The sequence below is a fragment of the Pan troglodytes genome, chromosome 16, assembly GCF_028858775.2.
Source record: "Pan troglodytes isolate AG18354 chromosome 16, NHGRI_mPanTro3-v2.0_pri, whole genome shotgun sequence".
NCBI classification, from domain to species: Eukaryota; Metazoa; Chordata; class Mammalia; order Primates; family Hominidae; genus Pan; species Pan troglodytes.
Window position 1 is genome coordinate 66,048,421 of NC_072414.2, and position 60,066 is coordinate 66,108,486.

A 60,066-nucleotide genomic window follows, 5' to 3' on the forward strand; every position below is an offset into this window, starting at 1 on the left:
GGCCCAGCCTGCGATGTCCAGCAAAGCAGTGGGCTGGACAAGAATCTCTGAAGATTAGTCCAGGACAAGGACAGCTGTGTCTGGGCAGGGAGTGGGGGCAATGCCCAGGGGGCAGGAGACCTGAGGACCTTTAGGTAGGATGCCAGGTCAGGACGTGCAGAAGAGAAGGTGGCATGGCAGCATCCTGCCCGAGGCCAGGCTATAAACCTCGGGGCCGCCCTGTCTAGCCTAAACCATGCTGCCACCCAGATGCCATCCTTCAAATGTGAGGCAGGGCTGGGAGAGCCCCCAGACCCCTCATCCCTCCCATCCCAAGCTGGTTCCCATCCCTTACCAGAAGGAAAGTGAACTCTTCTATGGGACACAGCCTGCCAGGTTCTCTATCACCTGGGGGAAGGGGCTGGGGGAAGGGGGAGCTGCAGCTGGGTGAGAAAGAACCCAGGTCCCACTCTTTCCCTATCTGACAGGTGACCTCCGGCAAGCTGCTTTCTTCGCCTGGGGCTAAGGAGAGTCACAGGGGAGGGGCCAGGTTAAGAGGCCTCCACCTTGGAGCCCAGAGCTACCCACAGAGAAAACCCCCCATCCTCCCAGTTCTGCTCCCAGCTCATGCTGCTGGGATAACATCCCCCCCATCAGAGAGGCCGTGGGAGGCAGAGGCTGACCTTTGCTCCTTCAGGCCCCTCAGCGGGTTTGGGTCCACCTTCATCATGATCAGGGAGTGAGTCCCTGGGATTGCAAAGGTGAGGGACAGCTTCTTGGGCTCCAGGTGCTCCAAGGTAGACCCTGCAGGGCACCAGAGCTAGAAGGGTGTTAGGGAGGCTGGGTGCAGTGGCTCAGGCCTGTAATCTCAACACTTTGAAAGCCTGAGGTGGGCGGATCACGAGGTCAGGAGATCAAGACCATCCTGGCTAACACAGTGAAACCCCATCTCTACTAAAACTACAAAAAATTAGCCGGGTGTGGTGGCATGCACCTGTAGTTCCACCTACTTGGGAGGCTGAGGCAGGAGAATCACTTGAACCCGGGAGGCAGGGCTGAACAGTGCTAGGACCTGAGCTCTGCCTGGCCATGGTGACTCTGAGCCACGTAACCCTACGTTAGTCTCAGTGTGTCACTGTGTCTCACGGGGGATGTCAGCATTACTTTTGGAATCAAAGTAGGTAAGCCAGGGTAACCAGAGTTCCCTGCAGGGACCAAGACCAAAGGATGCAGGGGCTGGGCCTATCCCAGAAGGTCAGGCTGGACGAGGGGCTCCATGAAGTTGGGGCAGCTGAGGGCCTGCCCTTCAGGTTACAGGCATCTGGATCCTGGTCTAGACCCTCATATGCCATCCAGAGACCCAACCCTAGGGACAATTCCTCCCAGGCTGGTAGCAGAGAGTTGATCCTTGTACTCACCCCACCAAAAGCTCTGAAATGAGGGGGCCTATGGGTGGGGGAAAGACTCTTCAGAAAAAGGTTCTCAGGGGCAGGGAAGGTTTGAGCTGGGCCTTAGGGCAGCCAGAGAGGCAGGTGACAGGTCTCTTCACAAAGCCTGCCAGAGAATGCAGGAGGAACACAGGTGTAGTGATGAGAACGTTCTGGAAGACAGCAGGAAGCCTCCTACTCACTGATGGGGCTGAGTGAGGTCAGGTCCACACACCAGGAGAAGCTGGAATCCACACACTGGTGCACTTTGTTTCTTGTTTCAGAGACAGGGTCTTGCTCTGTTGCCCAGGCTGGATTGTGGTGGTACAATCACACCTCACTGCAGCCTGGACCTCCTGGGCTCATGTGATCTTCCCACCTCAGCCTCCTGAGTAGCTGGGACTACAGGTGCATGCCACCATGCCTAATTTTATTTTTTTCGAGACAGGGTCTGACTATGTTGCCCAGGCTGGTCTGAAGCGATCTTTCCACCTCAGCCTCCCAAAACACTGAGACTACAGGGACAAGCCAGTGCTCCTGGCCATGCTGGTGCATTTTGGCTGCCATGGTGCACAGGAGGTATGAGCTGGGGGGCAGAATCTGCTCCTGGACCTCTACCCAGGCCTGCACCCAGACTGACCCCTGGGCTGCAGGGAGCAGGTGTGGAGAGAATGCAGCGAGCAGTACGGGTTACCCAGTGATGGAGACCCAGGCTGGGACTAGGAGAGACAGGGCTCCAACCCTCAGCCTAATGGCCCTGCCCAACCCCTTGGCGCCAAGATGACTTTCTAGGAAGCCAGGCATGGAGGCCAGCATGCACCTGAACTGAGGACAGAAGATTCTGATGAGAGGGAGGGGGAGGCCTCTGACATAGTGTGGATACTTGTCCCATCCACATCTCGTGTTGAAATGTGATCCCCAATGCTGGAGATGGGGCCTATAGTGTGAGGTGTTTGGGTCATGGTGGGGGATCCCTCATGAATGGCTTAGTGCCCTCCCCATGGTAATGAGTGAGTTTTCTTATTTTTTATTTTTTTATTTTTTGAGGCAGAGTCTCGCTCATAGCCCAGGCTGGAGTGCAGTGGCATGATCTTGGCTCACTGCAACCTCCACTTCCCAGGTTCAAGTGATTCAATGAGTGAGTTTTCTATTAGTTCACAGGAGAGCTTGATGCCTTCTCTCTCTTGCTTATTCTCTCACCATGCGACACGTCTGCTCCCTCTTTGCCTCCCACTAGAAGTAAAAGCTTCCTGAGGCTTCACCAGAAGCCTAGCAGATGCTTGTACAGCCTACAGAACTGTGAGGCAAATAAACCTCTTTTATAAATTACCCAGTCTCAATGCCAGGAGTGGTGGCTCATGCCTATAATCCCAATATTGTGGGAGGCTGAGGCGGGTGAATCACTTGAGGTCAGGAGTTCAAGGCCAGCCTGGCCAACCTGGTGAAACCCTGTCTACTAAAAATACAAAATTAGGCGGGCATGGTGGTGCGTGCCTGTAATCCAAGCTACTTGGGAGGCTGAGGCATGAAAATTGCTTGAACTGGGAGGCAGAGGTTGCAATGAGTTGAGATCACAACATTGCACTCTAGCCTGGGCCACAACAGCGAAACTCCATTTCAAAACCCTGTCTCTACTAAAGATACAAAAAATTAGCCAGGCATGGTGGTGCATGGCTGTAATTCCAGCTACTCAGGAGGCTGAGGCAGGAGAGTAGCCTGAACCCAGGAGGCAGAGGTTGCAGTGCCCTGAGATTGTGCCACTGTACTCTAGCCTGGGCGACAGAGCTAGACTTCATCTCAAAAATAAATAAATAAGCCAGTCTCAAGTATTCCTCTAGAGCAATGCAAAGCGGACTAATATAGTGTCTACTGGACCTGACACTCAGGGAAGGGCTGGTCTTTACTCTGCCATTAACAGCCAGACTATGACAGAGTTGTTCCCCTGCTCTGCCTCAGTTTGTCCTCTCTCAGCTGAGCAGAGCAGGGATAATTGCTTCTCATGTGGGCCACAGGACAAAACAAAGCCCTGAGTCCCGCAGGAAGATAGGTGGGCCATGTCCAAGGGAAGACAGAAGTGGGGCAGTATTTTATGTCCCCAGGGTGGCAGAGGGACATGGAAAAGATGCCTCCTTTGTGGGCAAAGGAGAAAGGAAGATAAGCAGAGAGGTGCCAGACACCCGCCTCACCCCCACCTCCCCCACCCCACACCAGGCCCATTCCCACTCAGCCCCCAACTCAGGCTGCACCATTCCCCTTACGGTCAGCGTGACTTCCCAGCCAAGCTGACAGAAGCTGACAGCTTGGATTCATCAGGGACAGCACGTAGTGTAGGTGATGTGCAGGATGGAAGTGGAGAGGGGAGACGGGAGCCGTGGTGTCAGGTCTGGGGCTGCCAACATGGTACCTGCCCTGGCCGTGGGCAGACCATGCTGGTCCACCCTGCCAGATGTGGCCTCTAATTCTAAGGTCTCTGAGTTCCAGGCCAGGACTGGAGCCATACTCCCCTTGGGGACAGGGGACACAGTCCACATAGACATTACTTGTGCTTTGGGCAAAGCCAGCTGGACAAATGAATGAAAGGGGCCCTGCTGGAGGGTAAAACTGGGCCTGGACTACTCAGACCTGCCTCTATGACAGGACGGTCCCATCCTTCCAATCAGACTCCTGAGCTGGAAGCCCACCCAGCCAGGGAGTGGGGAAGGGGTGGCCTGCAGTCTCCCTTGAGTCTGTAGCCCCTCCCACCCAAGTCAGCTCCATAAAAAAAGATGCAGAAACCCCAAGTGCTCCTCCCAGCTGCTGGCTGCTTCCTGGTATGGCCTGAAGGACCCTGGATGAATCAAGACAGGCCTGCCAGCAGCTGGGGGAAGCGGGAAAGCTGGGTCCCCAGGGTGGATGCCTAGCAGGAACGTGCAGGCATGGCGAGTGATGGGCCCTCAGGGCTGAGCCCCTTCTGCCCAGGGGACCTTGGTGACACACCTGCTGCTGAGCTCAGCCCAAGGAGTAAGAGCCTGGTGCCAAGTGGCCTCTCTGCTTATGAAGACAGTCCTGGGATTGTTACTCCTCTGCCCAGGGCTCAAGTATCCAGGCTGGGGAAGGGCCAGCAGTCAGAAAGAAGGAGGCTGTCGGTGTGGGTCCCCTAGCAGTCAGGGGCCTTGGTGGACCAATCCCCTGTGAGGGGGATGAGAGGGAAGGGAGACTGAGCTGTACCCCCTACCCTGAGATCTGTGGTACCAGGCTCCAGAGGGGGCCCCGGGGGGAGACCAGCATGACAGGAACTGCTACGATGCCTTTGGGCACCTACTCTGCAGGGCTGGGCCAGCCTGAGGTTGGCAGCAGAGGGGTGGGCCAGGGGCCACAAGGAATGAAGCTTTGTTTGGTAGAGCTGTGACCCTCTTCATCCTCTTCTGACCCCCCAGCTGACCCTCGTCCTCAGACCTCTGCAGAACTTTGACCAAGCGGTGGTGGAGGAATTCCAGTGGGTCCGGGGTGGCCCTGGGTGACCCAGGGCTCAGACCGGGGTTCTGGGGTTGAGGACAGGAGGCCGGAAGAGATGACCTCCCCTAGTCCCCCAAGGCTGCACAGCCCCCTGAAGTCTGTGATAATCCTCTCAGCAGGCCGGACCCACTGACCGCCAGAGTGGGTGCCTCCTTCTTCAGGGTGGCGCCAGCCCAGGCCGTCATGTGGGACTGTGCACGCCAGGGCCTGCACACCCTGTGGGAGGCAGAGGGCGTCTTGGTAGACATGGTCATCCTAGACCTCGGTCAGTACCTCCTTCCCTCTGCAGGCTGCCTCCCTCTGTCCCTCTGCCTCCTCCCTTGGGCTCGCTGCCTCCACATGCCCTGATCTGAAGCCTGCCTCCCCTCCTCATGGAGCCCTCTAAGGTGCTCCTAGCCCCAGCTCTCTGGTCCCGCAGCAACTTCTGGGCCCAGATTCTGTCTTCTCAGAAGTCTGAGAGGCAGAGCCCCGCCTGGCCATAGCCTTCTTGCTCTGCTCTAGGCAGTTCTAGCCCCAAAGCCTCCAGCCTGCTGGATGCCTTTATCTCCAGCTATGCCATGGCTCTCCTCATCCTGGGCCTCCTGCTCATCACAGTTGCCCTTGTCCTGGTGAGTGTCTGGCTTGGCCAGGGCTCCTTCCTGAGTGGCAGGCTGAGCCTTTGATGCCTTGAGCCTTTGAGCCAAGCTGAGGGGTGAGCAGGCCCCTTTACACCCCTGATTTCCCCATCCAAGCCCAGCGTCTCCTCATCCTCCAGCTGGGGCCGCGGGATTTGGGGCCAAAGAGTTGGGCCTGATCCCAGTGTCCCCGCCCTTCTTGTCAAGGTGCTAAACTTGAGGGCGTGCCTTGGGTGCTGACTTTCCCAGGAACTCAGAGCCAGAGAGGGCCAGGCACCAGCCTGAGGCCAAACAGCCAGGGGCTTCTTCCTTCCTAGACCCCCAAGGACTGGACTTGCAGGGCTGGGACAGAGGTGGGGTGGGGGAAAGCAATGCCTTGTCAACCCATGCAGGGAGCCCCACTCCCATCCCCAAGGTGCACAAAGTCGAGAAACACCCCTGCTCCCATGTCCATGCTCACTCAGGGCCCTGCTCCAAGTGCTTGGCACTCACACCAGCCTCCTGCCCTCCATGCTACAGGTATCGGTCTCATTTACAGAGGGGGAAATGGTGGCCAAGAGCCTCCCCCAGGACACACAGCTAAACCACACAGAGGTCTTAGGTGCAGCTGAGGGGTCCACAGTCTCTGCTGTCCCTTCTGCCACTCATGCTGCCAGGGACCACGCTTTGGAGAGGGAGGAATGAGAGTGAGCTGGGTGCTCACACATGGGGCACGGGGGACTAAGGAAGGGTCAGCCAGGAGGAAAGGGCAAGGTCTGATCCTGTATGTACACATCACAGAGCGCGCGGAGTCAGGAGACCGAGGGCCACATCCCGGCTCTGCGGCTGCTAGGTATGTGACTGCGGTTAAATTGTCTCCCTGGACTCTCCACACACTTTGTGTGCTGCGTGCACCTTCTAGGATGAGCCTGGACCCTGGCTGGCCTCATACTTACTGCGTAGGCTGCAGACCTGCAAGTACTTCTGCAAGGGGCTTTGCTTCTCCTCATAACAGCGGCACGGGCTGGCCGCGTGCTCTGGGGGTAGAATGGAGTAGCTCTGGAGGTAGCAGGTGGGGGCTGGGCTTGGGTACCTGGCCCAGACAGGGCAGGGTACACCTTAGGGTCACAGGGCCTGTCCCCTTCTCTAGCAGCCCTTGGCCCACAGGCTGCCCAGCTGCCCACCCACAACCCGTACCTTTGGGGCAGCCCCAGCTGCTGCAGTTCACTGGCCAAGGATTTGCCATCGACACTGTGCTTGGCCGCATCGGAGAGGATGAAACTCAGCACTGCCACTGTGGCCTTCACATCGCCTGACTCTCAGGGACCCATGCATGGGACAGGGGGTGTCACTGTGGGCCCAGCCACCTCCCTGTTGCCCTATTAACTTCAGCTCAAAGCCCCCAGGCCTCCTGGAGCCACAGGCACTGCTACTGCTCCACCAGGAGCTGGCAGAGGACAGGAAGGTGGGACTGTCAATGTCTTTCTTTCCCTCATGCTCCTCCACTAGGGAAGGCAGGTTAAGGATACTGCTGGGATGTGTGTGTTGGCAGCGGGGTGGGGGGGGTGGGGGCGGGCTCTGTACCAGGCACCAGGCCGAGGTCCCAGGGTTGCCTGGGGCCTGTGAACTCAGCGGGGTGCTCACCAAACTTGGCATCAGCCGTGAGTTTCAGGATCTTCTTATACTATGGGGAAAGGAGACCTTCAGGGGGTGCTAGGTCCCTGCTCACCAGCCCCTCACCCCCAGCCTGGATCCTGCAATAAGGAACAGACAGGCTGGAAAGAAGGAAGGGAGGTGCCCAGAGAGGTTGAGAGGCTGGTTCACCCATCTCCCTGGGCCTAGTGCAGAGTTTCAGGGCACTGGGGGCCATAAGGTCATGGGACAATGGGGTGCTGGATCTTGTACTCACATCAATCCCCTGTCCCAGCAGCTCCTTTAGTACCTGGCTGCAGAGCAGCCGCAACTTCACAGAGGACTGGAAGGGAAGTCCTTACATCAGCCAGGCTGGCAAACCTCACCCCTCCTTCCTGGGGACAGGCTCAGAGCAGGCCAGCCACTGATCAAGGTCACAAAGCATGGTAGCACAGGCTGAGAGCACTGAGGCCCTAGCCCCAGAGAAACCTCACCATCCTCTACAGCCACAATCCCCAGCCCAAAACCCCTCCTCCACCCAGTGTAGACCCTGTGCACTTAACCATCTTGGCCAGCGTCCTGATCTCTGCCAGGACCCGGTCAGGACAGTCCAGATCACCACAGAACCGAAACCTCTGCAAGGGAGGGAGGCAGGTAATCAGGCTGGAAAGAAGACTGAGGTGTGGCCAGGATCCCTGTGTCTCCCACACTGCTGCCCAGCAGGGACCCCTGGTCCCCGACATAGATGGATACCCTCTGGCCACTTGTTCTCCCCTATCACCAGGCTGTTGAGTAAACTCTACCTGACCCATCCTGCCACCAAACCCTGCTCTGAGGTCTACTCCAGGCATTCATCTGCTCAGCAAACATCAATTGAGCACCTTCTCTGTGCTAGCTCCCACTCTAAGTGCTGGGGGTACAGCAGGGGATAAAACAAAGTCCTGGGCCTCACAGAGACGAGTGAACTCTCTCCCTTCTTCCCCATACCCACACAACTCCAGCCACTCCAGCTTCCCTGCTGCAGCTCAGGGACACCAGCCTTGCTTCCGCTGCACTCTCTATGTGGCTTGCTATCCTTTATTTCATTCCACTCTCTGCTCAAGTGACACCTCATCAGACCAGCCCTTCTTTTCTTTTTTTTTTTTTAAAGACGGAGTCTCGCTCTGTTGCCCAGGCTGGAGTACAATGGCACAATCTCGGCTCACTGCAACCTCCACCTCCCGGGTTCAAGCAATTCTCCTGCCTCAGCCTCCCAAGTAGCTGGGACTACAGGCATGCGTCACCACACCCAGCTTTTTTGTATTTATGGTAAAGACAGGGTTTCACCGTGTTGGCCATGCTAATCTCGAACTCCTGACCTCAGGTCATCTGCACACTTTGGCCTCTCAAAGTGCTGGGATTACAGGCATGAGCCACTGCACCCTGGCAGGCCGGCCCTTCTTGATCATACTTCCTAAAATAGCCCCTAACATAAGGAAATTTTGGGGGCCGGTGGATATATTCGTTATCTTGATGGGGTGATCCAAGAGCCAGGAAGATTTGGCCTTTACTTGTCCAGACTCATCTTTCCCTAACCTCCAGATGATACTCTCCCAGCTATGGGAAATGCATTCATTCCTGGGGAGCCATGCTCTCTCTCACCTGAAGTCTCTGCACATGCTGTTCCCTGTCTGAAGACACACGCCTCCCACCGTTGCCTCCCAACCCCTGGTACACAAACTGTACTTCAGCCAGCCAACTCCTGCCATCACCTTTAAGGTTGAAGGCATCCTCAGGAAGCCCCCTTAGCACTACACACAAGGCGCAGTTAGGTCTCTGCCCCTGGAGCCTTAACTATGACTCCAATTCAAGCCTCTGATTTCCCCTTCCCGCGGCAGCTCAAGTCCTCCCAGTGCCTAGTACACTTCATGGTATAGACTAGGCACTTTGAACCTATGGATGGATGGATTGGATGAATGGATGGATAAGTATCAGCCCCAAAACTACTACTTTCTGGATCTGAAAAGAGCGGAGTGGCTTCCTAACAGTGTGCAAGAGTGAGCCTGATTCTAGCACTTTCCTGTCCAAGTCCCACAGCAGGGCTGGGGAAGGGGGTGTCCTTGGGAGGTCCTTTTGGAGCTAGAGAAGACCTGAAAGGACTCCCAGCTCCAGAGAAGCCCTAGTTCCTGCCCCAGGAGTCAGGGGCCCTTCCTTCCGCCAGGGAAGCAGGGGACTCTAAGCCGGCCGGCCTGCTCTGTCTTACCCGCCCCACTCGGGAGAGGGATGGCGGTGGACTTTTCTCTACCAGACCTGCTGCCCTGACGCCCGCACACACTGTGTTTGCGGAGCGGCCAGTGCAGACAACCTCAACCCGTTTCCGGAGCCACTGGCGCCCCCTCATTCCCGCGCCAGCAGCCCATGCCCGCTTCACCCCTGGTGCCTCATCATCGCGCGAGGAAGCCAGGGCCCGGGGATTTCTTTTTCCGGTCCCGCCAGGTCAGCTGAGTCGACGATCACGTGACTTGGACTAACGGCCTCTGGCGGGGCGGGACCTGCTCGAGTGAGGCCGGGAGCGGACCGCAGCCCGCTGGAGGTGCCGGGGGCGAAATGCTGGCGTCTGCTCCTCCGTCTCCCAGAATCCTGCCCTGGAAAAAACCAGCGCCAACCGCCGGTTTAACTGAGGACGGATTTAAGGCATTACGAAAGACAGTGGAAGTTATTTCTTTTACTTTTATTTTCGTTAACTTAAGGGGGTAGGATCCCGGGAGCCAGGGAGATTCAGGTCATTGCCATGTTTTCCACTGTTAAGCGAATAGCATTATACACAGCTGCGGGCTGTGGCAAAAAACATTTTAAAAACTTTTCAAATATATTACACATACAGAAAATTGTACCTATTAGAAATATAAAGCTTAATAAGTTTTCATCAACTGTAGACCTCACATAACCAGCACCCAGATAAGGAAATAACCAGGTAACTTCTTCAAGTGCATGGGTATTTTATTTCATTTTGATGAATCGTCTAGGTGCCTAGTAAAAAGAGCTGTCATAATTAACATGCTCAGGAAAACTCCCTACAGCTTCAACATCAATAGATCTTATCTTAATTTTTGCCAGTCTGATGGGTAAAAAAATATCGGTTGCTTAGGTTGCAGTGGTAGTCTGATTACTGGTAGCTTTGAGCTAATGGGTAGTCTAGAACAACTAAGTTTCCGACGTTGACTTGAAGAGGCAAAAACAAAAAGACAAAACAACAACAAAAATACATTAAAGAATAAACTAATAACCAAAAAAGAAATTGAATACAGTCGTCCCTTAGTAACCTCAAGATACTGGTTCCAGGACCCCAGAGATACCAAAATTCACAGATGCTCAAGTTCCTGATATAATGTGGCATAGTATTTGCATATAACCTATGCACATCCTTCCGTATACTTTAAATCATCTCTAGATTGCTATAATACCTAATACAACATAAATGCTTTGTAAATAGCTGATATAAAGTATTTTTAAATTTTTGTGTTTTTTTATTGTTTTACTTTTTCCAAATATTTTTGATGCACAGTTGGTTAAATCCAAGGACCCAGAACCCGAGGATACAGAAGGCTGACCATAGTTTGAGCTCTCTCCTCAATTCCATGCCTATCCCATGCACCAGGTGCAGCTGGTTTTATTGTTGCAGGCTTTCAAGTTTTCAAAAGACAGACCTCATGACAAGTAAACTGCTCTATAGAATAGAAATAGAAAGTGTCCCAATTCATGGTAAAATTGAACTCATTTCTGAAGAGTTATTTTACAAATCATAAGCACTATCCTGTTGAAAGCAACAGTGTGTTAAGTTACTAGACTATCCTATACCATGTCAAAGAAAAATTTTAAGAACATAAGACCTGTAATCATAGCACTTTGGGAGGCCAAGGCCAGTGGATCGCTTGAGCCCAGGAGTTCTAGACCAGCTTGGGCAACATAGGGAGACCCCAGTCTCTACAAAAAATTAGCTGCTTGTGCTGGTGCACACGTGTCATCCCATCTACCTAAGAGGCTGAGATGGGAGGATCTCTTGAGCATGGGAGGTGGAGGCTGCAGTGAGCCATGATGGCGCCACTGTACTCCATCCAGCCTGAGCAACAGAATGAGACCATCTCAAAACAAAAAAAGCTGGGTGCGGTGGCTCATGCCTGTAATCCTAGCACTTTGGGAGGCCGAGGCAGGCAGATCACCTGAGGTCAGGAGTTGGAGACCAGTGTGGCCAACATGGCAAAACCCGTCTCCACTGTAAATAAATAAATAAATACAAATTAGCTGGGCATGGTGCTGGGTGCCTGTAATCCCAGCTACTCAGGAGACTGAGTCACAAGAATCGCTTGAACCCGGGAGGTGGGGGTTGCAGTGAGCCGAGATTGCACCACTGCATTTCAGTCAACTTGAGCAACAAGGTGAGAAAAAAAAAAAAAAAAGATGTAGGAATGGGTCAACTTTTATTTCATGCTGTCAGTAGGTTAAAGAAGAGAAAAATGGATAGTTTTGGGAAACCATTTTTTATTTAAAAAGAAAATTAGGAACAGATGAAAACTGTCTTGTCTTAAGAGTATTTGAAAAACAAAACAGCAAATTTAACATTAGACAGACAAAATATTTAAATTCAGAAATAAAGTTAAAAGGTGGGTGGTGCACCCTTTTAATGTCATACTGAGCATTGTTTCATAGATACTTGTTTTACTATTAAAGATTGACTATTTAGAGCAGTGTTTCTCAAACATTAGAGTGCATCCTAATCACTTGCAAGGCTTGTGAAATGGGCTGCTGGGCCCCACACCAGAGTTTCTAACTCAATAGGACTGAGGTGGGGCCTAAGCATTGCATGTCTGTGTTCTCAGGTGACGCTGGTGCTTCCAATTTGAGACCATGCTTTGAAAACCACTAATGTAGGGAAATATACTAGAGAATATGTTATGAATATATGTGAGAATATGTATATATGTTAACTTACAGATTTCAGTACAGTAGAAAAGATAACTCCCAAAGATGACAGTTTTATTTCCCAATAGGATTTTTTTTTTTGAGTCAGAATCTTGCTCTGTTGTCCAGGCTGGAGTGCAGTGGCATGATCTTGGCTCACTACAGCCTTCACCTCCCAGTTCAAGCAATTCTCCTGCCTCAGCCTTCTGAGTAGCTGGGACTACAAGCACCCACCATTGCGCCTGGCTGATTTTTGTATTTTTAGTAGAGACAGGGTTTCACCATGTTGGCCAGGCTGGTCTTGAACTCCTGACGTCAGGTGATCCACCCACCTCAGCCTCCCAAAGTGCTGGGATTACAGGCCTGAGCCACCACGCCCGGCCTCCCTTTAGGATATTAACAAGTTTTGTCTCTATCTCAGAATGCATTTCGGAATGCCCTTCCTGGAGCACTACAGACAATGTCCCTCAAAACGCTCCTTGAACTAGCTTCACCGTGTTGCTGACTCCCTTGTAAATTAAAGAAAATATCTTATATGTATTCCTTCATTATTTGTATGAAAGTCAAGCTTTTCATATTGTGAAAATTATACTTCAGGCTGGGTGCAGTGGCTGACGCCTATAATCCCAGGACTTCTGGAGGCCGAAGTGGCTGGATCACTCGAGGCCAGGAGTTTGACACCAGCCTAGCCAACATGTCGAACCCCATGTGTACTAAAAACAAAATCAAAATTAGCTGGGCATTGGTGGCACACACCTGTAGTTCCAGCTACTCGGGAGGCTGAGGCACAAGAATTGCTTGAACCCGGGAGGCTGAGGCTGCAGTGAGCCAAGGTTGCCATGAGCTGATATTGTGCCACTGCACTCCAGCCAGAGCCAGAGTGAGACTCTGTCCCAAAGAAAAAAAAGAAAGAAAATTATACTTTGATACAGTATGCTAATATAAAGGATATGATATGGCTTGGTTCTGTGTTCCCATCCAAATCTCTCCTTGAATTGCAATAATCCCCACATGTCAAGGGTGGGACCAGGTGGAGATAATTGAATCATGGGGGTGGTTTCTCCCATGCTGTTCTCATGATAGTAAGTGAGTTCTCACCAGATCTGATGATTTTATTACAGGCTTTCCCCTTTGCTCGGCTCTCCTTCTCTCTCCTGCTGCCCTGTGAAGAGGTGTCTTCTGCCATAATTGTAAGTTTCCTGAGGCCTCCCCAGCCATGCAGAACTGTGAGTCAACTTAAACCTCTTTTATTTATAAATTACCCAGTCTTGGGTATTTCTTCATAGAAGAGTGAGAATGGACTAATACAGTGTACTAATAACAGCCCAGACAGTAGTATACAGGTACTACTATACTTTTTGATGCTAGAGGTATTCCCATTAAGGTCAGGAGCAGTGTGTGCTATCATTACCATGATCTAACATTGTTCCAGAGGGTTTTAGGTCAGCAGTTCTCAACTGGAGGTGATTTTTACTCCCTGGGGATATTTGACAATATCTGAAATCATTTTGGCTGTCACACTGAGGAGTGCTACTGGCATGTAGCAGGCGGAGGCTGGGGGTGCTGCTAAACATCCTGCGAGGTGCAAACAGCTCCAGAACAGAGAATTATCCAGCCCTAAACATCAATAGTGTTGCTGTGGAGAAACCCTAGTCTAGACAAATAAAACATGGGAAATCCATTAACATAAATGTGGGAAAATAATAAACTAGTATTTTCCAATGACAGTCTAGCTAGGAGGTCCAAAAGAAGCACCTGAAGGACAGTTAGATTTTGCAGGGGCTGCATGGTGGCTCATGCCTGTAACCCCAGTGCATTGTGAGGTCACATTGGGAGGATCTCTTGAGGCCAGGAGTTCAAGACCAGCCTGGGCAACATAGTGAGACCGCATCTCTACTAAAAATTAAAACATCAGCCAGATGTGGTGCTGCGCTCTGATAGTCCCAGCTGCTGAGGTGGGAGTATCGCTTGAGCCCAGGAGTTGGAGGCTATGGTGAGCTGTGATCGTGCCACTGTACTCAAAAAAAAAATTTTTTTTCTCTGTTGCATATGGGGTCTTGCTATGTTGCCCAGGCTGTTCTCAAACTCCTGGCCTCAATCAGTCTTCCTGCCTCAGCCTCCGAAAGCGTTGAGATTACAGGCGTGAGCCACTGCCCCTGGCCTTACAAAATAAAAATTAAAAAAAGAAGTTACAGGATGTTATGTGGCCCGTTGAAAGATGTTGGAAAACAGTTGTGCATGTGACCCAGCTGTAACCAGTTATAAAAGTATCAGGATTAAGAAATGTACTGCATCTGGCTTTCCCAAGTTTAGGATCCTGCTGAAAGAATGAGATGGATCTTTTCTTCCTCCGCTCCTCACCTCCCTGCAAGAACCAGGACTGTGCATTTTGACGGGCAGGCTCTTACCTCTGGCAGGCCACAGGGGGCATGCAAAGCATTTCCGTGTGTGTTTTCTGGGTACTCGGATAAAGACCCATGTCCAGGCCTTTGTTTAGGATATTTGGCCCATGGAGGAATGAGGGTGGAATCACCTGGGAGGGGCAGAGGCTTCGACTGGAAGGAGGAGTGACTTGAGCTCCAGGTTCTGGGCCTACACTTTGTTCCCATGCAGCACCCCGTTAGTGGTGACTGGGGCCTGGAAGTCAGGGGCCTTGGTGGCCAAGTGTTGGGTGGACAGGAGGAGCTGAGGGAGGTGAGGGGCATCTCTCCAGGACCGCCCCCCGCCCCGTCCCCAAATCAATGCCCTCTGATGGCTCAGACATAGCCCCGGCCAGCAGCAGTGTGGGTCAGGAAGGGCGAATGCAGTCAGCACGGATCTGCTCCATAGTCTCCACCTCACTTCATCTCAGTTTGGAAGGTGTGAGTCCCCGCAGCACTGATAGGATATCCTGTCAGCTGAGAACATTCAGCTTGATTTAGAAAGATAAGGTGGGACATCTCTTGGGCATGGCATGTGGAGCAGTGCCATCCCTCTGTGGCAGCGAGCCAAGCAATAAACCAGAATGTGCAAAGCCTGCATCCCAGAATCACCATTCCTGGAGGAAAAGTCTATATTGTCAAGATGCCCACTCCTAAGTTAACCCAAACATTCCACCCAGCCTCGAAAACCAGTAGAACTTTTGACATTAATATACTAACCCTCAAGTCTATACAGAAATGTGTAAGAATAGCCACATACTGTAATGTGCGGTCATTGAGAGAGAGGAGGCCGTCAGAACAAATGGAACCAAGTCCAGAAACATGTCTGTCTAGGCGCAAGATTCCAGCATGTGTGTCAGCCAGGGAAGCAGACCAGGAGGAGATATTTATTAAGATTTAAAACCGGGCTCCATAGCTCAGGCCTATAATTACAATACTTTGTGAGGCTGAGGTGGGAGGATCACTTGAGCCCAGGAGTTTGAGGCTGCAGTGAGCTATGATCGTGCCACTGAATTGCAGCCTGGATGACAGAGCAAGACCCCGTCTCAAGAAAAGTGCTCAGATGCACCCTTACATGAAGCCACCTTGGGTACAGCTTCCAAGACTGGTGAGGCCTTACTCAGGACCAGGGGGCCCAGCCCTAGCTCAGCTTCTACCACCTGAGTGGCACCTGGAGGTGGTCACAGTGTCCTCAGTCCAGTCTCTGTTGGGTTTCAGATCCCCTGATCATCATGCCTTTTTTGCCCAAGCTCTGCCTCATTATGGCCTTCAATGACCGCAGCCTCTTCCACCTCCCCAAAGGGACCCCTGCTCATGCTCTCCAGCCCACAGGAGTGCCTGCTTCTCCAGGAAGCCCATCCTGTTGGCTCTGGGCTCTATGTAGGAGAGCTGGGCAGGCTGGATCCCACCACTGAGTTCAGTCTTGGGGGTCTCCACCCATGCTAGGCTTCCACTGATGGGATATAAGTGGCCAGGGGGGTTCTTTACATCCACACAAGAGCCCCATGGTGACCATGAATGGGGTTCTGAGAGGTTAAATGACTTGTCCAGGGCCCCAGAGCTGGCTAGAATTCCTGCACTGCCATATCCAAGGCCACGTTTGGGCCTCCCACCTGGGGGCCCGGACACCCCTCTGCATCTACTAGGCTGGGAAACACATGTCTGCTGCAGCTTCCTCCCAGTGACTTACAGCAGCTGCAGATTTCTGGGGGGACTTCTATGGGGCCCACCACAGCAGAGAGCCAAGAATTCTTACAGAGCCCTTCATTCTCTCTCCGCCCCCTTCAGCTCCGAACTCGTACTAGTTGCTCTGATATAAGAACAGACCTTGGTGAGGGTGTTGGGGCTCTGGTCAGTAGCCCAGGCCTTCAGGAATCAGGTGATGTCAATTTGGAGAGGAGGTGCCTGCTGGAGGGACTGGGGGGAGCAAGCATGGCCCAGGGCCCTGGCCTCCTGCAGGGGCAGCCCCTCTTCCTTCCCAGGGTCCCCTGAGAATCCAAAGGCATCCAGGGTAAAGTGCAGTGTTCAGCTGTGTCCTGGGGTCCAGGAAAGCCAAGGAGAAGTTGCTCCACCTGTTGTCCACCAGGCATCCCGGCAAAGAACAGTCTCAGCCCACCCCAGCCCAACACCAGATCCCAGGGACTGATCCACCTGTAAGAGGGCAGCATAAGACTGCCCCATTGTCCCCAGAGAGTCCCCTCAGTCATGGGCTGTGACCAGGGTGCAGGTGGGCCCAGCAGGCTGGCCCAGTGTGGGTATGGCTGTCCATTGATCCTCTGAAGAGCCTCAGGGGCTTGTGGCAGATGATATGTGTCTGGGCTTGGAAATAGAGGATGTCCCCCAGCCAGAGGGCAGGGGACACTTGTTTTGCATTCCAGTCCTCTGCAAGGACAGGGACCCCAGGCTCTGGGCACTCCAGCTCTGCCTGCCCTACCCACAGCTTACCACCATTTGGCCCAGGCAAATCGTCCCGGCTCCCACAGAGGGAGCCACCCTTCCCACCTCCTGATGTTTGCCCGCACCAGTCAAGTTCCATTCTGGAAAAACCCTCCACGTCCTTGGGAAGGCACCTCCTCCTTGACCTTTTCAGAGCTATCGTCCCCACTTTCATTTTCTACCTATCATTCGATGCAGAGACCAGCTTCTTCCCTGGGCCAGGGCTGCTCTGGAGGCAGGGAGGTCGTGGCCAGGCCATGGGGTGTAGCAGAGCACTGGGTATGGATCAGGCTCTCCAGGTACACCTGGGCAGAGAAGTCAGATACCCACAGGTGAATGCCCCTCCTTCCGGCCCCACCCACCTCACAGGCAGACAGAGGGAGGCTTCACAAGGAGGTTGAGGTAAACAGGAGAGCCCGGGTCACCTCTGTCTGATCTCCTGCCCTCTTAGGAGAAAGCCAGAGGTTGGAGCTGGGAGGTGTCGACAGCCCTGGCCCAGTCCAGGTTTCACTGATGAGGCTCAGGGAGGGGCAGGGTCAGCCCAAGTCACTGAGTCCATAAGGGAGGGTTCTGACCATAACCCAGGACCCTAGAGCTAGCCGAGGCCACATCCCTTTCCCACCTAGACGAAGGCAGAGGCATGAACTGGCTTCTGGCTTCTAAGGCTGAGGCCCAGCACACCTCTCCCTCCCCTTGCCTGCAGCTGTTGTCACACATCAAAAGTGAGCTTTTCCCCAAGGGGCTGGAGGCACAGCTCCTTGGACTGGACCAGGTGGCCAATCCAAACAAGTCCCTGTGTGTCCCCACCAGCCAGGAATTCTCACGCCGCACAGCAGCTGGGGGCACCAGGATACCCTGGGGGATTCCAGGGATGAGCCCTCCCTGAGGCTTCCACAGCAGCACTGCCGCCCCCAGACCCGCCAAAGCCCCATGTCCATGCAGCCCTCAAGAATCTGGCCCCTCACACACACCTGCCCCACTCCTCCCACCTGGCTTTCCTGTGAAAAGTGGAACTGGTTCCACCTGGGCCAGCTGGAGAAGGGCCTCTGGAAATCACCATTTTGGGGATTCATTCCAATCATCCATTCATTTATTCACCAAATACCCACTGTCCACCTTTCTGTACCAGGCCAGGGGTAATGGGTCAAGTGGAACACATGTCCCAAGGAGTTTTCCTCTCTTTAGAGACAGACAGGTGGACTCTCAGACTATGAGGTGCCCTCTGGGCTAGGGGGTGCCCAGGGCTGGATGCAATGGAGGGCCTCGCCCACAGGAGGTGCTGGTGGGTACGGACGTGGAGGCCACCATGGGGTGAGAGTGTCCAGACAGAGGACCTAGCATGTGCCCAGGCCCAGGGTGTGACCTGGGGCAGGTGCAGGGCTGCTCTATCTGGAAGGCTTCCTGACTCTGCCAACAATAGGCCAAGGCTGGATCAGGCTTCATGTCAATTTTTAACATTTAATACCTTTTGATTATGTAACTAAACATTATTGTGTTAAAAATTAAGAAATATAGAAAAGTTAAAAACACAAAAGACCAGCAAACACCTTCTCTCCCTAAGTAACTGCTTCAACAGTATTTTCTGACTTTTTTTCTCATGTATCTGCAGCTATAAACATAAGTTGCACAAGATAGTATCCTTCCCCATATTCTGTTTTGAAGCTGGATTTTTCACTCAGCAGTGAATAGAGGCAGGCTTTAAACAGGCCACGCATTGTGAGGGCCCTGAGAAAGGAGACTGACCATGTTGCTGGGTGACCTTGGGCAAGTCTCTCCCTCCTCAGAGCCTGGGTTTTCTCAGTCCAGTGAAGGGCAGGAAGGGCTGTAGTAGGACTACATCAGCGCTTCCCAAACTCAGAACCGCCACGTGGAGCTGTGTGAGCTGTCACTGCACAACCCCAGGGGCAGGAGCATTCTTGTCACGGCCTCTGTGAGTGGGGCTCCTGCCCAAAAGTGTGCTGTGCCAACCTGGGGCCCACAAGAGGATTTTAGGCAATATGCAGATGAATTGATTTTTACCATTATCTTCTATTGGTAGTAAATGAGACCGATTCTCACCGGGAGGGCTTGTTAAACCACAGATCACTGAACCCACGCCTCAGAGGTTCTGATTCAGGAGGTCTGGGGTGGCGCCTGAGAATCTGCATTTCTAACAAGTTCTCAGGTGATGGGGATGCTGATGCTGTTGGCCCAGGGACCACACTTTGAGAACCACTAATCACAAATTTCCTTTTATTCATTTATTTATTTAACGCAGGGTTTTGCTCTGTCTCCCAGGCTGGAGTATAATGGTGCAATCACAGCTCACGGCAGCCTCAACCTCCCAGGCTCAAGCAATCCTCCTGCCTCACTTCCCAAGTAGCTGAAACCATAGACGCACGCCACCACGCCCGGATGTTTTTTTATTTTTTGTGGCGACAGAGTTTCACCATGTTGCTCAGGCTGGTCTTGAACTCCTTGGCTCGAGCAATTCACCTGCCTTGGCCTCCTAAAGCAAAAGTTTCCTTTTTAAATACATGTATTTAGGTTTTAAAAATGAGTTGACTTAAAGCACATGAATAGATCTTCAACACTAACCACTGGGGAAATGCAAATTAAAACCACGTAAGATATCACTACAGATCTATTAGAACAGCTCAAATCAAACATAGTGGTAATATCAAATAATGGCGAGGATGCAGACAAAACTAACTCATACATCGCTGGTGGGAATATAAAATGGTACAGACACTCTAGAAAATAGTTTGGCAGCTTCTTTAATCAAACATACACCTCAATATATGACCTAGCAATTGCTTCTGGGCATTTGTACCAGAAAATAAAACTGATGTCTGCATAAAAACTCATACATGATTGTTTGTGGCAGATTTATTTGTAATAGCCTCAAACTGGAAAGAACCAAATATCCCCCAATAGGTGAATGGTAAAGCAAACTGACATATCCATTCTATGAAATACTATTCAACAATAAAAAGGGGACCAGGCACGGTGGCTCACGCCTGTAATCCCAGCACTTTGGGAGGCCAAGGTGAGCAGATCATTTGAGGTCAGGAGTTCGAGACCAGCCTGGCCAACATGGTGAAACCCTGTCTCTACTTAAAAAAAAAAAAAAAAAAAAAGGCTGGGCATGGTGTCTCTCACCTGTAATCCCAGCACTTTAGGAGCCTGAGGTAGGCAGATCACCTGAGGTCAGGAGTTCGAGACCAGCCTGGCCAACATGGTGATACCGCATCTCTACTAAAAATACAAAAAAATTAGCTGGGCGTGGTGGTGGGCACCTGTAATCCCAGCTGCTTGGGAGGCTGAGGCAGGAGAATCACTTGAATCCAGGAGGCAGAGGTTGCAGTAAGCCGAGATTGAGATCGTGCCATCGCACTCCAGCCTGGGCAACGAGAGGAAAACTTTGTTTCAAAAACAACACAAAAACAAAAAACAAAAGCCAGGTGTGTTGGTGGGTGCCTATAATCACAGCTACTCAGGAGGCTGAGGCAGGAGAATCACTTGGACCCAGGAGGTGGAGGTTGCAGTGAGCCAAGATCGCGCCACTGCACTCCAGCCTGGGCGACAGAGGGAGACTCCATCTAAAAAAAAAAAAAAAAAAAAAACAGAAAAGCAATAAAAAGGAGCATGCACAACTTGGATGTATCTCAAAGGGCATTTGCTGAGTAGGAAAAAAAAGCCAATCTCAAAAGGCCACATACTGGGTGATTCCATTTATATAATGTTCTTTTTTTGTTTGGTTTTTGTTTTGTTTTTGAGACAAAGTCTCACTCTGGCCCTACTGGAGTGCAGTGGCATGATCTCGGCTCACTGCAGCCTCCATCTCCTGGGTTCAAGTGATTCTTGTGCCTCAGCCTCCCGAGTAGCTGGGAGTACAGGCGTGCACCATCATGCCTGGCTAATTTTTGTATTTTTAGTGTAGACAGGGCTTGCCATGTTGGCCAGGCTGGTCTCGAACTCCTGGCCTCAACTGATCCACCCACCTCGGCCTCCCAAAGTGCTGGGATTATGGGTGTGAGCCACCATGCCAGGCCTCTATTCATTCATTCATTCATTCATTCATTCTTTGAGACAGAGTCTTGCCCTGTAGCCTCCACCTCCCAGGTTCATGCGATTCTCCTGCCTCGGCCTCCACGTAGCTGGAGCTACAAGCCCGTGCCACCATGCCTGGCTAATTTTTCCATTTTATAATGTTCTTGAAGTGAGAAGATTATAAAGACAGCAGATTAGTGGTTGTCAGGAGTAGGAATAGTGGAGGGGAAGAGCCTGGAATAAGTACAGAGGAATAGCAGGAGGGGGATTTTTGTGGTGGTAGAACAGTTCTGTATCTTGATTGTAGCGGTGGTTAAAGGAGTCTACATATGTGATAAAATGGCATAGACCTAGACATGTGACATTGTTAGATATTGTTCTACACTAATACAAAATAGAACCTTTGGAGGAAACTGAGTGAAGAGTACATGAAACCTCTCTGTACCATCTTTGAAATTTCCTCTGAATCTATATTTCCAAATAAAAGGTTAAAATTTTTAAAGTTGCTTTAGGCAAAAATATTAAATAAAAATAATATTGATTGTATGCAGGTCTGGAAAAACCTTTGACACATTGGATGACTGGCATCTATAACCCATTCAATGCACAATTGCCCCTGGCCAGGCCGTGTCCTAGGCTAGGTCACCTGCTGGAAGATAGAACTCTGGACTATGTCCTGCTTGGCTTTGGAGTAGAGATGCCAGATAAAATATAGGAAGCCCAGTTAAATTTAGATTTCTGATAACAAATAATTATTTAGTAAGTATGTACCATGCATATTTAGGACATACTTATACTAAAAATCATTTCTCTAAATTATCTTTTAACCATGTTCACCAAGCGTTGATATTTCTCTAAATTCTTTAACGTATGTATGTAGTTACTTTAAAGCTCTTGCCTGCTAATTCCAATGTGTGAGCCATTTATGGGTCTGCTTTTTTTTTTTTTTGAAATGGAGTTTTGCTCTTGTATCCCAGGCTGGCATGCAATGGTGCCATCTCAGCTCGCTGCAACCTCCACCTCCCAGGTTCAAGCAATTCTCCTACCTCAGCCTCCCGAGCAGATGGAACTATAGGCGCATGTTACCACGCCCAGCTAATTTTTGTATTTTTAGTAGAGATGGGGTTTCACCATGTTGGCCAGGCTGGTCTTGAATTCCTGACCTCAGGTGATCCACCCACCTCAGCCTCCTAAAGTGCTCAGATTACAGGTGTGAGTCACTGTGCCCGGCCCTTTTTTTTTTTTTTGAGACAAGATCTCACTCTGTTGTCCAGGCTGGAGTGCAGTGGTATGATCTCAGCTCACTGCAACCTGCACCTCCCAGGCCCAAGCCATCCTTCCACCTCAGCCTTCCAAGTAGCTGCGACCACAGGCACGTGCCACCAGCAGTCCTGACTGGTTTCACGGAAGACAATTTTTCTACAGATGGGGTCGGGGTTGGTGGTTATGGTATGAAACTGTTCCACTTCAGATCATCAGGCATTAGATTCTCATAAAGAGTGTGAAACCTAGATCCCTCACATGTGCAGTTCACATTAGGGTTCACGCTTCTATGAGAATCTAATGCCTGCTGATCTGATGGGGGGCGGAGCTCAGGCAGTAATGCTCGCTGTCCACCACTCACTTCCTGCTGCGCAGCCTGGTTCCTACCAGGTCACCGACGGGTACAGTCCACAGCCTGGGGGTTATGGGCCCCTGCACACCACCACACCCAACTCAGTTTTGAATTTTTAGTAGAGATGGGGTTTTGCCATGTCTCCCAGGCTGGTCTCAAAGTCTTGAGCTCAAGTGATCTACCTGCCTTGGCCTCCCAAAGTGCTAGGATTACAGGCATGAGCCACCATGTCTGTTTGCATTGACTGGTTTTCTCTTAATTTTAGGATATATTTTCTCGCTTTTTCACACATCTAGTATTTCTTGAGCTGTTGGACGTTGTGAACCTTCATTGTAGAGATGTGGGTTATGTTATCCTACTCTAGTGTTGAGTTTTATTTTGGCAGGGAATTAAATTGCTGTTGGGTTAACTTGATCTTGAGTGTCAAGGCTACATTTTAGGTTTTGTTAGGGTGAGCTGTTTTTCAGTTTTGCTCTTATTCCTAGAGAATCTTCCTTAATCCTAAGGCATGGCCTTCTAGGCCCTCTGTGAATGTCTGGGATATTCATCAAGACCTGAGATTCCAAGAGTGGAGATGCTGGCTGAGCCAGAATTCAGATGTGTTTCCAGCACTCTGTGACCACTGAAATCGCTGTTTAGCTCTCAGCTCCCCATCAGCTGTTCTGTGCTGGGCCTTGCAGAGTCTCAATCCACACATTCAGAGTTTGGGATTTGGCCAAGGACCTGCAGCAACCTCTATAAGATTTCTGGGGCTTCTTCTCTACAACTCCATCCTTTCTGATACTCTGCCACACACATTTTAGCAGCCCTGAGCAGCAGTCTCTGTTTCCTCCACCAAACAAGACTGATCCTCTTTGCCTGAACTCTGCTTCCTCATGCTGTCATTGAGGGTTTAGAAACTTTCCCCACCAGAAAAACACAGCAGTCACTTCATGTGATTCCCTTCTCTCAGATTGTACCTGGAACTGCCTATTGCCCAATGGCTGAAGACAATTTCTTCATGTACTTTGTCCAGCTTTGTAGTTGTTTATGCTGGGAGACCATCATCAATACAGGTACTCCATCATGGCCACAATTCGAAGTACGATTAATATCATATTCATTCTATTCTAAAAGTAGAGAAGACAAAGACCAACAGTTCTAAGAAAAATGGAAAAATATATACGAAAGTTCAAAGAAAAAGAAGCGCAAATGCCACTGACACACAGGAAAAAATGTTTAACTTCACTGATAATAAGAAAGATACAATTATAGGCCGGGTGCAGTGGCTCACACCTGTAATCCCAGCACTTTGGGAGGCTGAGGTGGGAGGATCGCTTGAGGCCATGAAGTGGAGGTGGCAGTGAGCCGAGATGGCGCCACTTGGGGTGACAGAGCAAGATCCTTTCTCAAAAAAAAAAAAAAGATACAGATGTAAACAACATCCTGCAACCTCTACATGTGGCCATGATTGCTAACAGGGACCAGATTTGCCTCCCACCTTGAACAACTAGAAAAATGGAACAACATATATAAAACAATAGTTTTCGGACATCAGAGAACAGGTCGAGCAGAACTATGATCCCTAAAAGAAGGTGAACCCTACAGTGTCCTCGGTTTACTGCCGGAAGCACTTACAGGCTCCAATGCAGGGAGGGAAATCCAAAGTCCAGTGGTCTTGGTGGATTGAGGAGACAGAGATCAGAGCTTGGGAAGATCTTCAAGGCTGGTAGAATTTGTGAGGTAGAGTACCAGGGAGGAGGTGGGAGAAGAGAGCGCATGAACTCTGGAGAGCTATGGAAGATGCCCTCAAGCCTTTGGCAAAGGGCTGATATGGACATATGTGAGAAGAAAGTACCCAGGGAAAGAACTGCCAGAAAGCAGACAGAAGAATCCCCAGAGCTCACAACAGGCCAGAGAGAATTCAAATTCTCACTAGTCAGAATGAAAACACCTCATAATACTTAGGAAATGGAAGAGAAGCTTTAGAAAAGTATTGCCTTAATAGTGGGGCTAAATGAGCACTGGAGTAAAGGCTTCTCTGAAACTGTCCTAACAAAGATTGAAAGCAAACCTTGATAGATCCAACTTATTTCAAGTAACTTAACTAGTGCTGGAACAGAGTCCCTCACTATTTAAAGGAAAACAAAATCCAGCAGTCACAACACAAAAACACAATGTCTACCAGTCAATAAAACATTGCCAGGCAATGGCCAGGCACAGTGGCTCATGCCTGTAATCCCAGCACTTTGGGAGGCTGAGGTGGGCAGATTGCATGAGGCCAGGAGTTCAAGGCCAGCCTGGCCAATATGGCTAAATCCTGTCTCTACTAAAAATACAAAAATTAGCCAGGCATGGTGGTACGCAACTGTAGTCCCAGCTACTTGGGAGGCTGAGACACGAGAATCACTTGAATCCAGGAGATGGAGATTGCAGTGAGGTGAGATCACACCACTGCACTCCAGCCTGGGTGACAGAGTAAGACCCTGTCTCAAATAAATAAATAAAATAACAGGCAAAATAGGGCCTATAACCAGGAGAGAAATAAATCAATGGAAATAGGCCCAGAAATGACAGAGATGATGTAATTTGCAGACAAGGACATTAACATATTATAAATATGCTCCATATGTTCAAGAAGGCTAGAAAAATCTGAACATGATGAGAAGAGAGAAATAGAAGATATATTGAAAAACAAAAAACAAAAACAACACAGGCTGGGTGCGGTGGCTCACACCAGTAATCCCAGCACTTTGGGAGGCTGAGACACAAGGATTGCTTGAGCCCAGGAGTTCAAGACTAGCCTGGGCAACATAGGGAGACCTATCTCTATAAATAATTCAAAAATTAGCCAGGCATGGTGGCATGCACCTGTAGTCCCAGCTACTCAGGAGGCTGAGGCAGGAGGATCACCTGAATCCAGGAGGTCGAGGTTGCAGTGAGCTGTGATTGTGCCACTGCACTCCAGCCTGGGCACATAGTGAGACCTTGTCTCAAAATAAAACAAAGAAGAATTACTGGAGACGAAAAAGTTAACTCTGCAGATATGGGATTAAAAGCAGTTAAAATACTCCATAAGGACAGGTGTGGTGGCTCACGCCTGTAATCATGCCAGCACTTTGGGAGGCCAAGGCAGGAGGATTGCTTGAGGCCAGGAGTTCAAGACCAGCCTGGGCAACATAATGAGGCCTCATCTCTACAAAAAAAAAAAAAGGAATAAAAATTTTCAAAAAATTTAATGAAGGCAAAATAAAGACTATTTCACACAAACAAAAGCCAGGATAATCACCAGCAGGCCTGCACTCTTGAGAAGTGTTAAAAGCAGTTCTTTGGTCAGAAGAAAAATGACACTGGATAGAAATTTGGATCTACACAAAGGAATGAAGACCACTGACATAATAAATACATGGATAAATAGAAAAGATCCTATTTTCTTATTTTTTGATGTCTAGAAATAATTGACTGAGGCAAAAGTAATAACATTGTGGGGTTTATAACGTGTGGAAGTAAAATGATGATGAGAATGGCACAAGGGACAGGTGGGGAAATGTAAGAATACTATCATTATAAGGCGGCGGTCACAGTTGAGGGAGGTGATAAATCTCTGTGTTTCCACCTGGAATACTGCATTGCTCCTGGAAGTAGGAAGAGGGAGTTTCAGAGACTTCCCCTGGGCTCTTCCTACTATAGTGGCTCATACCCACAGGTCAGGGAGTAAAGTGAGAGCTCTGTTAGCTTCTAAGCATACTCATATCAATTGCATATTTAGGGACAGAGAAATGACAACCAGATGGGGCTGCAGCCTCTTCATCCAGGGATCTATTTATTACCTATCCTTCACATGTCCTCAGTCTTACTGGGGAGGGGACATGGTGGCATTGTGGATCTTATGGTGGCACGGTCAGCTCTAATCCTATATGAATGACCCTCAAACAGTCTGGGTATTCCCTTTTCATCAGCTACAGTTACTTTCATCAATGACCCCAGATCCCTTTGGAGAAGGATTGAGGTAATAATTAATGAATATCATGTGGTAATGTTGCAGGATCTTTTTCTAAGAATACCCAGCCTCCCCTACAATCCATGAGCTATAGGTCTCAATTGTCTCAGTCTGAAAACTGGGTAGGAAATTGCAATTTTTTGTTGCAACCTTCTGTGGCCAGATCTTGTTGATGTTGTTTCCTGAATACACAAATCAGGAAATATCTTAGGGCTCACACCTGTAATCCCTACAATTTGGGAGGTTGCGGCAGGAGGATTGCTTGAGCTCAGGAGTTTGAGTCCAGTCTAGGCAACATAGCAAGACCTCATCTTCACTAAAAATTAAAAAAAAATAGCCAGGCATGGTGGTACATGCCTGTAATCCCAGCTACTTGGGAGGCTGAGGTGGAAAGATTGCTTCAGCCCAGGAGGTTGAGGCTGCAGAAAGCTATGATTGTGCCACTGCACTCCAGACTGGGCTACAGATTAAGATCCTGTCTCAAAAAACAAAACAAAAGAAAAAACCACCCTAGTCAACTGCCTATGTAACTCTCCCCTGGAATGCCATCAGTTTGTAGCTAACACAACAGCTCCCTGGAGGTCGGGGCATCCTGGCTATCACTCTAGCCTTCCTACCAATTAAGTTAATTACATCCACCTTGTGGATGATGGTGAAGGGCCACCACCTGGCATCCACTGTTCTCACCTTCCACCATTCCCACTGTCACCACGAAGCCTGGTCTCATGGCAGCATCTCCTCTTATCGATCCCGGCCTACCAAGGATAGTGCCACTGAGTCTCTCAAACATTCAGGTGCCCTTCTTGCTAGTGTCTGCTGGCATATAATGAACTGTCAGGGGAAATTCAGCCAGATATTGGGCAAAATTCACCCCCGATATTTCACATAGGTTCTTTTCTATTTTCCCTAAGTGTCGGCTGGTCTGAGAAATAAAGGGAAAGAGTACAAAAGAGAGAAATTTTAAAGCTGGGTGTCCGGGGGAGACATCACATGTCAGCAGGTTCTGTGATGCCCCCCGAGCCGTAAAACCAGCAAGTTTTTATTAGTGATTTTCAAAAGGGGAGGGAGTGTACGAATAGGGTGTGGGTCACAGAGATCACGTGCTTCACAAGGTAATAGAATATCACAAAGCAAATGGAGGCAGGGCGAGATCACAGGACCACAGGACCGGGATGAAATTAAAATTGCTAATGAAGTTTCAGGCACGCATTGTCATTGATAACATCTTATCAGGAGACAGAGTTTGAGAGCAGACAACCAGTCTGACCAAAATTTATTAGGCGGGAATTTCCTTGAAAATAATGGGGTTGATAGAGTATCCAGTGTATCTTAGTTTTTGGATAATTATCACTAGGCATTTGATAGATTGGTTGGAGCATCTGAAAAAATGGGTAGGTAATTGGCAAAAAGAAAAATAAGCAAATGAAGGGGAAAAATCTGAAGCTATTATTATTATTATTATTATTATTATTGAGATGGAGTCTCACTCTGTCACCCAGGCTGGAGTGCAGTGGTGCAATCTCGGCTCACTGCAAGCTCCGCTTCCCAGGTTCATGCCATTCTCCTGCCTCAGCCTCCCAAATAGCTGGAACTACAGGTGCCCGCTACCACGCCCGGCTAATTTTTTGTATTTTTAGTAGAGACGGGGTTTCACTGTGTTAGCCAGGATGGTCTCCATCTCCTGACCTTGTGATCCACCCGCCTCTGTCTCCCAAAGTTCTGGGATTACAGGCGTGAGGCACTGCGCCCGGCCCTGAAGCAATTATTAACTCCAGGGGAAAAAAGGAAAGAAATGAAACAATTTCAGTGCAGGACTTGGGTTAGGGACAATATTTAGATGGCTACAAGAATGTAAATGCTTTTGATTTCATACGATTGTGATCCAGTCAAATTGGTGAAATGGAGGCAAGGAAATTAAGACCTGATAGGAAGGTAAGCCCTATACTGAGCTATGCCAGGAATTGACAGATACTGAAGAAAACAAATCAAGAAATAGCAACATAAGCATTCTTTAGAAATATGACGATAACATACCAGGGGAAGTCACAAAATGAGTTTAAAGTGATGACCTATGGGAATTAGGACTCAAAGGCAAGAAAGGAAATGCTTTTTGATATAAGCCTTTCATTACCGTTTTGTTCTTTTTTTCTTCTTTTCTTGTTTTACTGAGGATTTCTTGCTCCAGGTACCATTTTGTTGTTACCTCTGTGTATCTAGTACTTTGATCAGCATTAAATATAATGTAAGTTCTGGAGATCTGTTGTACAGCGTGATGACTATAGTTAATAATGCATACTTGAAAACTGCTAAGAGTAGATTTTTTGCTTTTATTATTTATTTATTTATTTTTAGATGGAGTCTTGCTCTGTCGCCCAGGCTGGAGTGCAGTGGCATAATCTCAGCTCACTGCAACCTCTGCCTCCCAGGTTCAAGCGATTCTCCTGCCTCAGCCTCCCGAGTAGGTGGGACTACAGGTGCATGCCACCACGCCTGGCTAATTTTTTGTAGTTTTTGTAGAGATGGCTAACCGTGTTAGCCAGGATAGTCTCGATCTCTTGACCTCGTGATCCATCCACCTCAGCCTCCCAGAGTGCTCGGATTACCAGTCTGAGCCACCACACCTGGCCTGCTTTTATTATTTTAATCTACACATAATTGTATATATTTATGGGATACAGTATAGTATTTTTATACATATGTACAATGTGTAATGATCAAATCATAATTAGCATCTCCACCACCTCAAGCATTTATCATTTCTTTGTTCTGGGGGCATTGAAAATCCACTCTTCTAGCTATTTAAAAATATGTAATAAATTGTCATTAATTATAGTCACCCAATAGTGCTAAAGACACTAGAACTATTCCTTCTATCTAGCTGTACTCTTTTTTTTTCCCCAGACAGGGTCTTACTCTGTCCCCAAGGCTGGAATGCAGTGGTGCAATCACAACTCACTGTACCCTTGACCTCTTGGGCCCAAGCGATCCTTCCACCTCAGCAGCCCAAGTAGCTGGGACCACAGGCGTGCACCACCATGCCTGGCTAATTTTTAAATTTTTTGTAGAAATTGGATCTCCCTATGTTGCCCAGCCTGGTCTCAAACTCCTGGGCTCAAGTGGTCCTCCCAACTGCTAGGATTATGGGTGTGAGCCACTGCACTCAGCCATGTACTCTTGTATCTGTTAACGTGTTAGCCAACCCTTGGCTACCCCCTCCCCCTTACCCTTCCTCACCGCTAGTAAACACTATTCTAAGCAAATAGATCTTAAATGTTCTTACCACAAAAATAATAATAATAAAAGTATGTGAGGTGATTAAAATGTTAATTAACTTGATTTAATCATTTCACAATGTATGCATATATCACATTGAACACTGGAAATATACACAATTTTTATTTGTCAATTATACTTTAATAAAGATGAGGGAATAATTGAATATAATGTTAAAACAAAAAACAATTGCAAAACCTAAAGAAAATTAATAATCTAGTGCAGACCAGCCTTTTATACATGAGGTCACTGAAGTGCAGAGAGGTGAACTGACTTGTCTCATCTTACACAGCAAGTCACTGGCAGAGCTTGACCTGAAACCCAAAGCCAAGCGTTTTCTATTACCTCCAGGTCCTTCAGGCCAACCCTCCCAGGGCTCGGCCTTGGGAATTGGTATTGGTGACAAAGGGAATAAAGAGGAACATGCATAGAGCTCTCCATTTAGATTGACATATTCACACTGTGCCAGGGCATCAGCAAGAAACAGTGCAAGCTCCAAGCGCTTGCCCCGACCCCATCCTCTCTCATAACCAACTTCAGCTAAAAGGTCTGAGAAGATAAGGGAATCTTAGGTGACTCTCACTAGGGTGTAAATTACTCCCACCATGATTTTTATCTTATCAAGACATAACTCTAAAAACAGTTTGATGGATACGATGCCAGGCAGTAGGATGAAGACAGATGGGGAAACTGCCTACCTTAGGTCAGGAGTTTGAGAACAGCCTGGCCAACATGGTGACGCTCCATCTCTACTAAAAGTACAAAAATTAGCCGGGTGTGATGGCGTGTGCCTGTAATCCCAAGCTACTCCGGAGTCTGAGGTGGGAGGATCGCTTGAACCCGGGAGGTGGAGGTTGCAGTGAGTCGAGATTGAACCACTGCAAACCAGCCTGGGCAATAGAGAGAGACTCCATCTCAAAAAAAAAAAAAAAAAAAAAAAAAAGTCAGACCAACCCACGGGGAGGCAGAGGGTAGGTGAGGGTGGGTGTGGCTGGGTTTACGGTGGTGCACTCATAGAGTCGGCTTGGGAACAGGGAGCTGTGTGTGTGTGGAAGTTAAAAGATAGGCTTTGGAGGGACCTGGCTTTAAATCCCAGCTTTGCTGTGTGACCTTGGACAACCTGCTTACCCTTTGTGATCTCATATGCAAATGGGGGTGATAATGCATACTTCACAAATTGTGAGGATTGAATGAGACAACATATAGAAAGTACTAAATTTAGTGATTGGCAACACACTAAAAAATAACTCTATACACCCAGCACCCTAGACCAGAAGGCATTGTGCTGACTCCCAGAATGCACTAGAAAGCAGTCTGCTTCTTCCCTTCCTGCCCTTCCTCTCCTCTCCTCTGTTCTCCTTTCCTCTGTTCTCTCCCTTTTTCTCTCCTCCCCTGCCCACCCTATCCCTCTTCCCTTCCCCTTCCTCTCTCACTCTCCTCTCCCCTGATTCCAGCTCATTTAGTATCTAGGTGACTCTATCCCAAGCTTCTTCTCCTGGTGCCTTTGTCCCCATCTCTCCAAGCCACCTTGATGGTCTCCTCTACCTGACAGGGTCACCCTGCTGGCTGCAGGCTGGAGGGATTTATAGCAATCCTCTCCCTCCTTGCCTGCACGGGGCTACCAGACAGCCGGAAGATATGTGGGTTGGACACAGTGGGGCCCTGGGAGAGGCAAATAAATACATCAAGTTCCCAGCTGAGTCTGGAGATAAGGATGCAGGAAGATGGGGCTGCAGGATTCACAGATGCTGCACTGCACGGGGTCACTCTTCATAGCCTGATTCCTCTGGCTTCCCCAGGAAAGTCTATTTGGGGCACTTTGAAGAGGACACAGAAGAGGACAGCACCTGAGCAATCTTTTCCTGGGAGGTGCTGCACTGAGGCACCCTTCCTCAGCTTGGATTTGGTAGGGACAGGCTTGAGGAGTGAGAATGTGACAGACCCAACCCCAAGATGAGGCAGGAAGGAGGGACATTGAGCCCCACAGCACAGGAGGGGAAACTGAGGCTGAGAAGGGAGAAAGACTTCCAAAGTCTCACAGGAAGTCAGTGAAGAGAAGTTACAGTCCCCTAACCCCTGATCTACCACTCTAGACCCCCTTACACTGAATTGTGCCTGGCTTCCCCCCAGACTTGGCCATTTGAACTGGCCTTGCCTGGGTACAGAATTCCAGGTATCTCTGCAACATGCCAGGATCCACCTCAGGGAGGGTTCTCCTCCCTCCAGATCTCTGCCCCAGCCAGCTGCCTGATGAGATGCCCTCTCTATGGGGCCTGATTTGGGGTCAGCATCCTATTATAGATAACTCAAGGGTACAACATCAGTCTCTCCCACACATGGATGGGATTCTGTTCTAGTGCCCGTGGGCAATGGAGTGGGGGTACGGGGGACTAACGCAGGAGACCTGAAGTGGGGGCGCCTGTCCCATCCACCCCAGAGACAGCTGCCCTTGCCACTGTCGAGGCCACACCTGCCCAAGAGCCTCAAGGGCCTCCTAATCAGCAAGCTCACCCACAGCCACCAGGCTTGGCACGTCCTTGACCCAGACTGCCCAGATAGGCTGGGGACATTTCCCATTCCCAACTGCTCTGTGACCTCTCTTTTGGCCTCTGTCTCCCTCCCAGTAAAGTGAAAGGGATAGAGGACCTCCAGGCCCCAAACTCTGATGCTGGGTGACTCTCTGATCCTTGAAGGCTGTCATTGCATCTCCCTAAGGTGGGTGCAGACTTCACAGAGTCTTTCCAGGCTACTAGAGCTGATTGCCTACAGGCACGGAGAGGGGAAAGTGCTTGGGAGTCCCATCCCCCAGGGGCAGCCCTTGGCCAATGTCTGACTGCTGTGCATCTGTGGAAGTGAGCTTCCCTGCCTCTCATTGGGACAAACAGGATTCATTTTCACTCTGGAGCTTCCTGGGATCAGTCCAACACTGAGACTGTGCCTGAAATCACACCTTTGCTTAGCTTCTTCCTCTTCCTTTCCTACTTCCCCTTCTCTCTTCTCGTTGTTTTTCGCTTGGGCAGTTTTTTAAACAGCCACCTGCACACAAAACATTGTCTCAGCTCTGCTTCTGGGAAGCCACTTTCAAGAGTAAATGAAAACAGTCTATTGACAGCAAGAGACTGAAGGTCTGAGGGAAAAGTCAGTTTTATTTCAGCCCACCAAGTGCCCTCCCTGTGCTGTTCTGGGCTTTGATGGGGACAGTGGAGGGGAAGGCCCTGCGCAGCCCCCCAACCCTAAGAGCTCTGAGTCTGGGGGATGGAGGAGGAGGAGGAGACTCTGGGCCAGCCCTCCTGCGGTCTGCAGGAGGCCACAGGAGGTGGTGGTGGGGGGGTGGTGGGGGGTTCTCTGAATGTGTGTTTATTGTGGCCTTTCTGTGTCCTGTGATGGCCCCACGGAATGGAGGACTGAGAGTTGCAGAGCAGGAAGGGGTGGCAGCCTTGTTCTTTCCTGGTCAATGTGCCAGGCTCCCAAAATATTCAGTGATCAGATTTTAACCTCAAATAACAGTGCCCCAACCGCCCCTGAATCTTGCTATGGAAACAGCCTTTGGTAAGTGTTTTGAAGCAGGAAGACTCCCTCTGCCCACAGAGCAGTGCACAGCAGTTTGGGGGAGGGGCTAGCTCCTGGGACCCAAGCGGGCCTCAAGAGATGAGGCGGGAGGCAGGTTGCAGTGTGATGGGAGGGGAGACACAGAAATTGCCAAGGGCCATGAGGAAGAGAGGAAGCCACAACCCCAGGCTCCCAAGGAGGGTGTCTTCCTGCAGGAAGCCCTGTCAGATGGCAGCCTGCGGCCCAAAAGCCCCAACTCAACCTGCAAACTGGCTTCTTCTAAGGCCACAGCACCCAAGGGCCTCAAGACACACATCTAGCCCATTCCCCTACCATTGCATGGGTGGAAACCTAGAAGGAGAGAGGGCAAGGAGTTGCTTAAGACCACTTAGAGAGTCTGTGAAGCTGGAGTGAGCTTTCAGGTTGTGGAGCTCCAAGCCCAGTGTGGTCTGCCCCACTTTGCACTGCCCCACATTTTTCCTAAGACCAAGGTAGAATTATTCCTCCTGTTTTCCACCTCAACAGTAAAAGTGCCTCTCTTCTCTGCCATGGGACTGGGAGACATGTTCAGGATGTGAAGTCATATAGGGACATCTTTGAGTTCATAAACATCTCCTGTTCATAAATATCCGACTAAAGACTGAAGCTTCCACTGCTCCCAAAATAGCTTTGGATCCCAGCACAGGCATTTCCAAGAACAGATTTTTATCCTTTCAAGAATTCCGTGAAAGAGCTGGGTGCGATGTGTGCCTCTAGGCACAGCTACTTGGGAGGATGAGGCAGGAGGATCACTTGAGCCCAGGATTTGAGGCCAGCTGGACAATACAGTTTGATCCTCAGCCCAAATAAATAAATAAATAAATATAAAAATAAATCAATCGATCCAAGAATTCTGTGAAAGCAAAGAATCCTCTGGTTTGTATGCCTACCAGAGTTTCCTGAAGTTGGTCACACACACTGCCCTGACCCTGACTGTGATCTCAGACTGTGGATATAGATTGGTCTAAACTCCAGATAAGGAAGTATCTAGTATGGTCCATTATAATCCTGGTCATTCTCATTTCAATTCATTTTGATACAATATTAGGCTACTCTGAACATGCAATTCCCCAATCCTTCTATTTAAAAGGGATTTCTTGCTTGTAGTGAGCCTTGGGATTGACTCCTCTATAGCCATATCAGGGCCAGATAATTATTCTGAACCAATCAATTTCATCCCCTTCACCAGTGACTGGTTCAGAGATAAACAGTCCTATGACAATAGGACCTATGTCAAGACCTATGACAATAGGACCTATGTCAAGTCCTATGTCAAGACCCAGGGGAGAGGCTGTGGCTTCGGAAAAGAGAAGCCTGTCTTTCTAACCCACTAGTCTGTTAACATTACGTTTGTGGCTGGGCACAGTGGCTTACACCTGTAATTTTCAGCACTTTGGGAGGCTGAGGCGGAAGGATCACTTGAGGTCAAGAGTTTGAGACCAGCCTAGCCAACATGGCGAAACCCTGTCCCTACTAAAAATACAAAAACTAGCCGGGTGTGGTGGCACGCACCTGTAATCCAAGCAACTCGGGAGGCCGAGGCAGGAGAATCACTTGAACCCAGGAAGTGGAGGTTGCAGTGAGCCAAAATTGTGCCACCGCACTTCAGCCTGAGTAACAAGAGTGAGACTCCATCTAAAAAGAAAAAAAAACAAAAAACGCAATAGGTATGTTTCCTTGGTGGCTCCGGAAGCCCTCCAGTGACACCAAGGCACCAAGGGACCCAGTCCTTGGGCTGGAAGCCCTATTAAGGGTGGCAGAGGGGAGAGATGAAAGAACTTGCAACTGCTGATGTCACTGAGCCGCTGAATCAACAGCCGGGAAGCCAGCCTTGCTTCCTGCTTTGTGAGACGATACACTTAATACTTTCCATCCTTGGGGGTGGGAATCTTGTTATTTGCCGATGGAAATATTACACATCATCCCCAGCCCCCACTCCCCTGCCTCACCCGGCCCTACCCTTTACCATGGCAAGTCCTGCCACGGAGGAGCTGGCTGCCTCAGAAAATCTCTTGGGGAAACCAGTCCTGCCTGAATTGGGGTGGATTGCCAAGCATTTTGCATCCCGCCCCCCTTACTTGTTTTTTGGTGTTTTTTTGTTGTGTTTTTTGTTTTCGTTTTTGTTTTTGTTTTGAGACAGAGTCTCACTCTGTTGCCCAGGCTGGAGTGCAGTGGTGTGATCATGGCTTATGGCTGCCTCGACCTCCTGGGCTCAAGCGATCCTCTGGTCTCAGTCTCCCTCCAGAGTAGCTGGGACCACAGTTGTGCGCCACCACGCCCAACTAATTTAAAAAAAATGTAGAGATGAGGTCTGACTATGTTGCCCAAGCTGGTCTTAAACTCCTGGGCTCAAATATTCCTTCTATCTTGGCATCCCAAAGTGCTGGGATTACAGGCATGAGCCATCTTCCTCAGCCATGTTCCCCTTTGAATGCAGGAGTATCGCCTCTTCCAGGCAGGAGTTCCTCTTATTCAGTGAGACAAGCACAGACCCAGATAATTACATGAGCTGCCACTGGAAGAGCTGCTGTTAATTTTGATGGCAATAAAAGGCCTTGCCAGTACGTTAAGCTAATTTCATGAAAATGCTGGGAGGAGGGTCATGGGCTGGATCCCAGATTATTAATAATGTCGAGCTTCATTTGAACCATTCAGAAAATTCCTCTCAGTTGCCTCCAGCAAACTGCGACAGGTTGCTACTTTCCTCTGAAATCAACAGTCTTCTCATAGGCAAATGTGGATTTTTTTGTTTTTCCCTAGAAAATAATTAAAGTCACAAAGTCCAATAAATACTTAAACAGAATGTAGTTTTAATTAAAAACCTTCCACCAAGTCTGCAGTTGCGGGTCTCTCTTTGCAAAAAGGCATGCTGACAAGCATCAGTCTAAGTATCTGAAACTAGAAACCTTTACAAATAATAATAGTAAATCTGGTTTCTACATATACCCATGGTGTGTGTGTGTGCAAAGGGGGTGGTGGTGGTGAAGAGGTCTGGGGGCAGAGCCAAGGTCCTCCCCTGTGGAGGAGGCAGGACACAAGCCTGTAGGGGTGTGTGCAGCAGAACCTTTTATCAAACTTGTGTCCCACTCTGCAAGGCAATAATAATGGCTAATTCAGCTATTATATTAAAAACGTATCTCAAGTACTGAGCACTAAGTGCCAGGTACTAAGTGCTTTGCATACATTGATTCATTTAATCCTCAAGGTGACCCAAAAGCATAGGTATTCTTTTTTTTTTTTTTTTTTTTTGAGACAGAGTCTCGCTCCGTCGCCCAGGCCGGAATGCAGTGGCACTATCTCGGCTCACTGCAACCTCTGCCTCCCGAGTTCAAGAGATTCTCCTGCCTCAGCCTCCTGAGTAGCTGGGATTACAGGCATGCACCACCACGCCCGGCTAATTTTTGTATTTTTAGCAGAGACGAGGTTTCACCATGTTGGTCAGGCTGGTCTCGAACTCCTGACCTTGTGATCCGCCCGCCTTGGCCTCCCAAAGTGCTGGGATTATTACAGGTGTGAGCCACCGCGCCTGGTCAGTACTCTTATTTATGCCTTTTTTTCTTGAGGCACAGAGAGGTTAAATAGCTTGGCTAAGGACACACAGTCAGTACATAATGGAGGCTGACGCTAGGACCTGCCCGCCTGACGACTACATAGAGCCTGTACAAGGAAAGGCCAGAGGAGGGAGTATAAACAGGGCCTGGCTTCCCTGAGGAGTGATCTTTCGACTGGAAATTAGAAAAGGAAAGCAGCTTCTTGGGGGTGTGGGGCTGGAGAGAACGTGTGTGTGTGTGTGTGTGTGTGTGTGTGTGTGTGTGTGTGTGTGTGTGTTTCTGTGCGCGCAGAAGCTGAAAGATGGGAAGTAGTGAGTGTTCAGGGGCTTCTGGCTGGAGGGCAGCCTTGGGGAAGGTCTCTGCAGCCTTAACCGGCTGCTATGCTGGGGATGTTTGATGCCCATCTGGGCCCCGGCTTTCTTATTCTCAGAGGCCCTTCCCACATCTTTAGGCAAGTCCATTAAATCCTCCGCGGGCCACATTAAAATACAAGGACATGTACAACTCTGAGTGCAGTTGCAACAGAATCGTTTGCACAATGTCGCATGTCTTAAACATTCAATCAAACATCGATTACTTCCAATTTTGCAGTTTTCTTTGCCCCTGTTAGCGCCAACAGATTTTTTTTTCCAGATCTCAGACATTTATTTTAATAGGCCCCTGACAAAGTCATAAGACTCAGAGAGAAGGGAGAGTGGGAGAGGTGTATAGGAAGCTTTTGTGCCAGGGACTAGTCGCTCAAGAATTAGGAGACGCCCTGGGCACTGGAAACTACGCAGCGCGAAGTAGGGACCGCGCCTGTGTTGTGTAGTGGACCAGAGGTTGCTGATACCTGGGACATAGACTGGGTGGGCACGGGAAGTAAAGCCTCGGGACTTTGGTTAAGCGCGCCCCACTGGCGTATCGCGCCGCGGGACTGCAGAGCCGTGAGCAGCGGTCGCCTTGGTGCAGGGTTCCAGCCACATCTTCCTCGCCCAGCCAGCACCCTCCGCCATTGACCCGCCTCTGCGCCCGGCAAGCGGCTTCCAGCAGGGGGCGCGCGCGGACCAGGCTTGGGCCCTAGAACAGCGCGGATGGAGTCGCTGGAGCAAGTCCCCAGATCCAACCGGTTTCAACCCTCCCCACCCTTCCGACGCTCCGGGTTCGCGACGTTGAAGTTAAGGGTCGATCCGCAGAAAGCGGCCAGGGGCTCCAGCTCTCCATTCCTGGGTCTGTCTGGGGTCGGCTCCAGCCTGGTTAGAAGCCTTAGTCTGGATTCGGCAGATTCTGAATCTGGGACCCTCTGCGCTCGCGGCTTGGAACCTTGTCACCCTCCCCTCCCCCACCCCTACTTCCACACACCTGATTAGTTGTCTGTTTCTTTAATGATCAAAGACGTGGGCGGCGGCGGGATGAGGTCTTGGTTCCCGGCTCCACAGCCCTCCCTAACTGTCATTATTAACGTTATAAACATTAGACCCGCTTCTGCGCGCCGGGCGGCGCCGGACGAGGTGCGCGCAGTCTTCTAGCTGAGCTCGGAGGCAGATCCAGAAGTCGCGGCTCCCACCCCAGGCCTCGGCGGACTCTGCCTGGGGCGACTCGGGCTCCAGCCCTGCCCGGGCGGGCACTGGGCTCTCCAGGGTCGAAGGCAGGGGTAAGGGGCGTCTTTCCCCCAGGGCAGCCTCCGGGAACAAAAGCATTTGCTGTAGAGTAAGCTAGAGCCTCCGGGCCCGCGGGAGTCAGCTCCCGCCCAGGGGTGGTCACCGCGTCCTTAACCACCCCAGGAGCCCCGTCTCCCTGCCGAACTCCTTGGCTTCTGCAACCCTGTCAAGACAGCAAGGAAAGGGGGTCTTCCCTGGTCCTCGGGCCCCGAAGTTTCGGGGTTGCTTATAGGACGGGTTCCTGCAGTCCAGGGAAGCTCTGGGCAGATAGCGAGCCCATTCTCCCTTCCATTACCCAGATTCTGCCTCCCTGCGGAAGGCAAAAAAGAAAGAAAGAAAATAGGTAAAAACTGGGGGAGGGCCTTGAGCCTCCCCGCCTGGCGCCCCTCACTCAGTCCCGAAAAGTCCCCTGGACACGCCATCCCGGACCGGACTCAGCTCCCGCTGCTGGGCCCCTGCCTCCAAAGATCCTTCCCAGGCACAGGCTCCCAAGACCGCCCCCTCAGGGTTCCCAACACCCGGACAACTGCCCAGGACGCCGCTCCCCGCCCCCACCCCCACCTTGTTCGGCAGACAAAGAAGGGTGTGCTGGCCCCGCCGTCTGCCTCCTTCTCCCGACACCGCAAGGCCTAGAAACCTCAGGGACTCACCCCGGGCTAGGGACCCAATCCTGGCTGTCCCACCACAGGATCCCCGGCAGGGACGGGTCACAGTGCTCTCACCCCTCGACCATTTTCGAAGACACCTTCCCTGAAAGGCGCCTTGCGCCCTCCCCGTGGGTCGGCGGCGGGGGGGGACTCCAGGCCCGAGCAGGCGGTGTGAAGTTCTGTGTTCTGAACTGGGGCTGAGCAAGATGCGATGGTCCCAGCCCGCTGGGCCGCCTGTAGCGACGACAGGAGTAGGGGAGAGGGAGGGACGCTTGGAGTGTGAGCGCACCAGTCTGTTCATATTTAATTTACAAAGCAGCCTCGGAACCCCGGGCCGGGTGGTCTCTTTAGACGCTGCGCTCTTAGCCTGTCTCTCTTCCCCACCCCCTCCCCTAGCTCATTAAGATGCTCAACACTCAAATCGGGGTATTGATCTCCACGGAAGCCCCAAACCCGCGCCATCGAGAGACCCCCATGGCCCGGGGTGATGGCTGTGGGGCTTGGTGCTCCCAGAGAGCTCAGTGGCTACAGAATGGGTGGGGATTCTGCGTGTCTCCCGGAGCCTGAACCCCTTTCCTGGTTATGGCCGGTAGCTGTCTCCAGGGCTAACGTGGGCAGCGCAGGGGGGCGGAAACCGGGTTTTAGCCAAATGCCTCGACACCGCCGCGCCTCCGCCTCCTCGTCGCTGAAAGAAATGTCGGGGTTTCATCAGAGCTAGGGAGCGACAGTCGGGAACAGCGAGTCTGCTGAAGCCGGCTGTTGTGTGAGGGTGTGAGACGGCGGGGCGGTGAGGGGCCACCGCGGCTTGGGGGATAGTGCGTGTGGGGTTGACCGTGTGTCTGCTTGAGAGGCTGTGAAGATATGGGGGGCAGATATGGGAGAAATGCTCGGGCCTGAAGTCCCCAGCCCACCGTGCTCAAGAGTAGCGGACGTTTTGCCACCATCCTTGTCTGTGCTACTGTCTGCTGCAGCTTCCGTGCCCCGTTCTCCTGGAGCAGGCAAGACCTGGAGTGAGGTGCTTGGGTGCGCTCGAGAGAGCTTCCCCCTGCTCCACCTGTCCCGCGGTGCGCGCAGGCCAACGCGTCGGGCAGGGGGCTTCAAGCGCTGGTTTAGCCACAAAAGACCAGAAGTAAAGAGTTCCGGCTTAAGAGGCTGGGCAGGGCTGCGGTGGGCTGGGGAGGGGGGTGTCCCTTCCCAGCACGCCCTGCAGGGCTGTGCATTCTGGTGTCGGGTTAGACTAGCAGGCGGGGCGGGGGGGTTGGGGCGGCGGGGCGGGGGAGACTAGGGCTTATATCAGCCCAGATCCAGGCAAAAATGGTAGGGAGGGTGCGGCGCTCTGCTAACACTATCAATTATGCATCATGTTGAACGTGGCTTCGGGGAGGAGGCGGCTAGCAGCGGGGGGTGCGGGAGGGAAGGGTCCGCGCGAGCTCGGCTGCGCGCAGCTCAGCGGGTCCCGCTCGAGGTCTGTCGGTGCCACCGCCTGCATTTGCAAAACGAGTTTAAAGGCAAAGACACGCCTTCCCCCCCCCCACTTCAGCCGCGCGCCTTTCCTTCCCCCAAATTCCTCAAAGATGGTTTGTCTCACGTGTTGCAGGGCGTAAAAGCGGCTTGCATTCAATTAGCAGCGAAGCTCGCGGGCGCTGGCGGGACAGGCGCGTGAGGGTGAGTTCGTGTGAATGTGTGTATGCGTGTGCGAGAGGAGAACGGTAAGTGTCCCGGGTGCAGGTGTGCCCGTGAAAATGCGTGTGAATGTAGCAGGGGCTGAACACATTGATGCGATTATTACCTGACCATGGATGATTGTAAACTGTGAAGGTCGGCTATGGGGAGGGTGTGAGGGACTGTGTGCGCGAATGTGTTTGAACGTGGGGTGGGGGAGGTGGTGTGATCAGGGACAGTAACAATGTCAGCGGCTGTGTAAATGTGGGGGTACGTGGGTTATGGGGGTGAAGTAGGCTGCGAAGAGCCCAGCCAGGACAGTGGGCGTGGGATGCCCCTTATGACCGACGTGTCTTGGCCTTGGGGAGGGTCTCCGTGGCTTTAACAAAAGTAGACCAAGCAGGAGGCGGGAGAGGCTATGCGCGTCCCCCCCAGGCCCGGGAGTGCGCAAGGACTTTCTCCAACCTGCAGCCAGAGAGGTGGGGGAAACGGACGCAAAAGGAAAAATTGAAGTGGTACTTTGGGGCCACCGAGTCCCCAAACTTACCTGTCCCTTTCTTTGCCCCCCGCCCCCCGTTTTCCCCACAGCCACAACACATGCGTGTATCTTGCTTGGGCTATCTTCCCTGCTCTGCCACGCCGGGTCTGGAGAAGGGGTTTCAGCCCCAGGACATTTACTGAGAGTCGGCGAATATTGGGTAAGCAATGGGGGCCACCCCACAACCTTGACCCAGGTGGGGTTAGGTCCAGCCTAGGGCACCTGATGGGGTGCGGGGCTGGGGGGGGGTGCTGTCTGGCAGGAACCGGGAAGGGAGGGAAGGGACCCTCCCAGAAGAGCAAAGGCAGAGTGAAGGAGCAGGTTCCCAAAGACAAGTTGTGGGAGGGGCTCTGCCAAACCTGACAGGCGCTCCAAATGGGGGCAGGGAGTCTGTGCAAGTTCGTTTGTGTGACCGGGCTTAAGGTGTTATGGGGAGGGGGTCCTTAGGCACCGCAGAGCTGTGGAGAAAGGCGCAGAATCTTTCATCTTCTCCAGCTTCATTAGCTAGTGGCAGCCCCATGACCTGTTGGCTGAGGACGCCTCTGCCCAATGGGAGCCGCCTGAGGGACCTGAGAGGAAGCTCTAGTGACTGCTTTCCCAACACACCTGGTCCAAACATGGGGGAGAACCTCCTTCCCCGTAAGGAAGGTTGGCAGAGCAGCCCTTCTTCTCCCCTCACAGGAGCTGCAGCCCCGGGCAGGTGACTTTGGCCTTAGATGCAGTAGGGCATGGGGATGGGCTTCCCCAGATCCCACGTCTCAAGTGGTGCAGTGCAGGTCCTCCTATTGCTTCTCTGCTGGGTTTCGGTCACAGTGGAGGGCTGTATGCACACACAGGCACATGCCTGTGTTCTTGTGGGTGGGTCGGTTCGTGTGAGGACTTGTGTCCTTGTGTCTGTCAATTGTCACAATGGACAGGAAAGCGCTTTGTACCGTGGTGGGAAACACTGTACAAATGCTGGTTAAGAGAACAATGAGGTCTGCAGGGTCTGTTGTGTCCATGTCTGGGTGCATATGTGTTTGTGAGTTTAGGAAATGTGTTGTGAGCCTCCTAATTGAGCATCAGGTCCTCTAAACCCCTGCAGAAGTTGGCGGTTTGATTATGAAGCCCCGCGTCTGTTTGTATTGTTGTGTGCCTGCATGGGCGTGTGTGCGAGTGCTGTGCGTGGGACAAAGGTTCCAGGGAGGACAGCCAGTCACGGACAAAAATGTCCTTCTTGGGTAGGATCCATTTCACCAGGTTAAACGAAGGCTTAGAAACACAGAGAGGGGTACGTGAGGAGCCCGCTGGAGATGGGCGAGCTGCGGAGCCCACGGAGGGGCCAGCTCCAGCGTGAAGGAAGGAGTAGGAAGAGAAAAAAGGGCGATGTACCGGGCCGCTGGAAAAGGAAATTAGGGCCCTGGGAGGGAGCATCCGTTGAACCTCGAGATTTTTATTGACCTTCACTTCAGAGAGGCTCCTGGCCATAGAGGAGGTTACCGGAGCCCTGGAACTAGTGCTAGACGGGCTTGCGGAGGCACAGCTTGATAGGGGAGGTAAGCTGGGGTTCAGTGAGTCACCTTCTTTCTTCTTCACCTGGCTTCCATCTGCAGGAGCCGCGATGTTCCCCCTTCGGGCCCTGTGGTTGGTCTGGGCGCTTCTAGGAGTGGCCGGATCATGCCCGGAGCCGTGCGCCTGCGTGGACAAGTACGCTCACCAGTTCGCGGACTGCGCTTACAAAGAGTTGCGTGAGGTGCCGGAAGGACTGCCTGCCAACGTGACGACGCTTAGTCTGTCCGCGAACAAGATCACTGTGCTGCGGCGCGGGGCCTTCGCCGACGTCACACAGGTCACGTCGCTGTGGCTGGCGCACAATGAGGTGCGCACCGTGGAGCCAGGCGCACTGGCCGTGCTGAGTCAGCTCAAGAACCTCGACCTGAGCCACAACTTCATATCCAGCTTTCCGTGGAGCGACCTGCGCAACCTGAGCGCGCTGCAGCTGCTCAAAATGAACCACAACCGCCTGGGCTCTCTGCCCCGGGACGCACTCGGTGCGCTACCCGACCTGCGTTCCCTGCGCATCAACAACAACCGGCTGCGTACGCTGGCGCCTGGCACCTTCGACGCGCTCAGCGCGCTGTCACACTTGCAACTCTATCACAATCCCTTCCACTGCGGCTGCGGCCTTGTGTGGCTGCAGGCCTGGGCCGCGAGCACCCGGGTGTCCTTACCCGAGCCCGACTCCATTGCTTGTGCCTCGCCTCCCGCGCTGCAGGGGGTGCCGGTGTACCGCCTGCCCGCCCTGCCCTGTGCACCGCCCAGCGTGCATCTGAGTGCCGAGCCACCGCTTGAAGCACCCGGCACCCCACTGCGCGCAGGACTGGCGTTCGTGTTACACTGCATCGCCGACGGCCACCCTACGCCTCGCCTGCAATGGCAACTTCAGATCCCCGGTGGCACCGTAGTCTTAGAGCCACCGGTTCTGAGCGGGGAGGACGACGGGGTTGGGGCGGAGGAAGGAGAGGGAGAAGGAGATGGGGATTTGCTGACGCAGACCCAAGCCCAAACGCCGACTCCAGCACCCGCTTGGCCCGCGCCCCCAGCCACACCGCGCTTCCTGGCCCTCGCAAACGGCTCCCTGTTGGTGCCCCTCCTGAGTGCCAAGGAGGCGGGCGTCTACACTTGCCGTGCACACAATGAGCTGGGCGCCAACTCTACGTCAATACGCGTGGCGGTGGCAGCAACCGGGCCCCCAAAACACGCGCCTGGCGCCGGGGGAGAACCCGACGGACAGGCCCCGACCTCTGAGCGCAAGTCCACAGCCAAGGGCCGGGGCAACAGCGTCCTGCCTTCCAAACCCGAGGGCAAAATCAAAGGCCAAGGCCTGGCCAAGGTCAGCATTCTCGGGGAGACCGAGACGGAGCCGGAGGAGGACACAAGTGAGGGAGAGGAGGCCGAAGACCAGATCCTCGCGGACCCGGCGGAGGAGCAGCGCTGTGGCAACGGGGACCCCTCTCGGTACGTTTCTAATCACGCGTTCAACCAGAGCGCAGAGCTCAAGCCGCACGTCTTCGAGCTGGGCGTCATCGCGCTGGATGTGGCGGAGCGCGAGGCGCGGGTGCAGCTGACTCCGCTGGCTGCGCGCTGGGGCCCTGGGCCCGGCGGGGCTGGCGGAGCCCCGCGACCCGGGCGGCGACCCCTGCGCCTACTCTATCTGTGTCCAGCGGGGGGCGGCGCGGCAGTGCAGTGGTCCCGCGTAGAGGAAGGCGTCAACGCCTACTGGTTCCGCGGCCTGCGGCCGGGTACCAACTACTCCGTGTGCCTGGCGCTGGCGGGCGAAGCCTGCCACGTGCAAGTGGTGTTTTCCACCAAGAAGGAGCTCCCATCGCTGCTGGTCATAGTGGCAGTGAGCGTATTCCTCCTGGTGCTGGCCACAGTGCCCCTTCTGGGCGCCGCCTGCTGCCATCTGCTGGCTAAACACCCGGGCAAGCCCTACCGTCTGATCCTGCGGCCTCAGGCCCCTGACCCTATGGAGAAGCGCATCGCCGCAGACTTCGACCCGCGTGCTTCGTACCTCGAGTCCGAGAAAAGCTACCCGGCAGGCGGCGAGGCGGGCGGCGAGGAGCCAGAGGACGTGCAGGGGGAGGGCCTTGATGAAGACGCGGAGCAGGGAGACCCAAGTGGGGACCTGCAGAGAGAGGAGAGCCTGGCGGCCTGCTCACTGGTGGAGTCCCAGTCCAAGGCCAACCAAGAGGAGTTCGAGGCGGGCTCTGAGTACAGCGATCGGCTGCCCCTGGGCGCCGAGGCGGTCAACATCGCCCAGGAGATTAATGGCAACTACAGGCAGACGGCAGGCTGAACCTCCGCCCGTCCGGCCCGCCCATTCCCGACCTCCACCTAGGGTGCCTGGGAGCAGCAGTCTAGGGCTGGCAGGACTTATGTCCCCCGTCCCCAACCTTCACCTACTCCTCCCCCTTACTACTCCCCAACCTTGACTACCAGGGACTTCTATTAGGGAGTGGGCCGATTTCACCAGTCCCTGCTACCCACGGCTGCCATTCTCCCTGCGGGCTGAATCCCCTTCCCCGCCAAGCACAGTGTTTATCTTACCCCATGCAAGACTCCACCCGCAGACGGTGGGCGATATCTATGTCCCTCCATTCCCGTCGCGATTATCTGCGAAATCCACCCCGCAGCCCGCCCCACCGTGGGCTCTGGAGCCAGAGGAAATGAGCGAAGACTTTGGAAACCTCGCGGTAACGCGGTGGTTTCGGGGGCCAGCCAAGGCCAGTGGAGTGCTGTGGGGTCCCACCTCGACCCCTCCTCCTCCCTTTCTTTCTTTCCTTTTTTTTATTTTTTAATTTTATTTATTTATTTATTTTTTGACGGAGTCTCGGTCTGTCGCCAGGCTGGAGTGCAGTGGCGCGATCTCGGCTCACTGCATCTTCCGCCTCCCGGGTTCAAGCGATTCTCCTGCCTCAGCTTGCCTAGTAGCTGGGACTACAGGCGCGCGCCACCACGACCAGCTAATTTCTTCTATTTTTAGTAGAGACGGGGTTTCACCATGTTGGCCAGGATGGTCTGGATCTCTTGACCTCAGGTGATCCATCCGCCTCGGCCTCTCAAAGTGCTGGGATTACAGGCGTGAGCCACTGCGCCCGGCCCCTCCTCCCTTTCAATCCCTACTCCCAGAAGCCGGGATTCGTGGCAACCCCTAGTTTTTAGTTCCAAAGCCTCCTGCCGGCAGGGAACCAAATCTTTCTGTCCTCCCACCCCCACCCCACTTCTGGCCAGTTGGAGTCCAGCCCGGTGCCTGGGGCGCCTTTCAGCTCCGCGCTCAGATTTTCCTGTTTTCGTTGTTTTCAAAGACAGCGACATTTCGGGTCTGGTGCTAACACCCCCTTCCCAGCCTCTGGGAAAATCGAGTGTGTGTGTCGGGGGGTAGGGAGGGAATGCGTTTTCTGTCGTCTCTCTCCTAACTTAAAGCGCCGCAGGACCGCGCGCCCCTTGGCGGCTGAGCCCGTGGACTTGGTCCCGGGCCAATTTCGTTGTCCGTGTGTTGGGCTTTCCGGAGGTCTGTGCGCCCAACAGCGCCGCTCCCGCGGCTCCACCCGACCCAGACCCTAGCTGGAAAGCGCCGGAGGCGGAGGAAGCTGACTGTGGCCTCCCGGGCCGCGGCTCTCTGGAGGGCTCGCGCCCTAGTTCGCACAAAGCCTGCTCGTGACTGTGCGACTGTGCGACGGGATCCGGATGGAGCCGAGCCCCTCCGTCCTCGCGTCTCGGTCCTCGCGTCGCCCCGCCCCACCCGCCCCTGCTTCGGCGGGAATCGTGTTTGCCCGGCGTGTAGTCCCTGACAAGCGTGCCCTGTAGGAGAAAAGTCTGTGTCCTGTGAAGTGTGACCGTGTAGTGTAGGGGGGCGGGCGGGGGGGCGGATGGGCGGGGAGGGAGGGAAGGGGAGGGGCGCGGCGCGGCGACTCGGGGCGGGGTTCTTTTTTCCATTTTGAAAGAAAGCGTCGGGGTTGGGGTGGGGGGAGTTTCAGTCCTCGGGATCAGCCCTCTCCGCGAAGCGCAGCACAAGCGCGGGCCTGGGACGGAGTAGCCCCCCGAAGCCCGTGCCCTTTTCTCAACGCGTCTGTATGCAGTCAATAAAACAATCGATTTGAACTGGGCTCGGTGACTTTTTGTCAGGGGACAGAGGGAGGAGGCCTGGGCGATGAAGGAGGAAACCGCGGAAGGAAGGAGCCCCCCCAGAGCCTCCCGTTGGAATCTTTTGAGTGATTTCCTGTTTGCGTGACCATCCTGTGATTTTTTTGCCAGGTGTTTGCACCCAGCCCTGCTCTTAGTGTCTCCAACTCCAGGGTGGGGTGACAAAAAACGAGGGCAGGCTGGAAGTGAGTAGGGGGAGGTTGCAAGAAGGGAAGGCGGGTGTCTGCAGACCCTAAACACAGGGAGTCTGAGTGTGCGTGCAAGTATATTTGCACTCAAGAGTGTGCGGCACCCTCTTTCACTTGAGACTGTCTGTGTAGTGGGGTGTGGCTGTATATGGTGCCACACTGCCCAGTTTCTGTGTCTCCACATCAGCCTTTGAGTTCCCTGAGAAGCCGGTGGGAAGAGGATGGGATTCATAGGGACAAGACTGCTGTGGCTTGCACAAGAGAAGTCACAAATAACACAAAGTACAGAGCGGGCAAATGATGTAAAGCAGGAAAGGGGGAGAACCTGGCCAGGCCGATTGCCCAGAGCGAGCTGGCACGTTTGGCCTGGGAGCCAAGTGTGTGCGTTGTGTGGGTGGGTGGGGAGCACTCAGTGAATGATGCATGGACAACCGTCAGGGTGTGCTAAGGGGGTGCACCTGGGGAATCAGGGTTGAAAACACACTGATTTCATAGTCCTAGAAAGGGGGTTTCTTGGGTGAGGAACAGGAGAGACAGGGGGATCAAGAAAGGAGACTGTGCTCCTGGCCAGCCTAAAACACACGGGTTGGGCTGCTGTGTGTTTCAGCTGAATCCCCCTAAGATGGGAAGAGGCGGGGAAGAGAGATGGAAGAGGAAAGCAACAGAAATGGGAAGCAGATAAAGATTCTATCTCTCCCCTCCCTTCTTCCTGCTTCCAATTTCTTGTCCTCTTTTGCTGTCTCTGTGGGTCTTCCTAATTGGACCAGTCGAGGCTGGCAACAGGCCCAAGTTCCAATGCTCAGGGTCCTACCCCAGCCTCAGGTCTGTCCTCTGGCATAGGTGGTGGCTGTGACACTTCTTGGGGCCTGAGCCCAGATTCCCTTCCCAGACCAGCAAAGCTGTTTTCTTTCTTTTTTTTTATTTTTTTATTTTTAAAATAGATCAGTTTTATTCTGCTAGTTCCATAAAAACAATGCAAACACAAGCGTTCTGTACATCTTCTTGGTGAATTCACATAATGCTTTGTTCCCCGATCCTTTAACCTCCTCGTCTTCTTCCAGTTATTTTCTGTTTGGACCACTGGCCACAGGAGTGGAGTGGGGTTGGGGCTTAGGAGAGAGCAATGTGGCTTTTTCGTATGACTTGTTTTATTGCTTGCCCTCTCAGCACACTCCTGTTACTCCTAACACAAAGTCTGAGATTTAAGCCCTTAAACCTGTAGGTTTCACCATCAGCTTTTTCTTTTTCTTTTCTCTTTTTTTTTTTTTTTTTTTTGCATAGGCATTACTAGGGATGTGAATGGGAGACTGGTATAGAAAGTGGTGAGGAGCCGAAGCCAAGAAATTGCTTTAAACACAAGATGAAAACGCTCTGTTCTGTCCACACAAAGAATCACCTAATACTGGTGTGAGGCATCTCACTTAGCTGTGGAGAAGTCCTTGGAATTAGATCTCAGAAAGACAGTTCCAGCTTTAAGACAGTAAAACCTTTAGGCAATGGGCTAATTGCCTTAAAGGAAAGAAGAGTTCTACTTGAAAGAGCTTGCAGGTGAGAAATTGTCCTACAAAGATTCTTAGAAATGTTAGCGGAGATAACTGACATGGGTAGCTGTGGGCCAACCAAGAACTGTCAACAGCCTGATCTCATAGCAAAGCTGTTTTCAAGAAAAATTCCCTTCTGAGGGCCACAGCCTGAGCCCTGACCCTTGTCACAGCCCAACACTGCAGTCCACCCCACCGCCTGGGACACAACTCAAGAATATTATCTCTTAGGAAGACACCTGTTTTGTTCTACCTGCAAATCCTACCTCTGAGGACGGGGCAAGGACTGGCCCAATTCCTAGGGCCTGTTTAGGAATCCAGCCACGTGATTGCTTCTGGGAGCAGGCCTGGCTGGGCCAGTGAGTGCTCAGCAGTTTTGGTGCAACTCAATCATCTGGTCATGGGTCTCTTGTGGGAAGACAGGCCCCTTCCTTTCCCTCCCTGTCCTAAGAATTGGGGGCCCTCCTCGAGACCCTCTAGGATCCTGAGTGCCACTAGGGCAGGTGGAGAGGAGCTGAAAACTCTGCCCCTCTTTGTCCAGGGCCACGCATCCTATTGGATGAGCAAATACTACTCAGCTAGACTTTGTGCCTTCTGGGCATGGCCAGGCCCAAAGGCTCCATCCACAGGCAGGAATGAATACGTGTTGGAGGCCAAGGACCAGGGTGCTGGGACACTCTGCCAACTGCCCACTGAAATCCCAGCCCTCTCAGGAAAACTCTAGTTTCTGTCCAAAGGTTTGGCCAATGCACAGAATGGTCCCCAGCCTCTGGCCTTCCTTCCTACCTCTTTTTAAATGTAATTAATTTAACTTATTTAATTACATTAAAATAAAATGTCTTCCTTTCATTTCCTCTCCCTCATTCCTCTCTGTTCTTTTTTGAATTGTTCCAATTCAACTACCAATTTGAGGTTGAATTCATTTTCACAGTGTCCCCATCAGGTGGTTGTAAAACTCTGGCTTATACTTATCCAGAGATGGGGAGCTCACGTTCCACTCCCCGCTTCCAGGGAATCAGTTGTTTAGCAGTTTAAAATGTGTCTCTTCCTGGGTTCCACCCCTCAGGCCTGACTGCCACTGGCAAGTTCTCTGGGAGAACCTACCAGGTGTGGAGGTGTAATCTTCACCTCTGACCCTCTCTCCCTGGCTCCAAGGCTTTCCATTCAATGCAACTTTTTTGAGCCTTTCCTGTATGCTTCATGTGCTGTGCTAGCTTCAATCTCTCCAGTGTGTCTTGCTGTAAAACTTATTTGGATACTACATGGGAATGGAGTCTAACGGCTTGAGGAGTGTGTGTGTGTGTGTGTGTGTGTGTGTGTGTGTGTGTGTGTCTTGAGAGACCTGGAAAATGGTCGGAGAATGCAATATGACAGCAGTAGCCTCAGAACTCAGAGCAATTTATCAGGAGCAGTAATTCTCTGAGTTACAGAAACCAGATGGCCAGGATGTGGCCTTGAATCGGATGAGAAACCTGTCTAAAGAAAGGTTATTTGAAAGGCGTGCCTCCTCCCCCCAAATGTTTCCTAAAGATCAGCTGAAATGAGAACCATCTTGAAGATCATTAAAGTCCGTTAATATAAAAGAACAAAGGAAGGCAGGGCTTCTTTGAGAAAGAAGCAGCTGGGGTAGGGTCCTCTGGTCCCAGATCTTGTGTCTGGAATGCAGCCCTCCACCCATGACATCAAAATAACAACCACAACTAAAGCTAACATCTCCAAAGATTCGTTGTCAGTACATATATGGCCTGTGACTTCCTGGTGGACATCTCAGTTTTTCCTCCTGGATCTCAGGGAAATGCATTTTGGTAGGTAGAGGGAAAGGAGTGGCATCTTGCTATGACTACCCTGCCCCACATTTGTTAACAGAGCCCCAGTTATGAGACACTCCATAGGGAAAAAGGGACCTGCTGTCTGCACAACAGGAGGTGTCGCCTGCAAAGAAAGGACCATGACTATGTAAGCACAGAGCAAGGAAAACTGGGGGATCTCCTTTCTCTGCAGAAATCCAAGCCTGTATTCTGCAGAAAGCCAAGCCCTAGTACCAGGACATAAGAAAGGCCCCTTGTTGAGGCTATAAATTTCCAAGTCTGACCTAACAAATACCTTTACCTTATACATTTCCAACATAAATGTATAGATAAGAGAAATCCTGCTGGGCAGTTTGGAGGAAGCAAGTGGAGCCATTTCAGTTGTAATGTGTCAATTCATTGATTCCATTTGAAATGTAGCCACTCACACCTATCTGTTCAATGATAAGATTTTGCCTTAGGACTCAATAGAGAATAACATTATATTGAAAATGAAAGATCTGCTGTGACTGGCATATAGAAGAGATTAAATTTTAAAATGTTTTGCAATATTAGCATTTTGTTCAAAATATGACCAGTGTTCCTAATGAGACTTGATATGGATTTTTTAAAAAGCCATCCAAAGGCCCCATGATGGGCACAAAAACAAAACCAACTTGTTGGGTTAAATTAGTTGGAAAGACTTTGTATCATTCCATTGTTGAATAAGTAATTTATGGGATTTAAAGACAGTACGATTTTGAAAATTGTGCTAATTGTGTGTGCTTTGTTTGGACATGTGAATGTAAGTTTAATAATTAAGTTTAAGTCCACATAGAACAAGGAGAGAAAAAGTGTTTGTATTTTTATCAACTGTTTACTGCTTACATGTATTCCCTTGTGTATTAGGAGTTAATTTGGTTTTGGCAAATTAAATGCATTTTCTCCCAGCAACATTCTCAAACTGTTTCTTAAATTGAATCTAAAAGCCATTCAAGGCATCCAGCCATTTGAGAGAAAAATTTCTATGATTATATAAATTACCGAGGAACTTCGTAAGAATTGATCATTGTCGAAATGGGGAGAGAATAGGAATGGAGAATTAATTATCAAATGCGTCTTAATAATAGAGGCTTGTCACACATCTCCACTAAGAATGCTAATAGTCACCACCTAATATTAGTATAAATACTAATAATACCAATAGTGGCTAACATTTATTGAACTCTTACTATATTTCAGGCACATACTATGGATCTTACAAGCATTATTTTGTCATTCCTTATAGTGATCCTGTGAGGTAATATTATTATTCTAATTTACAGGCAAAGAAACCAAAGAGCACAGAGGGTTAGTAGTTTGTTGAAGATCACACAGCTGGCAATTTGCAGGGTTGAAGTTTGTCCTTTTGTTATCTGACTCCAATGCCAGAGCTCTTAGTCACCAAGCCAAACCTCCTCCTGAAGACTCTACAAACCAGTGAAGTGTAGAATAACATATTTTCTATATGGTTAAATTTGCGGCTAATTACAGAGTTTGTCTAGAAAAAGGATTTCTCTTGCTGTTTCTCTTATTTCTCAAAATAGCATTTTTTTTTTCTGATTATAAAAGTAGTGCAGGCCGGGCGCAGTGGCTCATGCCTATAATCCCAGCACTTTGGGAGGCCAAGGTGGGCAGGTCACTTGTGATCAGGAGTTTGAGACCAGCTTGGCCAACATGGTGGTCTCAAACTACTATTTCATGTCTCTACTAAAAATACAAAGAAATTAGGCAGGTGTGGTGGTGTGCGCCTGTAATCCCAGCTACTCCGGAGGTTGAGGCAGGAGAATTGCTTGAACCCGGGAGTTGGAGGTTGCAGTAAGCGGAGATCAGGTCACTGCATTCCAACCTGGGCAACAGAACAAGACTCTGCCTCAAAAAACAAAAAAAAGAAAAAAGAAAAAGAAAAAAAGAAAAGAAAGAGAGAAAGAAAAGAAACAAATATAAAAATAAAAGTAATGCATGCTTCATCTAGAATTGTCTTTGGTTGCCATTGGGAATGTAAATGGGCATAGCCACTTTGGAGAAATATTTGGCAATCTAGGAACATTAAAGATACACATACGTCTGACTCAGTAATCTCACTCTTGGGTATATACTCAATAGAAATGAATGTTTACATCCATCAAATACAGAAGAGTCCTTTGGTGGATGCAAGTGCAACGATGTTCATAGCAGTTTTATTTGTAATAGCCCCAAATTGGAAACAACCTAAATATCCAACAGTAGAATGGAGGAAGTAACCTGTAGTATATTCATACCCTGGAATACCAAAGAGCAATGAAGAACAAACTGCAGCTACACACAACATGGATGTCATCACGGTGAGTGAAAGAAGAAAGACACAAAAGATTATGGAATGAGTGATTTAATTTAAAGGAAGTTCACATACAGGCAAGACTAATTTTTGGTGGAAAAAGTTGGAAGGTACTAACTGGGATTAGGAGAAGGCTCAAGGGAGACTTCTGAGATTCTAGAAATGTTCTATACCTTGATCTGGATGGTGGCTACATGGGTGTATGCATATGTAGAAATCCATTGGCTACACACTTGAGTTGTATACTTTATTGAATTTGTTATACCTCAATTTGTGTGTGTGTGTGATGGAGTTTCACTCTTGTCGCCCAGGCTGGAGTGCAATGGCGTGACTTCGGCTCACTGCAACCTCCAGCTCCCTGGTTCAAGTGATTCTCTTGCGTCAGCCTCCTGAGTAGCTGGGATTACAGGCACCTGCCACCACACCCAGCTAATTTTTGTATGTTTAGTAGAGATGGGCTTTCGCCATGTTAGCCAGGCTGGTCTCAAACTCCTGACCTCAGGTGATCTGCCTGCCTCGGCCTACCAAAGTGCTGAGATTACAGGCATGAGCCACCGTGCCCAGCCCTTATTATACCTCAATTTTTTAAAATGGAAAAATAACCCTTGGAAATCAGGCACCAAAGTAATACGTGCTCCTTATTGAACAGCACTGTCCAATACTAGCCACTAGCCACATGTGGTTATTTACATTTTAATTTTAATTAAGGTGAAATAAATTTTAAAACTCGTTCCTCAATCCCACTAGCCACATTTTAAGTACTTGGCACATTGCTAACAGCAATTGTTTATTTGGACAGCAGAGCTATAGAAAATTTCCATCCTAATGGAAAGTTCTATTGCTAGTGTTGTTATAGGAAATTGAAAAATATAGAAGTGTATTAAAAAAACAATTTATTATTTATAATTCCCTCATCCAAAAAATAATGTAGTAACATTTTATGTTAACTTCTAATTTCTTTCTAAAATAAATTTTATTAAATTACAAGAGTAACATATGAATGCATTCTTGTCCTAAGATAATTAAATATTGATAAACTGAAACTCTCTTTGACCATTGCCTGCAATCCTAGAGCTCTCCCCAGTGGTAACCACTCTTACTAGGGTACTATGTACCTTTTTATTTTTTTTGAGATGGAATTTCGCTCTCTCGCCCAGGCTGGAGTGCAATGGCGCTATCTTGGCCCACTGCAACCTCTGCCTCCTGGGTTCAAGCGATCCTCCTGCCTCAGCCTCCTGAGTAGCTGGGATTACAGGCAAGCGCCACCAAGCCCAGCTAATTTTTTTGTATTTTTAGTAGAGACGGATTTTCTCCATGTTGATCAGCTGGTCTCGAACTCCCAACCTCAGATGATGCGCTCGCCTCGGCCTCCCAAAGTGCTGGGGTTACAGATGTGAGCCACCACGCCCTGCCTGGTACCATGTATCTTTTCAGACCATTTTCTCCGGTACTTATAAACATGATGTCTGTGTATGGAAATATACAGCAGAGCCATTAACATCACCCTGACTCGAGGAGCTTCCACCTGGTTCAGTTCAGTCTCCCGAAGTGCACAGGAAGGGTGTTATCCCCATCATCCACATCCCACCCAGTGTCTAGGGCTCTCTTCCTATTCATCTCGAGCTGCTGTGGTCCTGGGATATTGTGAGAGGGGACGTCACATGGGGCAAGTCAGATGGTCACTAGGTACAGTCACACTGCAGAACTGGCAATGCCACTCCTGTTGGGTGTTCCTAGGGCAAGGTGTAACTGTAAATCCAGGGGAGCCATCACTCCACACTGTCTGTATGAAGAGCTAGCCTGTGGTGCAGCTCTCCAGCCTGAAGGTGGTGCTTCCTAGGGTAGAGTCTAGGAGGTCTGCAGGCATGACTCAGCTCCCTCTGGGTCCTCTTGCAGAGGTCCTTTGCTGCTTTCATCAACGCCACACTGGAGCATGGAACCCTTTTGTGAAGCTGCCCCAGATCCCCTTGGTACCAACATCATCATTTTCTCTCTGGTATAAGGCACAGGCTCCGTCTGACTCAGACCAATGCACCTCTCAGTGTTTACCTTTTGAGTTCAATTCTGAATTCATGAATTTTTAAACTTTCTTCATTTTAATGTATGCATTTACAGCTATTAATGTCCTCCTAAGTACTGTTTTAACAGTATTCCCCAAGTTTTAATAGGTAGTGTTTACATTGCCATTTAGTTTTAAATATTTTATTTCTGTGAGATTTGTTCCTTGACTCATGAATTATTTAGACATGGGCTGTTACATTTTCAAATGTATGTGTGTTTTTTTCTGACACTTTTGTTTTTGATACCACTTGCATTACCTCGTTGTCAGAATACAGACTGGGTGATGCTGATTATTTGGTAATTATTAAAACTTGCTTGGAGGAATAGGATGTAGTCAATTTTTTGTAAATGTTTATATAAGTTTGAAAAGAATATTTATTCTTGAATTATTGGGTTATGATTTTTATATTTTAATTAGATCAGGCTTGTTAATTTTATGGATTACATATTCTCTATTTCCTCACTTAATTTTTTGTTTGCTTGTCTTATTAATTTCTGAGAGAGGCATGTTAAAAATCTCTTATGATTTTAGACCTGTCAATTATTTCTTGTAATTCTGCTCATATTGCATTGTATATTTTTGAGGCCATGTCATAAGGTGTATACCTTTTTGGTTAAATTTTTGTTGAAGTCTAACACACATTCAGGAAAGTACTTTCATAAAGAGAAAATACCTCTTATGACCAGTACCCATATCAAGAAAAGAAAATTACCAGCACTCCTGCAGCATCTTCATGCTCCCTCGGAGTCACTCCTCCATCCCCACTCTCCTGACTTCTGATATCATAGATTAGTTTTGCCTGTATTGGAACCTCATATATTCCAGGAGTCTTCAAAATGTACACGAAAAATGCATATTATGAAAAAATTAACCATGATTTCAAAATGTTTTCACTAACTTGTACTAACTTGTTATAACATGTCTGAACAGGATCTAGTTTGAGGCTCTAAGAAGGATAAGATATGAGTTTGAAAAGAACCTCCATTACAGCAACATGAGTTCTGCTAAAATCAAAGCAAGAATGAAAATCAAATTTATGGTGAAGCTTGGGTGGAAGAATTATGAAATCATTGATACCTTAGGAAAAGCTTATGGAGACAATGCCCCAAAGAAATCAGCAGTTTACAAATGGATAACTTTTCTTAAGAAGGAATAAGAATATATTGAGGATGAAGCCCACAGCAGCAGACCATCCATGTCAATTTTTGAAGAAAAAAATCTTTTTTTTTTTTTTTTTCTGAGACATGGTCTCACTCCTGTTGTCCAGGCTGGAGTGCAATGATGTGATCTCAGCTCACTGCTCCCTTGACTTCCCAAGCTCAGGTGATCCTCCCATCTCAGCCTCCAAGCAAGTAGCTGGGACTGCAGGTACGTGCCACCAGGCCTGGCTAATTTTTTGTATTTTTAGTAGAGGTAGGATTTCACCATGTTGCCCAGGCTGGTCTCAACTTCCTGGGCTCAAGCGATCCATCTGCATCAGCCTCCCAAGATGCTAGGATTACAGGCATGAGTCACTGTGCTGGCCAAAAATTAATCTTGTTTGTTCCCTAATTGAAGAGGACTGACAATAGCACAAAAAATATCCAATGCCATAGACATGTCAATTGGTTCAGCTTATACACTTCTTACTGAAAAATTAAAGTTGAGCAAACTTTCCACTCAATGGGTGCTGAAACCATTGCTCCTAGATCAGCTACAGACAAAAGCAGAGCTTTCAATGGAAATTTTAAACAAGTGGGATTAAGATCCCTGTTGCATTCTTCAAAGAATTGCAACAGGAGATGAAACATGGCTTTACCAGTACCATCCTGAAGACAAAGCACAATCAAAGCAATGGCTACCAAGATGTGGAAGTGGTCCAGACAATGACAACAGATTTTTGGGATGCTCAAGGCATTTTGCTTGTTGACTTTCTGGAGGGCCAAAGAATAATAACATCTGCTTATTATGAGAGTGTTTTGAGAAAGTTGGTCAAAGCTTTGCCAGAAAAATGCCCAGGAAAGCCTCACCAGAGAGTCCTTCTCCACCACAATGCTCCTGCTCATTCCCCTCATCAAAGTGGGCAATTTGCAAGAGTTTCAATGGGAAATCATTAGCCATCCACCTTACAGTTCTGATTTGGCTCCTTCTGACTTCTTTTTGTTTCCTAACCTTAAGAAAAATATTTTAAAACACCCCTTTTTCTTTAGTTAACAATATTTAAAAGATGGCATCGACATGGTTAAATTCCCAGGACCCTCTGTTCTTTAGAGGTGGACTAAATAGCTGGTATCATCAGTTACAAAAGTGTCTAGAACTTCGTGGTGCTTATGTTGAGAAATAAAGTTTATATTTCTTATTTTTATCTTTTAATTCCATTTTTCCACAAATGGTTTGAAGTCTTGTCATATGCTCAGCTTTGGTAGATACTGCCAAACAGTTTTTCAACATGTACCAATTTACACTTGCACCAGCCGTGAGAGTCCTCATCAAACTCAGTATTATCTGTTTTTGGTTTTAGACATTCTGTTGGGTGTGTAGTGGTATGGCATTGTGTTTTTAATTGGCATTACCCTGACAATTAATTAAGTTGAATACTGTTGTTTCCTGTCCATTTGAAAATCCTCTTATGTAAACTGTCTTTCTCTCTTTTTCATTGGGTTGTCTTTTTCTTATTGATTTGTAGAAATTCTTCATATATTCTGGGTATGAGCTTTCTGTACAGAATGTCTTCCCTCTCTCTTCAGCTTCTCTTTTCACACTTTTTGTAGTGTCTTTTTATGAAGAGCTGTTTTTAGTTATAATGTGCTCCAATTTATCAATTTTTTCTTTATGGTTAGAACTCTTTAGGACCATATTTAAGAAATCTTTGCCCACCCTAAGATGATGAAAATATTCTCCTATGATTTCTTGTGAAAAACATTATGATTTTACCTTTTTTATTTCGATCTACAATGCATGTGGAAGTTACTTTTGTATAAGGAGTGAGGTGGGGCCAAGATTCATTTTTTTCCCATGTGAATATCCAGTTGACCTAACACCTTTTATTGAAAAGTTTATCTTTTCCCCCACTGTAAGTAAGGCCTTAGCACCTTTGTCATCAGTGAGGTGACCATATATGTATGCATTGTTTTTCCCCTTGCAGTCCGGACTCGGCTTCTGTCATCACATCTCTTTGTCTGACTCTCTTTGCTGTGTCTCTCTTCCACTTTTAAGGATCCTAGTGATCACATTGAGTCCACCCAGATAAGCCAGGATAATTTCCCCATTTTAAAGCCAGCTGAATAACAACTTTAATTCTGTCTGAAGCCTGAATTCTCTTTTGCCATGTAACCTAACATATTCTCAGGTTTGGGGGATTTTTTTACCATTGATTTTTGAGAGTTCTTTATGTATTCTAGATACTAGAGAGTTCTTTATATATTCTTCTTTTCTTTTTTTTTCACTCTTGTTGCCCAGGCTGGAGTGCAATGGCATGATCTCAGCTCACTGCAACCTCCACCTCCCAGGTTCAAGGAATTCTGCCTCAGCCTCCCGAGTAGCTGGGATTACAGGTGCACGCCACCACGCCTGCCTAATTTTGTATTTTTAGTAGAGTTGGGGTTTCACCATATTGGTCGGGCTGATCTCAAACTTCTGACCTCAGGTGATCTGCCCGCTTCAGCCCCCACAGAGTGCTGGATTACAGGCATGAGTCACTGTGCCTGGCCGAGAGTTCTTTATACATTCTAGATACTAGTCCTTTGCTGGATATGTGATTTGCAAATATTTTCTTCTATTCTGTAGCCTGTATTTTCATCCTCATCAGGGTCTTTCACAGAGGAAGACTTTTAAAAACTTTTTGATGAGGTCAAATTTATCAAGTTTTCCTTTTATGGATCATACATTTGATGTCGTCTAAGAACTCTTTGCCTAGTCCTAGATCCTGAAGATTTTCCCCTATGTTTTTGTCTGAAAACATAGTTATATGTTTTATAGTTGCACATATATAGTTTTATAGTTGCAAGTTATACTTTTTCAGTTAATTTTTGTATAAGGTGTGAGGTTTAGATGAACCCATTGTCTGTAGATGTCCAATGTTTCCAGCACCATTTGTTAAGACTATCCTTCCTTTGTTGAATTGCTATTGCACCTTTGTTAAAAAATCAGTTGGGCATGTTTGGGTGGGTCTATTTCTGGGTTTTCTATTCAATTCCATTGATTTTTGTATCTGTGCCTCCACCAATAACACACTGTGTTGATTATTGTAACCGCATAGTAGGACTTAATATCAGGTAGAGTGGTTCCGCCTACTTTTTTTTTTTTTTTTTGTAAGATTGTTTTAGTTATTCTAGGGGCTATGTCTTTCCATATAAATTTTAGAATAAGCAAATCTATGTTTACAAAAGAAAGACAAAGACATTGCATTAAACCCATAAACATTTTTACAATGTTGAACCTTTTAATCCGTGAACACATGATATTGTCTCTCTACTTCTTTAGGTTGTCTTTGACTTTTTTAATCAGCATTTTGTAATTTTCAGCTTGCAGATCCTGTATGAATTTTATTATGTTTGGCCGGGCGCGGTGACTCACACCTGTAATCCCAGCACTTTGGGAGGCCGAGGCGGGCGGATCACGAGGTCAGGAGATCGAGACCATCCTGGCTAACACGGTGAAACCCCATCTCTACTAAAAATACAAAAAAAAAAAAAAAAAAAATAGCCGGGCGTGGTGGCGGGTGCCTTTAGTCCCAGCTACTCAGGAGGCTGAGGCAGGAGAATGGCATGAACCTGGGAGGCAGAGCTCGCAGTGAGCCGAGATTGCGCCACTGCACTCCAGCCTGGGAGACAGAGCGACACTCTGTCTCAAAAAAAAAAAAATTGTTATGTCCCAATTTCTTTGGGGGTGTTCATTATTAGTATATAAAAAGTGATGATTTTTGTGTTGATTTTTTTTTTTTTTTTTTTTTTTTTTTTTTTTTTTTTGAGACGGAGTCTCGCTCTTTCGCCCAGGCTGGACTGCAGTGGCGCTGTCTTGGCTC

At 49.7% G+C, this 60,066-nt stretch overlaps 2 protein-coding genes and 1 long non-coding RNA gene across 10 annotated transcripts; 1 reads left to right on the forward strand and 2 right to left on the reverse strand.

The window, feature by feature from the left end:
- Window positions 1–6,434: 6,434 nt before the first annotated feature.
- On the reverse strand, window positions 6,435–9,634 carry LOC100613546 (uncharacterized). The gene is made up of 5 exons (XM_054667033.2): window positions 9,369–9,634; window positions 7,690–7,761; window positions 7,139–7,178; window positions 6,692–6,810; window positions 6,435–6,531 (listed from the first exon to the last, which is right to left on the reverse strand). Exons 1-4 carry the CDS (start codon window positions 9,504–9,506, stop codon window positions 6,719–6,721), a joined length of 342 nt encoding a protein of 113 aa, XP_054523008.1. The 5' UTR covers window positions 9,507–9,634; the 3' UTR covers window positions 6,435–6,531; window positions 6,692–6,718.
- A 12-nt stretch (window positions 9,635–9,646) lies between these two features.
- ISLR2 (immunoglobulin superfamily containing leucine rich repeat 2) lies at window positions 9,647–47,088 on the forward strand. Of its 8 annotated transcripts, none has more exons than XM_054666742.2 (4): window positions 9,647–9,814; window positions 13,186–13,254; window positions 41,496–41,605; window positions 43,038–45,807. In XM_054666742.2, exon 4 carries the CDS (start codon window positions 43,046–43,048, stop codon window positions 45,281–45,283), a length of 2,238 nt encoding a protein of 745 aa, XP_054522717.1. In that variant the 5' UTR covers window positions 9,647–9,814; window positions 13,186–13,254; window positions 41,496–41,605; window positions 43,038–43,045; the 3' UTR covers window positions 45,284–45,807. The 8 variants fall into 8 exon arrangements, with proteins under 8 accessions (XP_054522717.1, XP_016782500.1, XP_016782502.1 ...); XM_016927011.4 differs by lacking the exons at window positions 9,647–9,814; window positions 13,186–13,254 and adding exons at window positions 38,366–38,591; window positions 40,843–40,910 and having other exon boundaries at window positions 43,038–47,088; XM_063793969.1 differs by lacking the exons at window positions 9,647–9,814; window positions 13,186–13,254 and adding exons at window positions 40,156–40,243; window positions 40,843–40,910 and having other exon boundaries at window positions 43,038–47,088.
- On the reverse strand, window positions 38,304–39,518 carry LOC748882 (uncharacterized). The gene is made up of 2 exons (XR_674632.3): window positions 39,249–39,518; window positions 38,304–38,908 (listed from the first exon to the last, which is right to left on the reverse strand). It is a non-coding gene; the product is annotated as an uncharacterized LOC748882 (long non-coding RNA).
- Window positions 47,089–60,066: the final 12,978 nt, after the last annotated feature.

Coding starts and splice junctions, on each gene's coding strand:
- LOC100613546 (XM_054667033.2), bottom strand. CDS start 9,506: ATGAGGGGGCGCCAGTGGCTCCGGAAACGGGTTGAGGTTGTCTGCACT. Junction 7,179..7,689: donor TCAGGACGCTGGCCAAGATG/GTTAAGTGCACA, acceptor CTTTCCCCATAG/TATAAGAAGATCCTGAAACT. Junction 6,811..7,138: donor CACGGCTGATGCCAAGTTTG/GTGAGCACCCCG, acceptor GGTCCCTGAGAG/TCAGGCGATGTGAAGGCCAC.
- ISLR2 (XM_054666742.2), top strand. CDS start 43,046: ATGTTCCCCCTTCGGGCCCTGTGGTTGGTCTGGGCGCTTCTAGGAGTG.